The sequence below is a fragment of the Physcomitrium patens genome, chromosome 6 (assembly GCF_059467195.1).
Source record: "Physcomitrium patens ecotype Gransden chromosome 6, ASM5946719v1, whole genome shotgun sequence".
Classification (NCBI taxonomy): Eukaryota; Viridiplantae; Streptophyta; class Bryopsida; order Funariales; family Funariaceae; genus Physcomitrium; species Physcomitrium patens.
The window spans coordinates 15,633,372-15,705,460 of record NC_143415.1 but is presented as its reverse complement, the minus strand read 5'-3'; the positions used below and the strand labels follow the sequence as shown (position 1 = coordinate 15,705,460).

The 72,089-nt window shown below is 32.9% G+C and overlaps 4 protein-coding genes across 6 annotated transcripts; 2 read left to right on the top strand and 2 right to left on the bottom strand.

The window, feature by feature from the left end:
• Positions 1-25,367: 25,367 nt before the first annotated feature.
• Positions 25,368-44,339, bottom strand: LOC112283789 (uncharacterized). Of its 3 annotated transcripts, none has more exons than XM_024522934.3 (43): positions 43,634-44,339; positions 43,360-43,509; positions 42,882-42,971; positions 42,318-42,436; positions 42,108-42,221; positions 41,700-41,781; positions 41,482-41,549; positions 41,173-41,259; positions 40,759-40,904; positions 40,452-40,554; positions 40,216-40,296; positions 40,013-40,081; positions 39,717-39,776; positions 39,466-39,633; positions 39,250-39,306; positions 38,831-39,115; positions 38,538-38,603; positions 38,192-38,365; positions 37,880-37,984; positions 37,344-37,592; positions 36,393-36,896; positions 35,432-36,040; positions 35,126-35,278; positions 34,807-35,013; positions 33,197-34,546; positions 32,902-32,988; positions 32,472-32,681; positions 32,088-32,297; positions 31,502-31,729; positions 31,190-31,279; positions 30,796-30,924; positions 30,387-30,440; positions 30,108-30,224; positions 29,431-29,901; positions 29,145-29,219; positions 28,792-28,922; positions 28,216-28,276; positions 27,712-27,896; positions 27,341-27,497; positions 27,150-27,221; positions 26,706-26,939; positions 26,129-26,263; positions 25,368-25,870 (listed from the first exon to the last, which is right to left on the bottom strand). In XM_024522934.3, exons 2-43 carry the CDS (start codon positions 43,502-43,504, stop codon positions 25,550-25,552), a joined length of 8,058 nt encoding a protein of 2,685 aa, XP_024378702.1. In that variant the 5' UTR covers positions 43,505-43,509; positions 43,634-44,339; the 3' UTR covers positions 25,368-25,549. The 3 variants fall into 3 exon arrangements, with proteins under 3 accessions (XP_024378702.1, XP_024378700.1, XP_090107540.1); XM_024522932.3 differs by having other exon boundaries at positions 28,792-28,979; positions 43,634-44,338; XM_090251414.1 differs by having other exon boundaries at positions 28,792-28,979; positions 43,360-43,504; positions 43,634-44,338.
• A 4,758-nt stretch (positions 44,340-49,097) lies between these two features.
• LOC112284095 (uncharacterized) lies at positions 49,098-50,371 on the top strand. Its single transcript, XM_024523635.3, has one exon. The coding sequence runs from the start codon at positions 49,444-49,446 to the stop codon at positions 50,170-50,172; it is 729 nt and encodes a 242-aa protein (XP_024379403.1). The 5' UTR covers positions 49,098-49,443; the 3' UTR covers positions 50,173-50,371.
• Positions 50,372-50,578: 207 nt separating this feature from the next.
• On the bottom strand, positions 50,579-53,410 carry LOC112284093 (AP2-like ethylene-responsive transcription factor SMOS1). The gene is made up of 2 exons (XM_024523629.3): positions 52,187-53,410; positions 50,579-52,041 (listed from the first exon to the last, which is right to left on the bottom strand). The coding sequence occupies exons 1-2, from the start codon at positions 52,888-52,890 to the stop codon at positions 51,378-51,380; spliced, it is 1,368 nt and encodes a 455-aa protein (XP_024379397.1). The 5' UTR covers positions 52,891-53,410; the 3' UTR covers positions 50,579-51,377.
• A 185-nt stretch (positions 53,411-53,595) lies between these two features.
• On the top strand, positions 53,596-54,875 carry LOC112284097 (small ribosomal subunit protein uS13z/uS13y/uS13x). Its single transcript, XM_024523637.3, has 4 exons — positions 53,596-53,701; positions 53,839-53,999; positions 54,245-54,433; positions 54,700-54,875. The coding sequence occupies exons 1-4, from the start codon at positions 53,699-53,701 to the stop codon at positions 54,803-54,805; spliced, it is 459 nt and encodes a 152-aa protein (XP_024379405.1). The 5' UTR covers positions 53,596-53,698; the 3' UTR covers positions 54,806-54,875.
• Positions 54,876-72,089: the final 17,214 nt, after the last annotated feature.

Genomic DNA, 72,089 nt, shown 5'->3' with positions numbered 1-72,089 from the left:
AAAAACTATAAATAGTTCTAAAATCATATAATTATTATAAAAAAAATATAATAAAGAAATTACAATTGATATGCTTGTATGTCATTTCATACACTTTTGGTCTAGTTTGAGTTTTAAGAGTTTTAAGAGTTGCAAAAGAAAATAAAATTATAAATTTTTGAAGATTAGATTGAAGAAGATGAAAATAAGAAGGAAGTAATTAAGATATAGATATATGAGGATAAGGTTGGAGAAGACAAAAACAAGATAAAGTTATTGAAGATATAGATGTATGAAGAGTAAGTTGAAGAAGATAAAATAAAAGTTTCTAAGATAAATTATTAACTATAACTTTGACAAAACCAAGATGCATAAAAAATAAGTAAAAAAATAGTGTCTATGTGAAGACATAGAAGAGATAATTGAGATCCTTGAAGTATGAAAATCTAGGTGTTCAGCTATCTTTCTTGTATCTTATTTCTTTCATAGAAAAGATTTTTATTCTTTATATTCATTTTGATTGATGTTAGCAATAAAAAGCATCAATCTTCTTTATTTTATTTGTAAGATTCTTTGCTAATTTTTATGTGCATTCATTAATATCATATCCACACTAATGAACAAGATATTTCAATTTATTTTGACATTGCCTTAAATCTAAAATTTCTTCCACCTTGAATTTTTTATTATTATTCACTTCTATACAAAGAAGTGGCATTTGTCTTCTTCTTGAGATATTCATTACTTTATATTGCTTAAAAAAAGTCACATGAAATATAGAATAGATCTTCATAGACTTTAATTAATATAATCAATAAGCAACATAATTGACTTATTCACAAATAAAAAAAAGTTTAAACCTACAATAGTCCAACTTATCATAAATACAAGTAATCTTAATATAGTGAAGAAGTAATTATACCTTATAACTTATATTTAATTGAGGTTGTTCTTTGCAATAGGCTCATATTAATCTTTTGTTATTTTTGAGCTTCTTTTAATTATATCTTCATTATTGCATATAACTTTGATAAAATTTCCAAATCTTTTATAGTAAGATTATCAATTTGAAAAAAGTCAACAGAATCAAGTTATGGATAATAACCATAATTGGCAAAGAAATGTGTTTGTTGAATAGAAGAATGTATCAAATTATTATATGTAAACTATGGCAATGGCAAAAGAGTTATTTAATCATTTTAATTTTAGTCAATGATAAACCTCACATATTACTGTAAAACTTGACTCATCCATTCAATTGTTGTATTATGTAAAGCCTTACTTGAGAATGCACAGAGTACTTGGCTATAGAAGGTAGAAGAAAAATTACAACAATAAGATTTTAATTCTAATAGAATCCTAAATAACTCCAATTAAACCTTAACAATGCTAATCAAGCTTTTATCAAATCCAAAGAAACCTTAAAGAAATTACAAAAGAAGTATGAAGAAATCCTAAAAAAATTCAAAGAAAGTATTAGAATAAAATCTTAGATATATCTTAAATAAATTCTAAATAAATCTTAGTTTAATGCTTATTAAAATCTTAATATTTCTTAATTAAATCCTACATCAATTTTAACAAAATCCTAAATAATCCTAAATCCTGAACAAATCCTAAATCTTAACTAATCCCTAAATTCTAAACCAAACCTTAATAAAATTAATCTAATCTTAAAGCAGTTTAGAACCACAATATCTATTGATTATACCATTGATCTTGCTTAAGATTTTACTCACTTCTTTAAAATTAAGTTAGAAATAAGTATATAAAATTTGAAGAAGATCGAACTTACCAAATAGAAGATCAATCCTAAATTCTACTTGGATATTTGGCGACCTCCTACTCCAATCTGAATATCAAACTTCTTGTATCAATATTTCTTTCTTGAATTATGAATTGCTTCCAAAATTCACTTAAATTTTTGGAAATCGAGTCCAGTCTCTAAAAAAAAAAATTGCTTAAATCTAGTTGATAGATTCCTAAAAATCTTAAAAATACTCATTAACCTTCAAACTCCAATTTTTGAGAATTCAATCTACAAAAACCTTCACGCACTTTGATCTAACCATTCAATTGACCTTAAAATTTATATACACATTTACAACTAGCACACCAACACTTTATTCAAAATTTACCTATACATATACCACAAAAGTCAAGAGACTCTCAATTTTATAAACACAACTTTATTTTTTAAAATCTAATCCAATCAAGAACATCACTAACTTTGAAAATTCTCCAAAAATTGAATATTAACTCCATTGATATAAAACCAATGCCCAAAACTTTCTTTGCAAGTTTTTTCTCAAACCTTATTCTCTAATCTACAAAAGAACTCTGAAGTTGCTAGAGGTGAATGGTTTTGTGCCTTGAAGTCTGATTTTGATCTAGGTTGATAATTGGTCCTCTTTGGGTATTAATATTTAGTAATTTGAAGTAATTTTTATTTGAATCTATTAATAATTTTTTCTAAACATACCTATATTAATTACTTATCTCATTTACTTTGATTTGAGGTATTTATATTCTTATAAAGTAAATATGAGTCTGTTTTCTAAAAGCCATCATTAAGTGTAAACCTTTTATTATCTTCCTATCATTTATCCTTATTTTTCTACTACAACTTTTTACTACGCTCTTCTATAACATTAATGTTTTTATTTTTTACCATATAATTGTGTTACTATACAATACTATTTATCCATCAATTTGAAGTTAAAAAGCAAAAAAAAAAAATTATTTCTTCCTTTAGAATCTTAAAAAGAGTTTTTCAAAATCTTGATACAAATTGAATCTCTTAGTCTAATATAATATCATTGAATCTCTTAGTCTAATATAATATGATAGCAATAGATATTATTAAAAAAAAAAACTTAGCCATATTTTTATATATGATAGATTTTATATATGGTACAAAATATATCATCTTGGTAAAAGAATATATTATTATAAATATTGAATCATACAACCTTGAGATTGAAAGATCTATGATAAAATCTATAGAAATAAAAGACCATAGTTGTTCTAAAATAGGTAATAGTTGAAGAAGTCCGTTGTCGTGTTGTCACATGACCATATGGTGAAAGATAATAATATGGATCTTATTATAGAATAACCAAGTTAAAAGAAAAAGTAGAAAAATATGGATAAAAGATAGGAAGGTAGTAAAACTTTTAGTAGTAATGCTGCCCTTTTAGAAAAAATAGCTTCTACTTACTTTGTAGAGCCAAAAATAAGGCAAAATAAGGTAGATTGAAAAAATAAATGATACAGACATCTTTAGAAGGAAGTGAAGAGTAAATTCTAGTAAAAATTACTTAAAAAACCTAGATGTTGATATCCGGAGAAGGCCGGTTATGAACTAGGGTCGAAATCAGACCCTTAGGTACAAAATTGAATCTTGACAATGATTCCAGGATTCTTTGGCAGATCAAAGAGTGGTGTTTGATAAAAGATTGGATAAAGTTTCTATGGGTGTTGGTTTTGAATGATTTGGATCTGAATTGACTTTGTAAGAGCTTTGCAAAGTCAAGGTTTGTTTTGGATGACTAGGATTTTGTGAAATAAAATAGAATTTACGTTTTGGATGATTTTAAGAGCTTTGTAATAGACATATGAGTGAAATTTTGTGAATTAATGGTTATAGTTGTGTTAAATATGTGTTATGAATTTCAACTCGATCTAATGGTTGAACTGAGGATTATTGAGGTTTAAGTAAGTCAAGGTCTTAGAAAGTAGAATTTTAGGTCCAATGAGGGTTTTTAAGATTTCTTGCAATATACTAGTTGGATTGGAGTGAAATTTTTGTAAGAAGATATTAGACTTGTTTTCTTATGTGTATGAAAATTTTGAAATCAATCGAATGGTGAAAAGGAGAGAAATTGGCTCTAGAAGATTGGCATCAAGGTTAGAGAAGAAAGCCAGTTAATATCCAAGTACGTTTTTGAGGTTATCATCTATTTGGTAATTTCAATCCTTTTCAAAAATTTTGTGCTTGTACTCAACTTAGTTTTTAAGAAATATGCAAAATTTGACTTAAGATCAACGGTTCATTCATTAGTTATTGAGGTTCAAATCTGTTGTGGAAATTACTAGGGTTTGGTTAGGATTTGGTTTAGGATTTAGAGTTTAGTTAGGATTTGATTTAGAGTTAGGATTTGATAAGGATTTGATTTAGGGTTTAGGATTTGATTTAGGATTTGATTAGAATTTGATTTAGGATTTAGAGTTTGATTAGGATTTAATTTAGGATTTAAAATTTGATTTAAGATTTGATTAGGGTTTGATTTAGGACATGATTAGGATTTGATTTAGGATCTAGGGTTTGATTTAAGCTTTAGAGTTTGGTTAGGATTTGATTTAGGGTTAGGATTTGATTAGGATTTGATTTAGGATTTGGTCAAGATTTGATTTAGAGTTTAGGATTTAGTTTAAGATTTAGAATTTGGTTTGGATTTTATTTAGGGTTTGGTTAGGGTTTGATTTAGGATTTGGTTAGGATTTGGTTTAGGATTTAGGGTTTGGTTTAGGATTTAGGATTTGGTTTAGGATTTAAGGTTTAGTTAGGATTTGATTTAAGCTTTAGGATTTGATTTAGGATTTAGGATTTGATTTAAGATTTAATTAGTTTTGGCTTAAAGTTTGAATGAAGTCCAATAGGATTTTAAGTAGGATTAAATTAAGATTGAATTGAGTTGTATTTGAGATATATTTGTGATCAATCTAATATTTTTTTAATATTTTTTATTATTTCTTTGAAATTTCTTTGAGGTTTCTTTAAATTTGATTAAAGCTTATTTAGCATTATTATAGTCTAATTAGAGTTTAATTAGTATTTTATTAGAATTAGGATTTTATTGTTGCAATTTCCATTCTACCTTCCACAATTAGGTGCCCGAAGCATTCTCAAACAAGACTTCACGTATTACGACACAGTAAGATTGATGATGACGAATTTTTTATCTTCAACAAATATCACATGATTATACAAAGTCTTTAACTATCTTTTATATTTGAGGTCACTATAAATCTCTCAATATTAGCTCCAAAGACTTATTATATCCAAGATATTTGCCTTTTAAAAAGTCATGATAAATTTGAAGATCATGTAATCATACTTCGTCTTTTAGAATATATAATTATCTCTTAAAATAAAATAGATTATTCTTAAATTTGAACTTAGAAGTATTATGAGACTTAGAATTATTATTCTTAATATCATAAATAAGAAGATTAGAGGACATATTTGATTGAATTTTCTTAATAGATATTAAATCAATAATCAATGTTGATTTTATTACTTAGAGATGAAAATGTGTTAGCTTCAAGAGAATCTTTTTTTTATTAATTAAAAACTATATTAATTTCTTTAAGTACAAGATAAAAATATTTAAAAAGAATATATAATAAATTTTTTTATTTTTTGGATCAATAAGTGATCTTAAAATCAAATCTTGATAAAGTCATGCTCTTTCAAACTTGGCAACAATTCAAAACACATACCAACATGAAGTACTTAAGGTTCTTGTGATTTGTATATATAGTGACTAGATTCAAAGTACTTTTTAGATAATAGTACCATTCTTGATATAAATCCATGATTACAAGAAGCTCTTTATCATAAATTTTATAATTAATCTTAATTACAAAAAAACAAATTGAAATGAAAAGCTATAGGATAGAGCTTGTCATTTATTTCTACTTGTGATAAAATGACACATATAAAAAATTTTGATATCTTTGTTTCTATAAAGAATGTCTTTAAAAAAATTACAATAAAAAATTTATACAGAAATAAATGTCATCTTCAAGGCTTTAAAAAATGCTTCAGTTTCTTTATGTCATAGACATACGATTGCAAAAGATTCAAGAAGATTCTAGGAGGTTTTAGAAGATTCTAAGAAGGTTCTTATAAATCCTAGAAGATTCTAAAAGCTTCCAAAAGATTCTAAAAAAATTCTAGAAGTTCATAGGAGATCCTAAAAGGTTCTAAGAGGCTTTAGATGATTTAGGAAGTTGCCAAAGAAGGATCTTAGGCTTGCTTTGTTCCCAAGCTTCATAAAAAAATTTCAAAAAGTTTTATGAAAATTTCTCAAAAATCTTCTTAGGACCTAGAATATATAAGAGTCAAGGTTGAGAAGAACCTCACTCTTAACAACTCACTTTTTATGGTCTAGCCATGACTTTTTTGCCTTATATCTAGTTATTATTTTAATATTTATCTAACTCCATTTTTTGGTCTTGAATCCTCATCTTATATACAGTTCCTAAAAATTTGTCGAGACTGCCATAAAAAAAAATTAGAAGTTTGATCTTTCTTGATAGAGAGTGGATTACTCCTCTTCTTGAAAGTACTATATCATTCTAGAGGTTGTAGATTATCCTCTTCTAAACTAATATAGTTCTTTTTTTAATTTTTTTTTTTTTTCTTTCTTTATACCATAAATTAGATTTTTTTTCTTTGAATATGTATATTTTTTTGATTTTCTGTATCAAAAAGTAGAAAATTCAATATGACAGACTCTAAAGAGATTAAGTTAAATTTTATTATTAATATTTTTGAAGTATTGAAGATCAGGACAAAGATTTTATTGAAGCAAAATAAAGAACTATATAACCATACATAATAGTCAAGGAGCCGAAGTACCTCAACCACCACACCAAATGGCAATAGAGGTTTCAAATTCTTAAACGACTATATCTACTTCAAAAAATATGGAAGGTGCATCCACTCAAGGCAATGATCTAGCAATAATAGCAAAAGAACTAAGGATCATCTTTTCAAAAAAGTTTGATAGTACTCACTTAAAATTTTGTGGCTTTCTAAACCAAGTACAACTAATTACCTTACTTCAACCTCAATATGATTCCATTGGAGCATCTCATGTTAGTTTGGTTGGAAACTTACTTTCAAATCAAGCTTTATCTTGATTTGCTTCATTATTTGAAAATAATTTTCTTATATTATATAATTTTGAATTATTTTTAGTAATATTTGTAAAAGCATTTAGTAAATATGATAAGGTTTATTTTTCAACAACTAAAATTGAAAGTCTTTGATAAAAAATATGTTTTGCATCAATGTATGTTTTAGATTTTTGACAATTAGCATATAATATAACTTGAGAAGAAGATGCATTGATGAGCCAATTTTATTGGGAATTAAGAGAGAATGTCAAGGACTTATTGTTGTCTATGCCAAATCTTCAAATACTCAATAAAGCCATTAGTCAAGTTGTGAAGTGTAATAACCATTTATTTAAATGTTCTTCAATTATGCCACATGTATTCATCAATTATTTTGTAGCTTCTTTACCATCCAATTCTAATGAGCATTTGGAAGCAAAAGATATGCAAATTGATGTAGTTTGCTTCAAATTTCTTTCTGAGTAAGAAAAAAAGCATCAAAGGGAACTTAGCCTATGCTTATATTATGGAAAAGTTGGCCATAAGGTTGATAATTGTTCAGAGAAATACCAACGTACATATTGAATGAGGAGTATGGCCATATCATCATAAGTTTTGTAGGAAAACAAGGGCATCTAATTACAGTAGGGACCATGCAATTAGATTCTTTACTATGACAATCTAAAAAAGGCTTGTATTCTTTGCCAATTCTTCTTGTTATTTTATTATATATGTATAATTAGGAGTCATAAAACTAGAATGTCATGTATTACTTGATTCAAGAGCCTCTACATATTTTATTAATAAAAAAATTTTTAAATCACATAAAATTTGTATTGTCAAAAAATCCAAAGCCCTACATGTAGAAGTAATAGATGATCGACCTTTATCCTTTGAAGATGTCATTCATGAGATAATTCTATTAAAAATAATCTTTGACAATCATAGCAACTAAGTAATATTCAATGTCATTAGATTACCATCAAGTTCAGTCATTTTAGGACTCTCATGGCTTGAAAAATACAATCCACAGATAGATTGGATATCTCAAAAGTTAGAATTTCTTCTAGTAGATCATAGAACCTCCAAATCTATGAAAAAACTTCTAATACTTGATAATCCAAAACTTAAATAACATTTATTTATTAAAGCTAGATTATTTGTGAGGGCGATCAAATAGGGCACTACGTTTGCTATCTATGCAAATCCAAAATTGAAACCTATGGTTGCAACAACAACAATTCTAAAGGAATATAAAGATTTTGGAGATGGATTTTGAAAAAAAAAATAAAAACATCCTGCTAAAGTATTACCTTTATAATTATGCGATTGACCTTCAAAAAAGTACTCAACCACTATTTCAACCCATCTACAATTTATCCTAGAATGAGCTTGCGACTTTAAAAGAGTACATTGATGAAAATCTGGCTAAGAATTTTATTCGACATTCCAAGTCGCTAATTGGTGCTTTGATATTATTTGTATAAAAGAAAGATAGATCTTTACAAATGTGTGTTAATTATTACAATCTTGATAAAATCAAAATAAAAAATTAATATACATTGCTGTTGATATCCAAACTTCTTGATTAACTTAGCCAAGCAAAGATCTTTACAAAGATTGATCTACAAGATGCATATAACTTGGTATACATTAAAGAAGAAGATAAATGGATGATAGCATTTCACATCAAGTATGAACATTTTGAATACAATGTCATGCCTTTTAGACTTACCAATACATAAGCCATAATTCAATACTTAATGAATGATATATTTTACAAGCATCTTGATGTCTTTGTTGTGATCTATTTTGATGATATTCTAATCTTTTCCAAGAATCCAGAAAACTACAAAAAATATATCCCCTGGGTATTAGAAAAGCTACAAAGTATTTGACTATATGTTAAATTCGAGAAGTATATATTTTATGCACTTGAAGTCGAATTTGTTGGATATATTATTTCCAACAAAGGCCTTTTTATGGATCCAAAGAAGATACAAGTAATCATCGATTAGGCAAAGCCAAAAACTCTATGTGATGTTCAATATTTTTTTTTAGATTTATAAAATTCTATAGGATTTTTGTTAGGAATTACTCTAAGATTGTTCCTCCACTTATGTAGTTGACATGTAAGGACAAGTTGGATTGAGGCCTTGAAGTAAAAAAAGCTTTTCAAAGCTTAAAAGATATTTTTATAATAATTCTAATTTTGATGCATCTAGATTTCAACAAGCCCTACTTTATAGAAATTAATGCCTTGGTCTTTGTATTGAGAGCAATCTTATCGTAATAAGGAAAAGATGGCAAATTTCATCCAATTACATTCTATTCTAAAAAATTATCAACGACAAAAATCAACTACAAAATCAATGATAAAGAGATGCTTGCCATCGTAGATTCTTTTTAAGAATGGCATCATTTTCTTAAAGGCACCTCTCATCAAGTGATTGTATACATAGATCATAAGAATCTTGAATATTTCATGTCAACTTGAGTCTTGAATCATTGCCAAATATATTAGAATATATTTTTATTATGATTTGAATTTTACATCATGTATCGACTTAAGAACCAACAAAGGTATTAGCTATATTATCAAGACATTCTTACCTTGAATCAAAAGAAGACGAGGCAACATATCATCAACAACGGACAATCTTATTAAAGCCTAAGCAATTTCATCTTCAAGCAACCAATGTATCAATACCTATGGATTTATCTTTTCTTCATGAAGTTTGTAAAGCCTCAACTACGAACCTTCTTGTTCTTAATATCAAGCATCTTGCCAACAATCTTCTTGAAGAGTCTTCTAAATTCAAGATTGAAGACAACGTCTTATTCTTTAAAGAATGTTTATTCATTCCTAAAGAGCCAACTCACTTATGCATTCTTCAAACACACCATGACCTCCCTATAGCGAGACATTTCAGATTCACTAAAACTTTGGAACTTCTATCTAGAGACTTTTGGTGGCTTAAAATGTAGAAGGACGTTAAAGAATTTGTACTATTAAGTGATACTTGTTCAAGTTCAAAGAATCCTTGACACCGACCATATAGACTTTTTCAACCCCTTCTTATTCTAAGACAACCATGGTCATCTATTTCCATAGATTTTATCACAGATCTTCTACCATCAAGCTCATTTGATACTATCTTTGTAATTGTTGATCAATTGATTAAGATGGCATATTTTATACCTTGTAAGAAGTTAATTACTGGTGAAGAAACAATAAGATTCTTTATTGTCAATGTCTATTGTTACTATGGATTGTTAAACCACATTGTGTTGGATTATGGGCCATAATTTGTATCAAGGTTTTAGAAGGCACTCTTCAAGATTTTTAAGATTGACATCAACCTTTTTTATGTCTTCTACCCTCAAATTAATGGCCAAATGGAGTCAGTCAATCAAATTCTTAAATAATATTTGAGGTGCACCATCAACTATTAACAAGATGATTGGACTTCCTATTTATTGTTGGTAGAGTTTGCATATAACAATATATGTATTTATGCAACAAATATCATTCTATTCAAATTATAGTCATCATTTAAATTTGGATATAATAGAGCCTTCAAAGTCGACAAATCCAGCAGCAGAGGAGTTTGCTACAAAGATGGCCAAACTTTAAGCAACCATGAAGAATCACCTAGAAAGGATTGAACAACATTATAAGCTACTTGCGGATGAATTGAAGAAGGAACATCATCTATTCTAAGTTGATAACAAAGTATGGCTTCTTTAGTACAATATAAAAACCAACAAGCCATGTAATAAGTTGGACTACCAAAGATTGGGACCATTTGTGATTTAGAAACAAATCAATAATGTAACTTATAATTAGAATTACCTTCATCTATGAAGATTCATCCAATCTTTCATGTTTCACTTTTAAAAAAGTATAAAGAATTGAACATATGAGATCAAAGACAACCACCACTTCTTATGGTTGTAATCAATGATCATATTAAATTTGAAGTAGAATAGGTATTAGATTCAAGGATAAGATATGGAAGGCTTAAATATCTGGTTTTTTGGTACAAATATGATATCAACAATCACACTTGAGAACTAGCTAGCAACCTTATAAATGCACAAATGAAGATTCAAAAGTTCCATCAATGACATCTATCTAGACCAAAAGTCTCAAAATGAAGAATAGTAGCTTAATAAGATGGCTTCACCATGAAGTTTCTTAAATCTTGACCTCATAAAGAAAGGAAGGAGGCAACTTCTAAAGAGGCAGTTTTATCAAATATTTAAAACAATATAAGTCAGTAGTTTGAGTTCATAATCATAGGCTATTTATATTCTTTTGGTCTTATCTACTTTATGTGATATAGATAGTCAAGAAATAAATGCCTTGTTGATCATACCATCTCAACGAAGTAACTCACGGAGATGACTTTGAGATAAAGAGCCACCTGAACCACAAAGACGTTGAAGGATACTCAGTAATAGGTCACTAGTAATTGTATTTGAGTTAAAACCTACTTATGAAGGATGCCTAAAAGAAGTATTTGCAGGACAATTCCATAATAAAGTTACCGAAGTTTATGCTTGGTCACAAGTAGAAGGCTTAGGGTACTATCAATGGTTATAGGGGCCTATAAATCATTTGCCTCACAAAAAACAATTAGAATATATAATAGACATTATGCAACAGATCTTCAACTTCTTGTACATATATTAACTAGCAACAATATTACTTCTCGGAGACCTCAAACCTAAAAGAAGAGGTGATGTCATGGACATACAATTGAAGAAGATTTGAGAAGATTCTAAGAGGTTCTAAAATATTTTAAGAAGATTCTTATAGATTCTAGAAGGTTCTAATAGATTCTAAGAAGATTCTAAAAGATTCTAATAGATTCTAAAAAAATTCTAGAAAATCATAGGAGATCCTAAAAGATTCTAGGAGGCTTTAGATGATTTAGGAAGTTGCTAAAGAAGGATCTTAGGCTTTTTTTGTTCCTAAGCCTCATGAAAACTTCTTAAGAAGCTTCCTAGGATCTAGTATATATAGGAATCAATGGTGAGGGGATCTTTAGTCTCAACAACTCACTTCTTGTCATTTAGCAAGGACCTTCTTGCCTTATATCTAGTTATTATTCTAATATCGAGCTAATTTTATTTTTTGATCTTGAATCCTTAACTTATATACAATCCCTAATACTTTGCTTTACTCAAGTTTATCTTTATATATTAAACTTGTAAGAAGCTGCAACTTGAAAAAAGTACTTGATGAAAATCCTACAATAATTGAAAAATTTCAAAAAGTATTGTACATCTCTTATTGTATTTGAAATTTTTCAATCTATAATAGTTTGGACCTTCTTTGGATCTTTTATTAAACCTTCATTAGAAATGATATATCCTACAAAGTCAACTTGAGTAGTAAAGAATACATACTTTTTTATCTTGGCATATAATCTTGTATCTTTAAGATTTTGTAACATGTGACAAATATAAAGTTCATATTTTTTTTGTGTCTTTAGAATAAATTAGAATGTCGTCTAAATAGCAAACAATAAAATCATCTAAAAACTTACAAAAAACATCATTCATAAGATGTTAAAAAGCAACTAGTGCATTTGTGAGTTCCAAAGGCATGACATTATATTTAAAATGTTCATACCTAATTCAAAAAGTAGTTTTTTATTCATCTCATTTAATATAAACTAAATTGTATGTTTCTTGTAGATTTTTGTATAGATCTCTCCTTGATTGAATTGATCAAGAAGTCTTGAAATCAAAGGTAAGAGATACCTATTCTTAATAGTGATCTTGTTAAGTCCTCAATAGTTTATGCACATCTATAGAAATCCATCTTTTTTCTTCAAAAATAAGATAAGAGCTCCTACTAGAAATTTTGAATAAAAACCCTCATTACAAAGATAGAATAATTTTAATTTTATATACTTTATTCAAAAACAAATCCTAATATAACTACTTATAAAAGTATATTTGAATTTATTTTGACAAAAAAAAAGTAAATAATTTATATTTTCAATAGTAATATAAAATAAATATGAATAAAAATAAATAAATAAATAAAGAGACAAAATTATCTTATAAAATATTAGACATTTGAAATAATTCAATTATATGAAACAAATAAAGAAGTTGGACATAAAAATTTATAAAGAAAATTATTATTTTTTATTATAATAATAAATCAAAAAATAAAATAAGAATAATAAATTAAATATAAATTTTTATTTAATTTTCATATTATTTTTTAAATATTACCAAAGACATGAATCATTAAAGAAGAAATAAATCATATAAAAAAATAAATATAAGATAAAAATAATTTATAATGGTTTTTAATAAACACAAAGAAGCTAGAGAATCTCTAATTAAAACTAGATTATCAAACAGGGATTAAAAAAATTAATGATAGTCTTATTTTTGTCTCTATATATATTAGCTATCAAGAATGTCTTATAAAAACTTCCTAAGGATTGTAAAATATGTAGCCTAAGTAATAAAATGTAGGTCATTTCCAATAAATCTTTTTAAAAATAAGAACTTATAAAAATGTTTTTACTAAGAATATTTTATATCTATAGAAATTTGAAGATCTAAACTATATCTAAAAATCTTCTTTAAAATTTGTACAAAAAGATATTATATATCTAAAACGCTCTAATAACGTATACCTACTTCTACATATTTTTATTTATTAGAGTAATATGGATATCTAATATATATATTATATAATTTTATTCTCTATTAATTTTTAAGATATTTATGATATTAACTATTTTCAATATAAAACTTAACTATATATGTGTACATATATTAATCTATTTTAAATTTATTTTAAATATTTTTTCTACAAAATTTAAATAAAATTTAATATAATAAAAAATTTAGTTTATAACTTCGATATACCTTTAATTTTTAATTTTATTAATCCTTTTTATATTAATACACATAGTTATTTAATTTTCAAAAAAAATAGACTTATATAAATATAAATATATATATATAGTATTTTTTAGAATTAATATAAATAGATTTATTTATAATAAATTTAAAATACATTTTTTTTTGATGAATTATAGATATGCTACAAGCTAATTAAAAAATTTATTTTCTTAGAAGCATTAATTACATAAGCTAAAGAAAGATGTAAAATACCATATATCAAAAAGTTAAGTATTAGCTTTTTAAACTTTTAGTAATTAGATAAATTTTAAATATTTATTTATAATTTTATATGACTAATTATTTTTAATTTTATTTTAGTTCATTAAAATAAAAATTTATAATAATATTATATTATTCAATATATCTACATATATATATATATATAACTAACTTATTAAAAATAATTTTTTATTTTAATATTTTTATTAATTTAATTATATATTTAAAAATTAAATATATGTATTTAAAATATACATATATGTATTTAAAATATACATATATGTATTTAAAATATACATATATGTATTTAAAATATACATATATGTATTTAAAATATACATATATGTATTTAAAATATACATATATGTATTTAAAATATACATATATGTATTTAAAATATACATATATGTATTTAAAATATACATATATGTATTTAAAATATACATATATGTATTTAAAATATACATATATGTATTTAAAATATACATATATGTATTTAAAATATACATATATGTATTTAAAATATACATATATTGTAAGTATAATTATTTGTATTAATTCAATATTTTTATTTTTATATTATTATCAATAATAATAAATATTTTAAAAAAAACTAATTTAAGAATATTTAAGTTTATAATTTAATTTTAAATAATCATATTAAAAATATTAAAATGTATGATATTTGGTTGGTTGATATTATAGGCTTTTACTTATATATATTGATGCATATATATTAAAAATTGACATATTGATTGGAATTTTTACTAATTTTATTGGATTTAAACTGGGTCACAATGTCTTGTTGTATACCACAGAATTTTAATACATAATCTTTTTTTAAAATTGATATTTATACACATAAATTTTATACACAATCAAATATTGTGTTTACATATCAATTTATATATGTAGTATATTACCTTAGTTTTAACACATATCAATAATAAATTTACATATTATTTTTCCTTGAATACAAAAGAATATGTATTAAAATCACGTGGTACATTATAAGATATTATAACCAAAATCCAATATAATTAATAAAAATTTTAGTCAACATATCAATTTATATTTATATTTTTACACATATTTTTAATTTTAATTTATTATTTAAACTTCTAGAATTAATTAATTATATATTTATTTATTTATTTACTTATTTATATTGGTACTAATAATAAAATAATTATAAAATAAAAATAATATTTCTAAATATATGTATATATATATATATATATATATATATATATATATATATATATATATATATTATATTTAATTAATATATGATTTTTAATTTTATAAAACTATTCTGGCTATTGTTAAATTATATGATAATAGAACAAAAAAATTTAATTTTATATTATTAAAAATTGAATTTACTATAAAAGTATAAATCACTTTAAGATTTTTTTTTATACAAATTTTTATGTAATTAAGAAAATTTATTTCATTATAGAATTTTTATATAGATTCTTTTTATTTAAATTTATAATTAAATTACTTCAAGTATTAATAAACGTACTTTAATTCTTTACTTATTTCTTAAGATCTAAAATATTACTTTGATATATAACATAGTATCATGAATAAAGATTGTTACACTCAATATATCAAGTGTTACAAACCAATCAAAAGGTATGTAATTTAAATAAAATACAAATAGACACCCAATACACTTTCAAAGAAAGATTATAAATCTACACCAAATTAAATCAAGCTATCTTTTACACTAAAAAAAAAGAATCCAAGAATGCAAGTGTAAAAATAAGAAAAATCCTAAAGCTTTATTAAAATAGCTAAATCACCATACCTAAACAAATTGTTACAACAAGTTCTTTCACTTTCAAAATTACTCATAAGACTTGACTTGACAAGAATATCAAGTCAAGGATTTTTCTCCCACCTAAGTATTCAAATTTTAGTTGATATAAATAAAATAAATTAATAAAATAACCATTAATAGATGAAAAACTACTAATCAAACTATACTATATATATTTGAGAGAATTTGGTACTTGACGCAATATCATGTGACAATTGTTGTGTAAACAAACATTATACATAACACATTGAGTCCTACAAATCAATCATAAAGTATGTAATTTAAATCAAATACAAATACACATCCAACATATTCTCAAGTGCCCTCCCTAATTGTTTAACAACCTCTCTAGTTAGTTAGGACCACAAAATATACATCATTGAAGATGAATGCCACATTTAATATAATATTATTGCTAAATTGTACTTCTTTAAACTAATATTATAGTAATTAGACTACTAAAGTGTTTGACAAATATAATAGAAGAAATCTTCAATCCTTATCAATAGATGAGGCATGCCTAAAATACTTCTTATAATAAGGACAAATCCAATCTCTTAAAAGGAGAATGAAAAGAAGTAGTATCAAACATGGCATATGCTACTATTATTGATATTTATTATATAAAAATATGGTAGTAGCTCCTTTCTTTTTACTACATATAAAATAAGGAAGATCAATTGACACAACAGTCAATTCAAGATGTATTGAATCATCAATACAAAGATGACAAAGAATACAATTCTTTGAATATTCTTAACACTTTTATCTATCTTTGCCTTCCAACAATAAAATACTACTAAAAAATATATCTTTTACATATGGAATTGTATATCTTATCTTAACATCAAGTGTTGTAGATACTTTACATTGCAAATACACATAATCTCTTTTGAAAAATCTTCACAACTAACATTGATAAGTTCTATTATAAATGCAAGCATATCATAAAGTATCACAATGTTAAGCAATAGATAAGTTCTCTATAACCATAAGCATAGTTTGTTTAAAAAAAATTCTTGATCATATAGACAATGAGTCCAAACAATTGGATCACTTAGGTCTACAACTAGAGCTAACTTCTTATATATAGAGCTTGATAGAATTGGCTCTTTTTCATACAAAAATTAATAAGGAATATAAGATGTCAAAGATGTTTATCTATAAAAGCAATAATCCATTTCAATCCATGGTAACATCAAGTTTCAATCATGATGGTTGCTATAAAGTAATCTATACTTCTATAAATCATATTTAATAGTCTAAACAATTTGCCCAATTAAGCTATGTGCCTCGAGGTGATTTTTAGATGTGATACGATGATCTATCAAAGCTTTAGTATATAAAGCTTCAAATATCTGAAGAAAATTTCTTCTTTGATGCAGTAAGATATCAGTGAGTGTTTCAAAATGTGCTAATACTCAATTAAGAAAGTCATAGTTGCCAATTCTGAAGAATTTTGTAATAAAGCCACAAGTTCAATTCACTTATTAAAATACTCTACTATCACTAGCATGTATTTAGCTCTACATGAAGTAATAATAAATTATCTAGTAAAATTCAAAGACCAATAATAATATAAATCCATCGTAGATATAACTTCAACTAAGGTAATAAGGTGTTAAAACTTGATCTAATTTGATCACATATTTCACATTAAAAAACGTATGTAGCTACTTATTGATAAATATTATTCCACCAATATTGATTGTGCAACATAGAATGCATCTTATGCATCTCAAAATATCTAAGTTCTTTATGTATTTATTGTATTAAGGAGGCTCTTTGATTTAGCCTCAAAACTATGCACCTACCTCCATTAAGCCAAATACAAAATAAAAAATTATTCTTTCAAAAAAAATCTTCTTATTTGATGATTAATCTTGTCTCATTTTTTTTCTACATAAGAAATAGCTAATGGAAATATTCCTTATTGAAGCTCATGCAAGACTATAAGATCTTTCCATACATTACTAATTACTTGATTCTTATCCAATTTTTCATCTAAATTCTAATAAAAAACCATGATTATAGAACTTGATATTAAAATCAAGTAGGTAGCTACATGCCATCAAAGAATTACCTTTCAATCACAATATCTATATCATTGACTTCCAATTAATATTAATGTTTAAACAACCATTTTGTTTTCAGTTCTTTTTTTGATTTTTTGATCTATTCTCTTATATGGATTTATATTATAAGCTAATACAATAAAGTCTAAGGCATAGAAGATTCATCAATTTCAATGTTGTATATTTGTAAGGAGCCATGGCACCACTTTCTTCCCTTTCTATGATTAGTAACAAATTAAACAACAAGTAATTAAATCCATCTTAAGACTATGTAGTAATCTAAAAGCCATTTTTTCTATTGTGTTGTTATTTCTTTCATTGCTAGATCCATCAATTGATCCTCAATTTTCCACTTGTTATGCCATATAGACAAAGATATTTTCCATTTTCTTTAATGGTAGGAAAACCTTGTATATATATATATTTATATATATATATATATATATATATATATATATATTTTTTCCTATCTTCTTTTCTGTAAAGAATTACTAGAAATAAAGCAATTTTAATATGCTAAGTTGATGACTTGAAGTTCCACATTTGAATGAAAAGAAGCTTCAATTTAATTGAATAAGGTATCTTAATGTAACAATTTTATTTGAATTAGGTTCTTTGACTAGATTTTGGGATAAAGGTGTGACTATAATTAGATCTATAAAAAAGCAGATATATAGAGTAGTAGGAAAAATCTTGGCCTTGAAATTGTATGAAGGATATCATAGTGCCAAGAGCTCTACTAAGCAGATTTTTTTCGATTTTTTCTTAAGAAGTATGAAGAAATTAAAGATTTAAAATTTAAGGAAGTAGAATTGGTATATTAAAATAGGATCCTTGTTGAATTGGAGGTATAGTTCACAAAGTGTTTTCAGATGTGCCCATGTCCCTTGGAAATAATTAAAAGGTTGAAAAAAGATTACCAACGACCTTCAATTTATTTTTTATTAGTAATCTTGTGAACAACATTAGAGCTCTTGTCTATTTGTTACATCAAAAGAAAGAAGAATTGAATCAATATTGAAGGCCTTAATATATATATATATATATATATATATATATATATTAGCAAATGTTTAGTTTATCAATAATTTCTTTAAAAAGAAATTATGATTCCTCGACATTTTAGTAGTGTTGAAAGTTGAAAGTGGCTCTTCAGAAGAAATTGCAGATGTCTAGAAGTGAGCTATGAATGCAATGATCTATTCCATAGCTATGTTTTTGCTATTTGCATAATGAACAAAATTGTGATATCTTGTGCCTACAACAATTTTACATGTGTTGCAACTTAATATTTAATCATAGGCAATGTGGCAAAGAATGTAGATCATGATGAAATTCAATTTATAGCAAGTCGACTATGAGCAAAGACTTCTAATTCGGGTGAGGTTCTTATAGATAGATACGATCACATTATGAGTATGTTAAGTTGACAAAAAATTATTTTAAAAAAAATTTAGGTCTAAATAGATGATTTTTGTATTAGATGAAAATTAATGAATTAGATGAAAATTTTAATCAAAGATAAAGGTTAATAAGGATAAATTTTAAGCTTGGATAAAAATTTATTAGTAGATAAATAGTTATTCATAGATAAATTTTAATTTAAAAATAAAATAAAATAATTAATTAAATTAAATTAAGAATTAAGAGCATGAATTTTTTAGACATGCATCTTATAAGTGATTTAATATTATAAGTATGATTTAATGGTAGAAGTTAATTACTTAATTAGATTTTTTAAAAAGAATAAAGAGTGATTTAATTAGGAATTAAATAGAAGTTATAACTTATGAATTAAAACAAATTTTCAACTAGTAGAGGTTTATTTTAGCTCATATTAGCCAAGTTCCTATTAATGTATTCCTTAAGTGCAGCCAATTTGTTTTGTAATAGGCTATAAATTGATCCAAATGGTGGTTGAGCTTCTTCTTGAAGATTAATGGAATAATCATAGGATAATGCTTTGAAAGAATATTTATATTTTTTTTTTCAAAAATGTCTTGATAATCTCAATATTGGCTGAGAATACTACTTAAAATCTTTTCTCCATCAAAAATAGATGTGGCATATGTATCTAAAGTTGATCCCTTTTTTGTAGCATACATAAAAGCTTTTGCACCTACCATAAAGATTTATACATATTTGACTTATTAATTTCTATTTGACTAGCAAAATCATAGGCTAAATTAAGGAAAAAATCAAAGATACAAGAAATCTAATCTATTTGAGAGTTATATTTTTTTAGCAATAATAATCCTAAAATAATTGGACTAGAAGGAAATTTAATCAAATTAAATATTACTGGGTTATTATGACTACTAGTTGTTATATCTAAAAGAATAATTCATAAGTAACATTATTTGAAGACAATAAACGACTATCTTTACTTTTGTATGCATAAGATTGGTTTTTTAATTAAAGATATTTCTTATTTTTTGACAAAATCTTTATTTATAGAATAAATTGATGCTCATGAATCTGATAAGGCTAAGACTTTGTAATTTTTTGGTCTTAAAAAAGTTTCTACTATATAATAAGATTACAGATCTAAAAAAAGGAGAGAATTTTTAATAGATGTTGCATAAGATTTTAGCCACATGATTCCTGTTGTAATTAGAGAAATTAATTTTTCAATATATTGTCCTCTTTGATAACCATGTTCTTTATTTTGTAGTTATATTATTTCTTTGGATAATATTAAGTAGTGTACTTAAGTTCTTTACAATATAAGTACAATCTTTCTTGGCAACATCAAGTCTTTTCTTATTCAATAAAAAATTTGAAATATACCATATCAATTTACATAGGTTCTAGTTTTGATGAATAAATTTTTTGAACTTTGAAGTTTTTTTCATAACTTAACTTGTACCTCTTCAACTAAATCATTGTATTTAAAGTCTTTTAAAAAATCAATTATCACATATAATGGCTTAAGCAATAAACTATTCCAATGAATTTGCTCTTAGCATTGTAAACAATAAGTTTTTGATGTTATTATTTAATCCATATCAAAATTGATTAATAAAAGCCTTTTCATTCCAATTTATATTGCAAGTGAGATTTTGGAATTCAATAACATATAGTGGTTCAAAAAATTGTTTCAATGTTGACATATTTTAGAAAGAATGGTGTATTATAAATAAATTGTAGTAAATAATAACACGTGTTTGTATAGCAAATAAAGTACTCTTTTACAACTACCAAATGAGCTCAAATTAAAAAGAATCCATTAAATAATTGTGGAGCTATGATCAATCTAATTTGAAAAAATATTGAAATATTTTTTTGAATATAGTATCCAATTACATATTAATACTTTGTAGGACTTCTTTTGGCCTTGATAATTGCTGCCAACCTACTAAGTATACTTTTTATTAACTTTTGGCACAAAACTACTTCAATGTTATTTCATTTTGTAAATATTCTTTCTTATAATTTTTAAAATCCCTTTGGTTTTATCTTCTAAGTATTTAGTTGGCATTTGAGGTGCTCCCAAAGATGTTTAATGGAATTAAGATCAAGAGACTGAGGAAGCCAATCCATTACTTTAATTCCATGATAATCAAATTACTTCCATGCAAGTTTTGAGTTATGCTTAGAATCATTATCTTGCTAAAAAATCACCTCCTCTTCAAAAATGTTAGATTCTTCAAAACTAGGGAGCAGGTTTTTTTCAAGAATTTCTACAAATTACTTAGCATCCATTCTCCCCTCAACCTTACCATCCTCTCATCAACCTCTGCCATCTTTCCAATTTCATTCCATCCCATACAATCCCATATTATTATATTTTCACTTCCATGCTTAATTGTTTCTTAGATCTTCTCATCAAGTAAGGATTGGCTCTTTAGTTTTTATAGCCACTTTTTGCCATGTGATCCAAATCTATTGATTTCTATCTCATTTGACCAAATAACCTTCTTTCAATCCTCCATAGTCTATTCCTTATACTTTAGAGCAAGGATTGTTTTTGATAGCAAGTAGATAGTAGTGGCTTTTTTTTTTCACTACAGCTTTCATATTCCATTTTTTGAAAATATTTTGAATGGTTTTAATTGACATAGGATTACTAATAATATTGTTAAGATTTTTAGCAATCTCAATAGTATTTTCAGCCTTTTAAATATTGATATGGCAAATGATTGTCCTTTCATCTACTACTATGAGCTTCTTTGGTTTACTTAATTTAAAGTTCTTTTTATTAAAAGTGAACTTTTTTCTAGTCTAAAAATAGTAACTTTATTATAGCCAAGTTTAAAAGTAATTTGGCCATAAGATTTTTGAGAATGAAGAAGAGTAGAGGTGATGTTGTCTTTGAGAGAGTAGAAAATGGGTCTCATAGATGTTTAAGGAATTATCAAGGATACAAGAATCTAATAAAGAAATATATCAAGCTTAAAGACAAAGAATGAGATTGATAGTAAAAGTGGTTCCAAAGTCTCCTATTTATATTATAATAAAGGTTATAGAAGTCTATTGTACTTTCTATAGAAGTTTCTAGAAGTCTAAAGAGGCTTCTAAAATCCTATGGAACTTTCTAAAAGATTTTGGAAGTTTCTACAATTATTTAGAAGGTTCTAAAAATTTATAGAAGATTCTAGAAGGTCCTAGAATGTAATAATTTGGAATATGTTTGTGCCAAAAAAATTGTGATTAAGAATGGTGCTTTTATAGCTACTAGTAAGCATAATTGATGTCATTAGATTAGTAATAATATTTTCGTAGTAAATCTAATGATGATAGAATTCTGTAATATTAAGTAATTAATAGAATCCAAAAATTAGATACCACATTCAAAAAATTATTTCAATACTATTTAAAATTAGATTGGTCATATCTCCGTAATTAACCAATGGATTCTTTTTAATCTAAGTTCATTTGATAGTTGTAAAAGAGTACTTTATTTGCTATACAAATCACATGTCGTTATTCACTATAATTCATCTGTAATATACCATTATTTCAAAAATATGTCAACATTGATAAAGTTTTTTGAATCACTATATATGGTAGATAAATGTAATCTTTGTTGTAAAGATATAAGTTTGATCTTTGTTATCCTTTCTTAATCATTTTTTCCAAATGGGACCATGAAGACTTTCAAGAATGAATTTAAATCATAGAATAATCATCAATCTTTTTTTTATCAAAGATGCAAACTAAGAAAAAGCACTCTTAGAAAAAAGTACAGGTATGAATCCAACTTGAATAAATCCATCAAAGTATTGAGAAAGATACAACATTAGGTAGAGCTTTACTTCTTATAGAAATCTTCAAAACTTCAATCTTATTCTATTGAACTTTTCTAGAAAACTTATCTTTGTCACTTTGATACTTATAATAGCAAGACTTCTAAGATTTAGTTGTGAAGTTGATCTATTTATTTCTTTTAATTGCATAATTTCTTTGTATATATTTTGAATGTTATTATTGATCTCTTCTATAAGTGTTGAAATACTACCTTTATAATTTACCTTAGAAATATCTAAGATTTCTATCTTAAGACTGTTGAGAAGCTCATGAAGATTTGTAATGGCTGTAAATCTATTCTTGCTAAGAGTAGCATCCATGATTTTTGCTTCTACAAACAATTCAAACAAATCTATAAGTCAAATTAAAAGAAGGTAATCTATAACTTTTAATATCGAATAAAAATTCTATAAAAAAAGATAGTCTATTCTCTTTATAGAAAAAGTCATTGTTAGGAAACTAAAATGTTAGATTGAAGGTAAGTAGTCTACAACCTTCAAAATACAACAATAAAAGTGGAATAGTCCACTCACTTCTAAAAACAAGATAAGAATATGGAATTGACGCTCTTGTCAAATTATTAAGGACATGAATCTCAAAGAAAGAAAATCTCAATACATTCTTATATTACTCAAAAAGATTAAAAAAATCACTCAAAGATAGTAATATATTGAATTAAAATGGATATTTTCAAAGACAATAAGATTAGAAAGTCCTGAAACAAGACTAAAGATAAGAAAGGCCTTGACAAGAGTGAAGAAGGCCTCATTCTTGCCTAAATATTTACTATCAATTAGGAGTTACATAGGAATGTCCTATAGAACCTACAACATGTATTCAATTTGTAAGACATATGTCTTAACTTGCAAGGCAAGTTTTTTATATGTATACCACATCATTAACTTATACTACAAGCTATCCACACATGCAATACATGACTAACTTGTTGGCCAAGTTTCTAACCTATCAATCAACTATAAACATGTATAAAGTCAAATATGTATCTATAAAGCTTCTAAGAAGCTTGACCATAAATAATATCAAATCTACTTATATTTACTTTCTATCTAGCATTTTTTATCAAGATAAATATATATGTCTATAATAATAATCCACTTATTTTTCAATACAATCAATATTATAAATAAAACAATAATAGTCCTGTCAAATTGTTGGTTTGACAAGACTAAAGTGGGTGTCATTCTTTTTTATATTTGTATTACTTGCAAGACCAAAAGCTTGGAGTCATAGCTTCTCATATCTTCTTATATAAACTAATAATAACTTATTTACCAAGTCTTGTGAAGCTGCTTAAGAAGCTTCCTAAAAAGACTAGTAGTCTAAGCTATACTATATGGCTTGATTTCTAAACTATTCAAGAAGGTTCTATAATCAAAAATGCCACTTGGCATAGCTTAGCTTCTAAATTCTCTATTACATGCTTCTACTAAGTTCTTATAATATTTTAAAAAGATCTATTATAATATAAAAGTTTCTTAGAAGGTTCTATAATCTTCTTTATATGTTCTTGATAATATCCACAATTGTAGTAAAATCAAACAATTAATGATTATTCCAATCATCAATTCTTTAAAATATGGACATATTAGTTTTAATTATTAAATTCAACAATAAAAAAATATTTATTTTATTTAATTTTTCAAAAAAAATACTTGATTTTTTGAACAATAATAACAACAAATTATTAAGCAATCATATATATATATATATATATATATATATGTATATATATTATCTGTTTACTTAATTGAACTTTCCAATTGAATATTTTTCTAAATCCATTTCTTTTTCTAAAAATATATATATGTTTGTTTTACAAATTCAAAAAATTAAATCAATTAAATTACATTAAAAAAAACAAAAACAAAAACAAAAAAGCAAAAACTAACAAAGAAACGTAAATTACACATTTATCCCAAAAATCTTTTAAACAAATAGGTACAAGAAAATAGCAACGAATGTACAACTCCAGTACTGGTTAGAAATGCTATTGGCTTCGTTGTACTTAACCAATCCAAGGAGGTCATATAATAGGCTTTCCTGGGGGAATCGTTCGAGTGCATGGGACTAGGAAGACATACAAGCACATACCCAGGCTTAAAACAGACTTTAATTACGATTCTCTAAATGAGATAACGGACTAATTCAAAAGATCACAAGTAACAGTTATGTAATAATAGGGTTTACAGCAGGCCCTAGGAGACTGATAAGAAGGCCGTAACAAAACGAAGGAATGCTAATCGATTTGATGGTGACTACAACTGTACAACGTATACCCATGAAAGTAAGAATGAAGTAATTTACAGTTTATGTGAACATGGATCTACAAATTCTCTTTCTCAAACCTCTGATTGAGCCTAAAGTTACGAGACTTGTGTAAGTTTGATAGAGAGGGCTTGGTTTCAGCATCTTCGATACCCAATACTAGTGGCTTATCTTGTGACCCTGATTCTTGTAGCCTTCTCTTAAGCTGAAGTGCTTGTAACTTGTTTTGGGTCACAGGCACAAGTGCCGCGCGAGGGACACTTCTAGTGGTGAATGATGATACTTTGCCCTTCTCCTCATTAAAAACACTGTTTGAAGGTTGAGAGAAATCAGTAGCCGACGAAGCAGCACCAGTCTTAACTCTCTTCCACGTTGGAATCTAGTATCAAAATAAGGTACAAGGAGTAGAGTCATTGCTTGTGAGACGCTTTGAAAGTACCAAAAAATTGGCAGAACATCCACAGTTGGTTAACCCAAAGATTCTAAGGCTTATAGACCATACAACACCGCAGTGTACATCTGTACAACGTAAGTTCTGCTCACCGCCAACTGTAGTGCTCTGGTATCCAGCAAACATGTGAAAAAAGACTAATAATTGGCGTTCAGGAGGAAAAATGTAGCCAGAATTAAATCATACCGGAGCTGTCAAGTTTTCGTGGTGTGATTGAAGAGTTGTTGAAGGCGGAGGATGATCGTTCGTCTCATCCATACTGCCACCTGGAGGACCTTGTATGCGCCACGGTTGCTTATACATCCGCAGCAAGCTTTGGCTCTGCACCAACATCTCTTTTCAACAAATAGGTACAAGAAAATAGAGAAAACAGCGGAATCCTTTCACCATCATTTTTTATTGTAGTGAAGATGTGTCACAAGTCGACTGATAACATTCTGTCTTACTTCAAGAAATTGGCAGGTCTGGTGTGCCATGGTCCAAAAATAAAAGCCTTCCCTTAGAAAAGCTCTTACTAAAAGTAATTCATTGCAGTAATTTCTTTGCTCTATGAAAATCATTTCGAGACTTTGGCTAAATCATGCACATAGGAACTCCTGTTAAGTCTACACAGCTTTCAATAATTGTTACTTTAGTAAGCAATCATACACATGTTATTATGGCTGTATATGATGGCAATACAAATCTTTAACTCCCGGAAGAATAAAAGATTCCTATTATTTATTGGAAGATAATCACCATCTTAACTTTGTTGAATAATTACCTGTAACTTCAACTGCTCCACCTTGCTTCTGGAGGCCAGGGTATTGCTGTAAAGAGTGGTAGTATCGTCCGTGTGATTCCCATCATCTTCGCCCTGTCTAGAAGCCACTGGAGTGGTAAACTCACCAGTTGATATCGTGGTTTCTTCAACCTTCCTTGCAGTTTGAGGTTCTAGCTTTAGGTACAAATCTCTCTCCAGCTTTAACACCTGACCTTGTGCCTTTTCAAGTGCAGCCTGCAATCATCCAAAGTGAAGATTTTTTACTCCACAGCATCATCTACTGAAGACTGGGAATATCAAAAGGCCTCGAGCGAAAATGCTCACATGATGCAATGGCCATGTCGATGTTCATTTACACGATTAACCTACTAATTATTTGGCAGTGCTATTGATGAAATTCTTGACCACAGCAATTCCAACATATAACCAAAGCCAGAGGTTTACCTCTAGTTTTATCGATGATTGTTCTTTCTTTTTAACGATTTCATTCAATTGTGTTATCTCCTTTCGTCGTGCCTGTACATGAAGATAGTCAGTTCAGGCTGCTCATATGAACTGTTCTATTTCACATCTTAGACACAACGTATTATTAAGCCAGTGCTGGTGACAATTTGCTTTGCATGTATGACGTATACCTTAGCACTTCCTTCTACGTTGTGCAATCGTAGCTGCAGTTCACTATTCTGTTGCATGATCTCAGCAAGCTGGTTAGCTCTCTCCTGCTCTTCCTCGGGAGAAGATCTCTTACTCTTAGCAACTCTGAGCTCTTCCTCATATCTCTGACAACGCGATCTGTTTCAATATAATCATGCAATTTCCGTGATTAAAAGGATCCAAAAGACACAGATTGGTAAATAGAACATACTAAGAATTGATAGGACCATACTGTGTCATGCTCAAGTCCTCTCAACATATGTCGACATTTAGGTCACTGCCTATCTAGGCTATGCTTCGTCACATCATAGCTGTTGTACAATAAGAACGTGCCTACGTAGATCAAGCTCACCTGAGGCTCTGAATCTTCGCTTGGAGTCCATCATTTTCTCTTCTTGTTGCAGTTTTATGCTCGTCCAATTCCGTAATTGCTTCTTCCATTTTTTCACAAAGTGATTGGAAGTGCTCACATCGACTGATCGTAGCGTCCAACGCAAATTGAAGCTTCGTTTTCGACGTTAAATATGCTTTATTCAACTGCAACCACGCAGCTAAGTCACCACTGTATACTACAACCAAAGCTTACCATAATGAAATACTTCCACAACAAGCTTAATAAGCACTGATCTGAGGGACACCTGAAAGAATTACCTAGAACTTACGAATTTTACGACAAACTGGTGCTCTTTAACTTTACACGTTTATTATCTTTTTCTTTTGAATTTACGTTGCAAATCACGATCTTACATGACAACACTTACATGACTCAATGAAATTCCCAAGCTAACAGTACTGCAATATCACACGATAAGCAAGTTTGATAAACAAGTTTGATAAACCAGTCAAGGAGTTTTACTTGTAGTAGATGGAGCTCATTTTTCTGCAGTTGCTCATTTTTGTCCTCAAGGCTGCCGAGTCTGCAAGAAAATAGCTCCAAAACTTTCATTACCACCTTGAAAGAAGTCTCTATAACATTAAGAATCATACTCACAAGGATCAAAGACAGTACTGGAATCGGGATTTGAACATAGCAACTGAAGATTATACAGAGCGCATCCAGGTAGAATAGACCAGCTCAATGTTTTAGATTGATATGTCATTAATAAATTCATAAACTTCAAGAGCTGTACTTGACATAGTCAAAAATCACAACAGAGGAAATCTACATTTCGAATAGCTTCCAGGTGGCGATATTCTGAAGTAAATACCGGTAATACAGCGATAACAAAAGAGCTACAACATAATTCCAGTCAAAAACGGAGATCATTAGAGGATCATACTACATCAGGTTGGCGCTCTGAATTGTGTGGGTTCGGAGTTCCACTAAAACTTCGCTACCGAGAATTAATGATAATCAAGCAACCAACAAGTTCCAGCTGGTGAATAAACTTGTTGACAATTACAATACTTAGGATAATATTTGACAATTTACCTGGTAGTTAAGTCTGCAAGCTGTTGCTTTAACGTAGACTTCTCAGTTCTGGATTGGTCTAAGGCTGATTGCATGTCATCCACCTCCAAGTATAAGCTCTTAACTTTCATACTTAAATCATCGACTTCAGTCTGCAGGGATTCAATTTCGGCGTGTGACAAATTCAACTGAGTCTGAAGTTTCTCCACCTGTACAATTAGTCAGCTTAAGGACCAGACAGTATATATGGTCAACAATTTCTACATCAATACTTCGACAGAACGTAGTCACATCTGCTCAATTATGCAATATAATTTGCTAAAGCAAGTCGATCTGATATCACCAGCAACAGTCGAGGACAAATCAACTCGTACCTGTTTTTTGGCTACTTCTCGATCATTGTTCCAGGATGCTTCTAGATCAAGAGCATGATGTTTAGATTCACAATCCTGTCAAAATGGAAAAAGAAATCAAAGACATAATCTGTCAGCGTACGAATTAACGGCAACCTCTAATAAATATGTGGCAGGAGTATGCACCAAATGCTTGGTTTAAACAAAACTGAATCTAGATTTTTGTCGGGAAAGTGATGTATAAGATATTTACGACGGCTGAAAATTGGACTTTGCTCTTAGCCTCTAGCATGAACACATGTAGTACCTGAGCAGCTACTTCCATGTTGTTACGAAGCTCCTGTTTTAAATCTTCAATCTCCTGGAGAAGCCTAGAATTATCCTCTCTTCCTACTACGAGACTGGATTCAAGTCGAGAAATCTGTCCTTCAAGAGCTATGCATCTCTCTGCTTGAGATTGGACAGTCTCTAACAGAGAACGCCTCTCCTCCATCACTTGAACCCTTTCATCAGACTCCTTCATGTATGCTGCCTCGAGTTCGGAGTTTCTTTCGTTAAGGCTTGCACAATTTTGTTCTGCTTCTTGCACCATCCTGTTCAAATTTTCTGTTTTCTCTACAAGTTCCACTATAGATTGCCTTTCTTTCTCAATAGTGGATTCAGCTGCAGCTAAAAGCACTTCAAGCTTCTGCAGTTCCTCTTTCACTTCTTCCTGCTCTTTCTCCAGCTTTCCTTTTAGTTCCACTTGCTCTTCAACGGTAGAGTTAAGGAGCTCTACCTGCAGAAACATTTTGAAGTAGCGAGAGGATGATCAAATTTTAAAGGACCAGAATTGTCTTCACAATAACCGTGCAATAAAAATTAAAAGAGACATAAAAACACAGAAGCTACAGGAAAGAAAGTAACACGTCTTCAGACCGTGCATCACGTCACAAGATTGATCGAAAAGACCAAATTACTTTCGCACTAACAGAAGAGACGTACCTGCTGCCTTAGTTGTTGGCTTTCATGCTCGCTAGATTCAAGACAGTGCTTCAGGTTGTAGACTTGATCCTGAAGAGCAGCATGTGTAGCGCTTGCTGTTTGTTCCACTTCATCGAGCTGTACAAGAGATGGCAGGTTTCGTGTCAAACAATGGAACCTAAAAACCCTCAGGTAATACACTGAACATGCAGTATTGCGGCGATCTGCTGCAATGGGAATGAAAATAGATTAAATAAGTGAAGAAGAGAGCGTTGGCATTCTTTATTCGAAGGAATATACCTGTTTTTGAAGACTGTTCCTTGCGATGACGAGCTCTTCTTGTGCTTTTTGAACCTGGTTTTAAACAGAAAGAAATAAAAATTTGAGCCCATCTTCTGCATGAAAGTTTACACAAACATCCTCTAACTATCCTGTAATGGACAAAATTAACTCTGTACGGCCGAATAATACACCCGACTCTTATAACAAAGAGAATGTCAAGATCAGTATAATGGAATAATTCGCCCACTGAGGCGATTCAACTATAAATGGGCTATTCATCTAGTATAATTATTAAACTTCATGCTAAAGAGATAAACTAAAGTTTTTCCACATTGTTTGTACATATGCTTCTACTGTACTCAGCGCATTTTACATACAGCAGGACAACTAATTCAGCAAGCATAGCAACTTCCTAATATCAATGCACCTCTTGAAGCTGCTCTGTCAGATTTAGAATGTCCTGTTGAAGATCTTGGACTTTCGTATTATTAGCATCCGCTTTTGAAGACCACGCTGCCTTCTCTTCTTCAAATTCGAAGTGTGCATCAGTGAGTTGCTGCATACCACACCCAAAACAGCAGCTCAGAAATGCTTTGCAATCCTACATCGTATTTTGATTACGCTATGGTACATATCTTGACAATATTCATATTCGCTGACATACATACAATACAAACTAAATAAAAAATGAATAAAACTTAATTATGTATCTCGAAGACAATCCTGCCATAATCACCGATTCTCTTTGCTATTCCCATTCATACTCTCACAAAACAAACAGATTACTCAACAGTTCCCTAATTCATGAAACCAGTACTTACTCGAGCCAAGTCATCTCTTTCTAAGGAGATGGAATTCAATTTTGCTTCAGTCTCCTCACATGCGACTTGTAGCGTTTTGACCTTCTGGATCTGCAGCATCCGAGGCATGTCATGACACAGGAACACGTCTGGGCCATTGCGAAATGAAAATCTCTACTACGGCGGAAACGAGGACAACAGATAAAAATTGGTATAAAAGAAATAGATCAATGTCTACTTCATCATTAGCCATGCACTACATCAGGTATTATAATCCGCCAAACCACAATTTGAAGTTTAATAAACGATAAAAAGCATAAATTGGAAGCAAACCAGAATGGTGTGCTCATTTTGAAGAGCGTCGTGCTGAGCAACTGCAGCCCTTTTTGCCTCTAATTCATCACTTAGATCTTGGGCCATCTTTGTAATAGTGGCAGTAGCCGTTTCTTTTCCATCTCTCAATACAGAGATAACATTTTCAGCCTCAACAAGCTTTTCCTTCAATTTAATAGAAGAACTCTCAATTTCAGCCATGTCAGCCTCAAGTTTGGAGTAGTTATCCTGTCATCAAAACATTAAACGTTGGTCCATGTCTTAACACAGCTTCCACACACTCTCATGCTCAGCTCAAACAGAATTAACACTGTGAAAGACCGCAAAGAGAATGCGAGCGATTACAACTACATCCTACGTCGTGATGCAAGAATCAAGTTAAAGACGTTATCATTTGATATGAAACCATAGAGCAATGGAGTATAAAATGACACTTATGCCAGACTAGTAACATAAATTCCATTCAGATTACGGATTCATCCATGCAGCAAGTGGATGCTACTCTTCACTACTCTAATATTCTAAGTTTAACAGCGTCGTATTAGCAGAGTAAAATGGCATTACTACAGCGGAAGAGTATGCTAACCTGGAGAAGCTGAAGGTCGAAAGCCGTCTTCTCGAGCTCATTTGTTTTCATTTGCAGTGCATGCTCAGTAGACGATAGCTGAAGCTTCGTCTTGTTAAGTCCACAAGCAACAGACTCTCGACGCTTATCCACTATCGATTCACGCTTATTGAGCAACGCAGTACTCTGCCGGAGCTGCTTCACCTCCCTTTCGACATTCAGTTTTTCAGTCTGCATGCTCATGAATGTAGGCCATGAATTAGAGTTTGTGAAGAATAGTGAACATAGTACACAATGCTGATATCATGGGGTTACTAATTCATCAACTTAGTTGCATAAAGTTCGTAGCATGAAAGTATACATTCAACATCACATAGCACATCCAAAAGATAGTAAGCCACATACCTCAACTTTGCTTTTCTCAATCAAGGTTGTTTTGAGCTTTGCCTCAATATCTCCTAACTTGGTCTTAACCTTCTCCAAGTCCTTTCGCAAACCATCTCGCTCCTTCTCCAGAGAAGCGGGGGCAGACTTGGCAGCCTTCAGCTCCTTGCGCAGTCCCAAAATATCTGATTTCAACTGACATGATTCTGTATTGTGGAGCTGCTGCAATACCTGGGAGTAAGAAAGCTTGTGAGATTCACACTTGGAATCCAAAAGGCCATTAAAAAGAAATACAACGAGATGGGAAGTACATGCTTGCAAATAGAGGGGCAAAAATAATTCCCTCCAAATTGAGTAGTTCTTACGGATCAGTTAAGTAAACACTGTGATTTCTTTGAACTGCTGCTTAGCATCATTCACAAGACTTGGAAGGTCAAGAAAATGATCGTACCTCAAACTTCGTTTTGATCTCTGATAAAGCTTCGGCTTTTGACGCCAACTCAGTATCTTTGGCACTCAGGCTTTTCTGCAAGCCAGCCTGTGCAGATGTTGAAATATTGGTTAGACATGAATAGACACTTTAAGTATGATTAACTTTAGAAAATCATCTGCCCTGTGACCAGAATATCTCTCTTATTCTCTGGACATCGAAGAGGTTAACAATTGCAGCGGAAATATCGAAAATTAACAAACCAGGGGCCAAATTACAGGATCTCAATCATGGGAGAGGCGAAAGGGTTACGAGCCTTGAAATTCTCCAGCTCCTCAAGACTTTGCTGCAATAAAAGACGTTCCTTCTGATTCTCCGCCAATAAAGTATGTACTTCATTCAATTGCTGACCCGCACCATCAAGCTCAGAGTTCGCAGCTGCTAATCTATCCTCCATCTGCTTTAACTCAACCTGATGCAGCTCACCTTCTTGCTTAAGACACGATATCATGTCTTGTAACTGGATAGTGGAACTTAATAGAGCCTCTTTTTCCTTTCCCAACCGCTCCTTATCCTCGACGCATTCGTTCAAGTGGCATCCAACTTGCTTCAGATTCTCCTCAAGCTTCAAATTCACTGCTTCAAGGTTCGATACAACTGCTTGAAGATCTTGAATTTTCCTTTCAAGTTCATCTCTATGTGAATGTTGAGCGACGATCATTCTTTCAATCAGCTCATTTTTCTCTTGCTCCGCCAGCTCTAGAGCTGACGACTTCTGCGACAGTAGAGCTTCAAGCTCTTCAGTTCGGGTCTGTTCTTTAGTCATTTGGTGAACTAAATCATCTTTCTCTTGCTGCACTTGCTCTAGTTCTGCAGTCTTCTTCACTAATAAATCTTGAAGCCCAAGAATAGAGCTGTTGGCTGCGCTAATCTTCAATTTGGCTTCTTCCAATTGGGATTCTTCATCACTACGCAGATGCTTGAGTTGCTTGCTCTCTTCATTAAGCTCTTGGATCACCCTCAGTAATCCATCACGTTCCCCCTCGACCCTGTGGAGGTCAACTACCTTGCTGTTTAGATCTTCTCTTAAGCTGGAATATTCTGCTTCAAGGTTCAAGAGGTCCTTACTGAGAACCTGTGTTTTTTCAGACTTCTCTTGCAAAAGCATTTCCATACATGCAAGTTGCTGCTGAGCACCCTTTAAGGAAAAAGTCAGCGTGCCCTCCAGCTCTTTAGCCAATTCAAATTCTCGAAATTTCTTCTCAAGTGTATTTTCCAAAAAAGAAGTATTCACAACCAACTCCTCGATTTTGGTTTGCAATATTTTTTTCTCATCATTCGTTCGAGAAACTGTGTCTTGAAGATCAGCGACTTTCTCCGCAGCTCTCACTCTCTCAATTTCGGCCGCTTCAAGAGCTCTCACACCAGCCTCTATCTCCTGACGCTGACTCTGCACCTCGATATCGACCTTTTTCAGTTCAGTTTGAGCTTGAAAATATTGTTCCTCCAAGTCTGAAAGTGCTGACCTAAGCGAATTACGTTCCTCAACAAGTCCAGCTTGCTCAACATCAGCCAGTTTGATGCTGTCTTTCTGATTCTGAACTTCTTGTTCCCACGCGATTTTTGCATTCTCCATTTCCAATTTTATATTTCCCATACTTTCAACCTGTGCACAGAACTCACCATCCTTTGAGCACCCTTTCACCAAGCTCCGGAATCATTCTCAGAACATTGAAGCATTTCAATCAACGAAAACAGCAAAATGTTTACTCATTAATGAGAAACAACGACATTACAGACAACTCAACCACAGATAAGGTATACATATAACGTTGATGCGATAGACCCTCTACTACTACAATGATTAAGACCAAATACACCAGCAGGAATTCGTTGAATAAAGAGCTGAGGTTCGTAAGTACAAACCAATGCTGCGCATTCGCTTTCAATATCAGCCAATTTAGCGCTTTTCAAAGTTGATTCCTTCAGTGCTTTCTCAAGCTCCGCCTTCAAATTTAACTTCTCCTGGTTAGTTACTTCCAGAGCATTTACAGCTTCTGATAGGGTTTCCTCTAGTGCCATTGAGTAAGATCTCGATTCAGCAAGCTCCGTTTCAAGAGTGACCTTAAACTCCTGCATCACATTACGGTGGCTATGTTTAGCTTTCGTCGGCACAAGAATCTCCTGGATATGTCTACAAAATGCAGTGGTATTAAGGTAAGTTCATAGGCTCTCTGCGTTTCACCTGTACGAGTTCACGCTCGCGCTTGACCTCAGCGAGTTCAGCCATGTTTGTTTTTAGAGCACACTCAGCAGCTGAGAGCTGTACACTTTTCTCCACCAAAACAGAATTGATAGATTCAGAGCCTTGTCCAGCTAAGCACGTCTCCATTGCACACTGTCACACAAGGATCTCCACATTCTTAGCACATAAAAATCAAATAACACTTTGGAGATTGAAAGGAGGGTTTGAATGCAAATGTACGCACGCACAGATTTGAAGAATCTGAAGTAAGAAATAACTTAGAGAAGCAAATGGCTTCTATCGCACCTTCTCTGCTGTAAGATTTGCAATTTTGAGATTAAGAGCTTCAACTTCAATGTTCTGGTTTAAGCGCGCCTGATGTAATTCAATCAATTGCTTTTCATCCTTAGCGTGTAATGCTCGCCCAGATTCAAGTCTCTTCTCTGCCTCAGCAAGTGCTAGGCCTTGTCTTTCAAACTCAGTGCGCAGACAATTGCATTCTTCTTCAGACCTACTGCAGGCTTCTATTAATTCGGACTTCTCTTTGTTTAGGGCCTCGTATCTAACAGCCAGCTCTTCATACTCTCGTCGAGATGACTCAAACTCTATTCTCTTTTGAGTGAGTTGGGTATGAAGAGCTTGAACACTCTCCTCAAGTGATTTACTGGTGGATGTAGCTTCGCATTGTAAATTCTCCAGCTTCAACTGAACTGCTTGTTGCTCTTCAGTCTTCTCAGTTAGAAGTGACCGCAATAAAATTAACTGCTCCTTCACCAGATGAGTCTCAGATAATGCAGTATCTAATTGGTTTTGAGCCTCTTTAAGTTCTTGCCTCCTTTTGCCATGCAGACGATCCATGTCCGCTTGTGCTTGTTTGGATGTTTCAATAAGAGCATCTCTCTCGCCTTCTAACACCTGATCAAACAGACACCACGGAAGGTTGTTCAACATAGCCGAAGAGCATGATCTAGACATCTGAGCCATTATTCGCAGACTCGTAGCACTCCTGTATACCTCAATAACGTCCTAGACGTTGCAACTAAACATCTACGTGTTTGACAAATCACTATGATTGGTGCATACTGAATAAGTATAAACTAAAAATGTTTTAGCATGATTCCTCACATGCATACAGGTTTCAGCTGGTTTATGGGACAGAAGTACACAAAGACTTGATAAAAATCCTCAGAAATTAATACAATGTCCTAGCGAAACAGTAGTGAAACCCAAAAGCACAACCGAGTTGAATGTTTGGGCCACTTTCTACCTGAATAGTTGCATGCATAGCTTCTCCTTTAGAAATAAGGTTGGCCCTCTCTTGAGAGACGAGTGCTAGTTCTTGCTCGAGCTCCGCAATCCGTTCTTCAAGTTTTTCCTTTTGCTCCTTGGAGATCGCACCCATTGATTCACTTTCTAAGTCCCTGATTTTTTGTTCAAGAGCTTGCTGTTGTCTTTCATGTTGTACTACTACTGACTGCAGCTCGGCGATCTCATTCCCAGCATCAACGATTTTTTGGTTTGCAGCGAGCAGATTCGATTCAGTTGCCTGCAGTGCATTACTTTTCCCCGAGATTTCAGCTTCAAGTGATTTCAAGTCAGCCTGGGCTGACTTAGAAAGCTCAGAAAAAGCATCTCTCTCCTTCTGGACGATTTGAAGGGAGCTGAATAAGGACTCGTGCTCCTTCATTATGACCTCAAGTTTACTCTGCACACTGCCGCATTGTTGGATTTCGGCAGCAGATCTTAAAGACTTCATGTCGATTACAGATTCCTGCGAAAAAAAAACCAAAAATAAATACACACAAAACAAAACAAGCTAAAAACAAAACAAAAACAAAAAAAAAAACAAAAAAAAAAAACAAACAAACAAAATTCCCATACGAGTCAGTTCAATGCTCCTTCCGAAATCTAAGTGAAGACTAATTAACTCAGTATCTTCGCTCACTTCTGAATTTTAAGAAGGGATTTACGCATCCACAATAAGCTTTCAGAGGTATGCTCAAATAAAAAGTACGCATTGTTATGAAGATAAACAGCAAGAACATGCGCATCAAATCTCAAAGCAGCTATTAAACATTGACTATCAAGAATTTATGAACCAAGACGCAGCATAAAATTTCGTTCTAGATATTGTAAAACATTAAAATATATATATATATATATATATATATATATATATTGAGAGAAATAGATTGTGTCATCAACTGATATGCATTACCTGAAGATCCTTAATGATGGCGTTGAACGCGGTTTTAGTGTCGGCAGCAGCCGTATACAAAGCTTGAGAACTGCTCTTTGTGGTTTCAACCTCAACAGTCAGTTCGTTGAAGAAAGCAACCAACGCTGCTTGCTGTTCAATGTTAGTTTGTTGATCATTCTGTAAGTGGTCAATTTGGTGAAGGGCGAGATTTAACTCTTTCGTAGTATTGGCTGCATTGCTTTTTGCTTCCTCTAGCTCTTGCTCCAACTGGTGTCTCAATGCAAGAGACATCCATGGGTGAGAACGGAGTTCAGAAGGATGAACCCTCTCAAACTTCAGAAAGCCATCGCCTCTAAGAAGTCTATGTCAAACAGAAGAAAAATCTCTCCATTTGCGCAAATGACTGATTCGCACAGAAAACCCTTGAATTTAAAGATCTAATCTCTAGAATTGTCCAACAATAATAGAGGCACCTTAACCACACAATCATAGACACCATATATGCAGCGAGAAACACGTAAGAATCATTCACCCGTAAAGTTTTGAATAAGAACCTTATGTATAGTCGAAGATGAAGAATCTGCTTGGGCAATAGACTGCTCTTTGACACTATCAAGTTCTCTTTGCATGTATATTTTCTCCATCTCAAGAACCTGTATCTGTTTAGCGAGTTCTCGGACCAATCAGCTCTAATATGTGAAGTCCACACGCAAAAATGTGCACGTAAGAGCTTACATAGCAGCTTGACTTCATTTCTTATAATGTTCGAGCTGTATAAAAAGTTAGCTAATTCTAAATCCAGAAGTGCGTTTCCAAAGTAGTTTAAGAGACATGCCTGGACAGACAATTTTAAGATTAACTTGTACCTGAGCCCTTAGATGGCTGACAGTAGCAAAAGAATCACTACCATCCAAGCTTCTTCCTCTCCTATCCTCTGCTTCATGAGACGCGTTATCCAATTTGCGAGCTTTGTTAGCAGCAGAATGCATGAATGCCATCTCCTTCTTGAGATCCTCCATCTCCAACACTTTTTCCCGCATCTGCAAGTGATTCCATTGTGTTAAGAAATATCAGTCTTGTTCCACTATACCATCCAATATGAGCAATATACAAACAGATGGTCGCTGACAAACTGCAATACCAATAATTCGGCGTCAATCAAGAGTCAAATGTAAACATTCTCCAAGAATTCTCAAAGAAAAATGAACTTACTTTCATTTCATGCTCAAGTTGGAGGTTCTCATATTGCGCTTGCAAGTCCCCAAGCTGCTGCCTTAGCTAAGTCATAGCAACAAGAAAGTACTCACATTAAGTACCCATCTCAAGAGATCCTAATTCCCCTATATTCTACTGGATAAGATCAAATAAAAGACCGGGAGCTTGCATTAACAACTTTCCAAGTCGTTAAGACATCCAAGCCGGATGCACAAACCAAAACGGAGAAGCAAAGAGTGACAGAAAAAAGTGTATTGGCCTTCGAGTTACTGCGGCCGAGAAATACTCACGTCATCCTCCATCGACGTTTGTGATGACCGTCTTTTCCTTTCGCAAAAAAAAACAGGAGGGGGCTCCTGGAAGATAGACTCTAGATTACAGCTAGCTGATTGGATGCTTTGAAATCGGTCGACAAAGATATTCTCATCCAACTCCATAAAGGGTGACACCTTGTCTTCATCTTCCAGAAGGCTCTGAAATGGTGGTGGCATAGGCGGAAGTCTGTCTCTTCTGGTTGAAAGAGTTGATTTCTCGAATGGAGACTCTTTCGCAAAAGGTCGCTTGATTTCTTGCACCTGCAGGTGAAGAATCTATCGGATGTCAGGTTTCATGGAATGACTTCTCTAACTAGTCCTCTCTCGCGCTCGCAAAGAGTGGCAACTTCATCAAATTCATCAAAGAGACGGACATCAGATGGTGTGGTTATGACCTCTCCACTAGTTTCAATAGAAGGAATTCGGGGACACCAGGTTTCACGTCGGTTATTCTGCAGTTGTCACACATAATGTAATAGTGTCAGCACCCATGAGCAATGGGGTTCAAACTAGGGCACACTTCTTGTATGATAATTCCTCTGATAAAACAGTGCTAATAACTTTGCAGCACTTAACGAGGCAAACATGCGTCAATCTCCAGTGACAATAACCTTTTTATTACGTCTGTCAATATCTCGATCGTCAACGGCAGAGTTGATCACCATAGTACTCAAACTCTCAATCTTCTGTTCTTGCTCTTTCAAGCGCCGCTCACGCTCTATTTGTGCCTTCTTCTCTTCTTGCAGCTCTAGCGCCATGCGCTCTCGATCTAGCTCCGTCTACACCAATTCAGAACATTAGAAATTACTAAGAAACACTATCGCCTGCGTTAATCAGTAAGTCCTCCAGAAACGAGTAATACCTTCAGAAGAGCGTTTCGTAAGTTGAGGATCTCAGCATCCCAATGCTCGGAATGGTTTTCCTGCAACGGAAAGAATCATTAGCGCACTTATAGAAAAAGAATAGATCAAGAGTTTATTTTAAATTGGGAGTCGACCTCAAATGAAGAACGCTGTACAGTGATAGAAATCGATACCAAAGCATACGAGCATACGTATTTGAGTGAAATCATTGTAAAAATTGTAATTGACATCCAATATGACCTGCTATACGCAAATCTCTTTCTATTGCTACATATGGAGGATTCCGTTGTCTTACTCGTAACTTGCTGCGAAGTTCCTCAATTTCCTTCTTTTGACGCTTCAGCAATGCAGCATCAGTCATAATCTGAAATATAACATAAACAAGTGAATCAACCATGACGAATATAGTGGTGTAAAGCCGCTTAAGAAATGGTAGGCGCGAAGATGCATCCAACCATGTACAAGAAAGTGACCCCAACTACAGAGAATACGACGCACCTCATTCACTTGGGCACAGTTAGTGACACGATTGGCTCTGCTAGCAAAGAACAATGTTCCTTTTGTCTCGTCGACATGAATCTGTTCAAAAATTGCGTGTGTTATTTGGAGGAAGGGAAGAGTTCCCACATCGACTACGAAATTGTAAGCACAACTAGAGACTGGACCCCAAAAGTAAACACAACATAATAAGCAGAGGTATCCTTACTGGAATGTAAGGAGTAAGAGTATGGAACCTGAGCTGGAGTTATGTTACAAATTACAGCAGTCTTAGCATTTCCTCCCAAGGCTGGCTGCAAAATCCTCGTTAGCTTGCTGTCTCGATATGGCACGTGACCCCTACAAATCAAATGCTCATTATCAGAGACGAATGGATTAGTCATCATAGGATACCTCACGACATCCAATGTACTTTCGTTGTTTGTGCTTCCAATGGTACAATTTCAAGCAAGCCCTTAACGTGATTTCTGTAGTCAAAGCACTGATTTAGTTATTCGCAAAGAACGACTGTCACAATCTACAGCTCAGGGTGTTTATTCTGACCCTTGTTTCTCAACCCCTTCACTGAGTTTGTTGATGACAGTCCCCAGCGTCATCAAACTTTTATTGATGTGAGTACCCTCCTTTAATCGAGCCCCCTCGGCTCCTGTCTTGGCAACACGCTCAGACCCAGCAAGGTCAACCAAATTCTACATAGCAAACAAATATCAGTCCATTGACGTATACAGAATGAGCAATAGTAAAACTCTTTGAGTACTTCTCTCGTGAAATTTTTAGTTTAACATTCAGTGCACACTCTGAGACTGTAATAAAAAAAACAGGAAGTAAGGCAACCTGAGAAGATATTACATACTGACGAGAAAATAGCTAACTGAAGCTCTTCGAGGATAATGCACAACGATTCCCTGTGGATAGAACAAAGTTAAGGGTGTACCAGAATCATGCAGACGAACTTACCAGAACGGACACTCTGACGGCATCACAAGATTGCACTGTGCCAGGATCAGCGGGATCATCATGGCTCCTATCTCTACTCTCAATCACCTGCATCAATCCTTTGATGTTAGAACCTATTAAAGCTAAATAACCACTCATTGTGAGTCTTAGTGACTTACGTTAATTTATAGCCACTATTTCTGTCAGCACATTACTATCAAGACGACAGACAATTCAAAACTTGAATCTGAGCCTCCCTATGATAACTTCGAAGTCAAGACGAGGTGGTACTAAACTTGGCACAGTTAGAAAGAGCGCACAAGAACTTACCATGCGGAATATTGAATGAGACCTGCTGCTGTAGGCATTCATGTTGGTCTCCCCAACATGTCGATAATCTGCAATAAATTCCAGAATATGTTTGATAATAGGCTCGATGCTAAAGAAATAATTTATGATTACAAAAGAGGAATTCATATTGGAAGGCAAGACTTCACAAACAACAATACAATATACGATTCTGAAAGAGACTGAGAAAAGGTCCATACTCTCTCCAGCTGTCATCAGATCAAGAACTTGCTCTGGGCTGACCACAATCTCCTCTCTCAGACCCGCAACAAATATCCCTCGCTGCATGCAAGAATTACACGGCATTCACTATTTTGTTGAACACATCATTGAAGAAACCGGCCAGGCACAAAAATGTCATTATTCATACGTGTTTAGGAGAAATCCCTACTAAAATTTAACGTAATGGAATTCTTGAGATCTGTGTTTGAGTTCGGGTTACGGGTTCGAAGAGCAGATACTTTTAACACTTCAACTTCATACAGAAAAAAGAAAAAACAAACAAACAAACACACCAACGACGACGACGACGACGACGACAACATAGTGAAGTACACTGTAGATACCAGCATACACAACTCAAATGTCGAAAGATAATCTAAACAAACCTCAATGTTCTCATGAACTTGTAGTTTCCGATTTTCAGGAGCTAACAGGTCATTGATCTCTTCATTGTAAATTTCCATGTAGGAAACACGCAGAAGAAACTCACGATCTTCAGCCTGTGAAGGCAAAATTCAATCGATTAGAAATGTCGATTTAAACTTTTCCACATACAAAACAATATGGTCTTCATAATACAGGAATGTCGGAGATACCTCTTGAATGTTTTTAAAAATCTCCTGAACAGCCAGGGGTATAATGCCAGGCTCAGAAGAGTTTCCCCGCATTGTATAGGTCTTCCCACTACTGGTTTGCCCATAGGCAAAAACTGTGCCTGTTTGACATGATCGAAAGCGAGAAATGAGTGATGCAGATGGTGCTAATGCAGCAGGGCGTACAGAAGATTGAGTGAGGTATGAATGACAAGAAGAAAAGTTTAGAAGTCCTAGAATTACCTTGAACAATATAGAAAATCAAAAAATTAAAAACTTAAACAAAACAAAGCAGAAAGCCGAAATAGGAAATATAGAATTATTGAAGAATGAATATTATGTGTAGAGAGTGCTGTAAGCTTCATCAATGACTCAAAGCACACATATTTGACTACTCCCTAAAATTGGAATAGGACCACCAACTACATACCCGAACTGACCAACATACACACCACTCACAAACACTTCTTCGGGAGCCTTCTCTTTTGGGCATTTCTGCTGGAAAAGCAATATCGAAGTGATTACAATATAAAATTCGGAACGCAGTCAAGGATTAATCAAGCATACCATTGAACCCTCTCACAGCTGATGCAATGATGTCTTTAGTGTGAGTTTCATAGATTTCCAAAGTTGAGGTCTCCGAGCCAAACACTTTGTCTGCAATATTGGATAATGCGAACAACTCGTGCAATCAGCACCTTACATTCCACGTCAATAATGAAAATAATAAGAAACACAATAAATTAACACAACCTACTTTTTTGCCACTGAGACAATGGGCTTCGACATGATGTGAAAAACCTTGATATCAGTTTATAGCACAATGCGTATGTATTGAAACAATAGTCTTCTGAGAGTAACTGGAATGCATGTCACAAAAATCTACATCTAGGGTGCATCATCGCGAAGCCAAACTTGGGAGAAAGTAAAACCATTTCGGTATATATCATCCTAATGAACTGCAGTTATATTTCTTTTAAGCAATAAAATTTTAGTGATCTTGCTGAAGGGGTTAACATCGTTCGTAGAAAGAGTGGACGTATACCAAATTTGTAGGCCTGGCCAGATATTGGTGCTCCGGAATTATTGCAAAGAGCAATGGAATTCGGACCAAGCTTCCACGGGCTGCCTTTAGCGGCTTCCGCTTTGCTTAGTGGACGCACTCTGATGCTCACAAAAATCTTCTCCATCTTCTCTGTTAACACAGAGGTAAGTCAACCAGATAGCACGATCGCGTCGACGAGGAAATACAATCGAAAATGTAGTTCCATAACATGGAAATGTACTGTTTAAAGAGGGATGAATACCCTACAACGCACCTGTCTTGCAACTATTTCTTTCTTGGAAAATGCATAATCAAATGTAGATTAACTACCCCTTCTCTGCACCGGGCATCCTTGTTGCTCCTCAATACCAGTTCCAACCCAATGGTGTTCACTATCCTGTCCACCCGTAACAGCTCCCCCTGTACGAACCAGAGATTTCTGGTTGCCCTGAAGCTACGAACTAATAAATATAATGAAGGGAAAAATCTGTTTGTAATCGAGGAGATTACTTAACCAACCATAAATTAATCTCTTCAGAAACTAATCCTTCACCTTTCACACCCACACGCCCCCCACTCACGCTAATCAATCGTCTCTTAGCAAACTGTCATCAGTATGCAAACTCCGCTACTCAAAAGAGCTACCACACACTTGCGACACTTGCGACAGGCGCAACGAACTAAGAAATCATCAACACTGCTGCACCTCTCCTTCCGTTTCGCTCTCTCTCTTTGCCCCTCCCCCGTTCCGAGCTACCTCCCCTTCTTTTCTTACGTCCCAATAACGGTAAAATCCTCCGCTTCGTGCCCAGACACGGCGAGACAAAACGCAAAGGTTGCTAACCTGCAGTTCACTACGCGAGGGTAGAAGGTAGATGATGCGACGAAGACATCGACAGAGGCAGGAGGAGGAGGAAGTCGCGATGTTCGGAACAAGTGAGCGGAACAGCGAGGAATCGTAAAGCAGGGGCTCAAAAACGTTCAAAAACTTGAACCCAACATTTGAATGTTGGCGCCGACGCTGTACTACCCGTATTTATCAAGTATCGTACAAATGTATATATGTATTCCTCGTCAACTGCTATCGCATTCGTGAATATACGCTACGATCCACGACCTACGGTCCCTCACCAAATTCAAACTGGCACTATGTATGAGGGAGAGGAAGTCAGTTGACATTTATAGAAAATTGCTTTCAGTTAATTCCGTGGTTCACGTGCGTACATGGTCAGTGACATATACACAGTGGATTACTTTCTCCACATTTGGATCACAAATAAGACTGTAACTGTGTTGTTTTCTTATTAGTGAATGTATATATTTTGTGTAAACGAAATGAATAACTCATATTGGATTTGGGATAGAAAAAAAAATTTAAATTAATACTAAAAGTATTATGTCATGTATGAAAATTACAACAGTAGAATGAATAATGATAGAGATAAAATAAAGTTTTAAATGTGTTAGAATTTTTTACTTGTTCACTTTAAGCAATTTATTCCAGTTCAAGTATGGAAATTTTAATGTTTGACTTTAATGCTTAATTTAGGACTTTTAGGGATTAAATTATGTTTTTTAGTTTCATAATTGGCTCTCTTTTTAATTCTCTACGATATTAATTTTAGAAAATACATTCAATCAATTTTAAGGAATTAAAACTAAATTTGGGTAGAAAATGAATTTTTCTACTGGTTTTAAAAATATAAAACAAAACATATAATCATCCAAAATTGCAAAAAGTTGGTGCGATTAATTTTCTTGAAATAAAGTGATTATAATAAAGTAATTATTTTATCTTTTTTTCTAAATTTTATGAATTCAAGTAAGAATTTTGACAATTTTGATCAATATAATCATTAGGTTTAGTGTTCTGTTTAATTGATTTTTTATATGCAGTCATTTTTTATCTAAATAATTCATTAGTAAAAAAAAGCCAACTAATTAATGTAATTTAGAAGTAAAAAATTATACAATCTACTTTGAAATTTTAAATTGAATCACTAAAGGTAATTTTAAAATAAAACTTTATAGAAAACCAAGTCAAAAATGTTTGCCACAAAAGTACATACTTCAAGACATACATTCAATATGAATGTATTTCTCAAAGAAATATTTAAAAATACTGTATCATCGCAAATAGCCAAAATATATACTTATGTTGTAGATTGTTTAAGCGTGATAATAATTCTACCAAGATCTGAAGTGAACACTGCAAATATTGCTTTAAACTGAAACCAACGGATCAGTGAGTGAGAGCTACGTTGATCGGAGAAGTGAATGAGCACAATGCAGAGTGTACGTGAGAAGCTGTTGCTGAAATTCACAAGGTCAGAGACGAGGAGTAGATGATAATATGTGCTGATCAAAACTAAGCGTACACCAAAAGTTGGTGCTTAAACTCGGGTTCCTTAACAACGACTTTCTGAAACAGCAGGAGTAGGTCGGCTAGTGCACAGTCCACGCGGCATGCACAGCCAAGTAAACCACGGCAAGGTTTGAGGACAATTGCTTCAACAAGCCTGAGATGTGGTAGACGACATGAACTAGATAAAAAGGTACAATCAACTATGTGGCAGCCTTTATTCAGGACTTGAGCTGCAATAAAGAAAAAACTTGGTTCAGAGCAACCTGATTGACGCAGATTAGCCGTGATTGATTTGGACATTGAATAGTTCAGGGAACGGGATTAAGTTCCTCGTAGAAGAGATGAGTTCCATCGGTTCCGTAAATTTTGAGACTTATGAAATATTAGTCAACTTCTGCATGTGCAGTTGTCAGAAGACGCCTCGAAGAACCAGACGTAAAGCATCATTCAAAATTTGCAAGAGTTCTGTACAACAGCACTGCAACCATGAACTAACACAGCGTCCCTGCATGGCCCTGGAAATCGGACCTCAGTTGTCTTTCTTTGACACAAACATGTTACCTGGAGTTCCAGCATCTTCTACTTCTTCTTAACAGTCGTCTTCATACTCTCCATCCGAGTCATCATCGAGACGATGGCTCGCAGGAGTGATCGGCGCCAGCGAGTTGAGTTGCGACGATAGTCCGATGCATTCCCCATTACCCGGGATTCTGGTCAAAACATCACATTGCCAGTCTTCGTCTTCATCTTTCTCCTCGCTGTTGTCCTCGTCGCCCGTGTCAAGTAGGAAGTGCACCAACCGGGAGAAATCGCTTTCAGGAAAATCAGCTCTCACAAAGTGCTTGCGGCACGTAACCTTGGCCTTGCATGTTGTTTTCCCAATGCCATGGTGCCAACCAACATCCTCGATAAAGAAGTTGCGAACATCACCAAGGGCCACCCCCTCTCGCACCGCCCTCCTTCCCATGGTCCTCACAATGAGATGTTTGCAATGCCAGGCCCCTGGACATCTTTTCCACTCGTAATCCTCCTTGTAACCCTCCCGCGCCCAATCTGCCACCAGTTTGAACGCACTTGGCGACATCAACAACTCCGTGGGAGCCTCTTTGGAAGGCAGGTACTTAATGGTCGGGCAGCGCGCATCATCCAAACACTTCAGTCTTTCCTGCAGCCATGGACATTCGTGAAGGCTGACCGAGAGCCTCCTCTCATTCTGGCTGATCTTGCATCTGTACTCATGGTACACGAACTTGTCGCTAGGAACGAAGACGCCGTGCTTGATGAGCGTGCCCAGTTTTGGCAGGATCCGGTTCGCCATTCCTTGACGCTCTGGACGCGGTATCCTCGTCTTCTCATGAGGAGACCAGGAGTTCGACGCCATTACTCTCTCTTTCACGAAACCCCTCGGCAACTGAGAGCACAGACTCCCGCGCACGAAGAATATAGTAAATAAATTTCAAAAAACTTGCGATACCGAGATTCTTGGTATAATAAACATTCGTTCAAATCTGAAATTATAGTATAAACAGAATCTGATTCAATCAAAGCCAAGCAGAACTTAGCATCCACCACCGACACTAGGGGGATTGAAGGCGTCGAAGATTTAGTTGGCGGATCTTCAAAATGTGAACCTGGGTAAAGGCAGCCTCATACCGCATAGCTCCAAGTAGTGTGTTCCCAATTGTTGTCTATATGTGAGTGTCTGTCCTCAGATATATATATATATATATATATATATCTGGAACTTTAAGGTGCCACAAGGTATACAAGTTTGGTGATGAGATATAATGCGATTTTAAAATTTTAATGAGATGACAAAATTCTTTTAACATAGATTTAGCATTCCATTACAATTTTTTTGTTTCCACATTATTAACTTGTGACAACCCAAAGGCACTTTGAAAATACTAAATATTACATTGAAGAGGGAAGGAAAAAATATCGAGTCCTCACATATGGGTAATGAGGAAAAAGCAAGTTTAGTGGTTATTGTGAGATGATTTCATCCGGCACTTGTCACTTCCCCTCACCCCCACCATTCACAATAATAAGTCACACTCAGTTGTCTTTCACTGTGGTGTTGTTTTGTCTTTTCATGTGGATTTCAACGTCTAACATTCAAGTATGGATGACTGCAATTTTGAAGCATTTGGATGCAAATTACATCTGGACATGTGTGAACAAATCAATCAATAGTTATCAGAACATCAGTGGACATTTTAATTAAGAATAGGAAAACTATCCCTTGAATTTTTAATGATTAATCCCACATTTGTTTTTAATAAATTGTTAGTTTGAGCTTTGAGAGGTAAGTTCCTTGATTGTGATAACAAGGTATTACATTTTACCAAAAATAAATCATGGTTGTATGCAAATCAAAAGATTAAAGAACAGCCTATTTTATTTTATTTTTTACTAGTATAATTGAGATATCCATTTCTATGCAAAGGGTTTAATTTTACATTTTTTTGTAAGTTTTCAATCATCTTTGTGTCTATATGATTTGACAATTATATTGTCAGCTACAAGGGTTGTGGAGTTAATCGTTTGTAAGCATCAATACCCTTGGTTGTTCTTTTATTTAAACAATGATACTCTTAATGATTTTATTTCTATTCCAATCATGAAATTTTAAGAATAAGCTTGTATCTGAATAACGAAATCTTGAATACAATCTATAATAAAAATATTCATATTCTTTTTTTAGAACTAGGTAACCCATAACTTTTAAGTTCCATATAATGGTTGATAAAAGGAGTAATTTAATTTGCTTTGAAAAGACCTATTTTTATACAAATGTAAAAAAGTCGTTATAAATAATCTGCAGCTTTAGAACAGTTAATAGCTTTCAAACGAAAGTTCACCACTTACTTTAAAATAATAAAAAAAATCATGAAATATATATTCATAGAAAAGTTTGGAATAGAACAGTCCACAACATCCAAAATGACACATTAATATCAAACAGAAGGATAATTCATTCCTAATCAAGAGACATGGATGCAAATGAGCTGTTATATTGGAGAAAAACGAATAAATAAATGAAATGTCAACAACTAAAACCATAAATGGCACACAAAAGAGAGTTCAAGGAGTAATTAATAATGATTAAACACATTGGAACAGAATTGAATTTTAAACTGACTATGCCAAAGGATCAATATACACAGGAATTCTAGTTGACGGGTTCAGGTTTAAACCACTCCCTCTTAAGTAAGATACAAGTTCTATCACCTCACCTAATTTTGCATAAAAAAACTTCCAACAGAGGATGGAAGTGCTCCACGTCACAGCTCAAGACTGCCAGCTCGACAATAACTCCATTCTAGAATTTCCGACGTGGCAGTCTCTCGACAAGGGCGTTCTACCGAACATGGGTTTAGCCTATTCAGTTTTCCGACGTAACGGAGGTTTTGGTGGCTCTAAATTGCGCGTTGGATCTCTCATTTTGTGAAAACGCAATTTGCCTTCTGTTTCTCTTTTCACGGTCTTGCATTCGGTGGACAGGTCTTCTTTTTTTATTTTTTTTATTTTTATTTTTTCTTCTTCTTCTTCTTCTTGCTGTGTGCATATTGCAAGAGCGATGCTGAAATCTCGACATTGTAGAAATTAGGGTTAGGATGGCAGTTGGGTTTAGCTTGTAAAATATACATCTCGCTTCCTTGCATCGAGAGGATTTGTTGGAGGCAATCTGAGAAGGAAGAGGAGGATTCGTAGCTATGGAGGTTTTGGGGGGATTGAGACCAAGTCTTGATGCGGATGCGTTGTTTGAAGCAGCTGTGAAAGGGAACCCAGCTGTCTTTGAGGATCTATCTGAGGAGGAGCTTAAGAAGGCGCGTCTGCTTCGTGACGAGGACGAAAGAACCCTTGTACACGTCGCTGCTGCAAGCGGGCACGTCGATGTAGTGAAGAAGATCTTGGAGGGGGTTGGTGATTCCAAGAGTTTGTTGAATGTGAGTGATGAGGAGGGGTGGACGCCCCTCCATTCCGCTGTGAGCGTTGGACGCATCGCAGTAGTGGAGGTTCTTCTCGTTTTCGGCGCTGATGTGGGAGCAGTCAACGAGGGTGGCAGGACGGCTTTGCATTATGCCGCTAGTAAGGGCCATGTAGAGATCGCCAACATGTTAATCAGGTTTGGCGCGAAGGTGAACAAGAAGGATAGCGTAGGATGCACGCCGTTGCATCGGGCTGCTAGCGCCGGACATGTGGAGATGTGTGAGGCGCTGCTGGAGGCAGGAGCAGATATTGAAGCCACCGATCGGATGTTGCAGACTCCGCTGATGCATTCTGTGATTTGCGATAACCGCCGTGTGGCGTTTCTGCTCATACGTAATGAAGCTGATGTTGATGCTGAAGACAAGGAGGGTTATACCGTGCTTGGTCGGGCAAGCGAGGAGTTACGTCCCCTTCTCATCGATGCCGCAAAAGCTATGATGGAAGATTCTTGATGCTCATCTTATTGTTTTTGAAGTTACACCTAACTTGGCTCAATTATAGAGCATCCACACTTCAGGGACCTGCGTAAATTGCATTGCATAAGATTGTGATCATAAGATTATAGACTGAATGAGAGCATAATTTTGATGCTCGGTTCAAGTACCTTTTCATTACCCTTTCAATGCATTATGATTACTGTTTGATGGAAAATGTAACTCATTGCCGAAATGGCAGTGAATGTGTGGAGTCTTGTGTAGAGATGGAACTGTTGTCAAATGATTATATTATTTTTTCCCAGCCGGTAGACCCTGCTGTGGCGAGGAATTGGAGTTCTCAATTTCTGCAAAGACAACCTACGCTTATTACTTCAGGGTTGTTCAATTCAAAGTATAATTCAACACAAGCGAGATATGTGCGTACATCCTCAGGGAATCAGTTTCTTGTGATTACACTGCCGACTGCAGTTTCGAGGTATTCTTTCAGTAAAAGTCCTACGTAAAGCCAGGTAGTTACTGAGGCTTCAGCTTGCATGACCTTACATTTCCACCACGTGTGGCTCAAAGCATGGGTCAGATCACAGCATCACATCCCACCTCTAATGTGGCGAGAAAGGGATATGACGCACGTAGAAATCTAATGAGTGAATATGGTTAAATCATCAGCTCCAGTTTCTATTACAGGACTGCAAAGAATGGCAGTAGTAAGAACCTCATAGCACTTCATATCTACAAAACCCACCAAAAATGTTTTGAGCCCAAGTGAATCTTGTACACCCTTGGATCGAGGTTGAGAGAGATGTCCAACAGGCCTACAATAACTCTTTGGGAGACGCAGATAGTGTTCATACTAAGTGCAGATTTGCTGCTTGGCTCAATTGCGTTCTGCAATTACCTTTAAAATATTTCGTGTAGTCACAAGAGGTGGACGACAATTCCCATCATCTAATATCGGCGTCTTATATTACGGTGTTCCAATTGCACTAGGAGCTCGAGGCTTGGTAGACTGACCTCATGCAACTGCTCTGGTAGAATTTCCCACTGCGTATTTCGTCTTCCAAGGCGCGTGCCAATGGCACCTTCCACTGTTCAGGCAGTCAGTTGACACTGCTTCTAGCAATGTATCCCTGCAACTCTCGTCGTCACTAACACAAATGCTGGGAAGTCTTGGGAAGGTTGGGAAAGTTTGCTTCCAGGTGGAATATATGACTTTGGAACTCTTAACACGATGTCAGTTGCTGTGATGTTAGGGGCTGTACAAATGGATCCCAGTATGCAGGACTATCTGAGAAAGACGGTCCTTGAGAGTCTGCCCCAGACATAACTACACCTTCATCTAATTGCCCAAGTCTGTCAGAGGATCCATAGCTGGGAGGGAAGTTGCTCATCTCGTAGTGAAGACGAGGACTGAAAATATCACTGGTAGTCTCATCGTGCAGGCTGCGGTTCATATGAAGACCTTGAATATATTGAGAATGGTCTCCAAATTCAAGCCCTGGTTCATATTTTGTGTCAGTCTCTGCAGCTACTGCAAGTGAGCTGGAGCGTTCACGCATGCTTTTAAATATAGAAGAGCTCAAGAGTAGACTCAGCGCTGAAGGGGTGGTGACTTTCTTGTGAGAGTTAGAATGCAATACGCCCAGTGAAGGGAGTTGATATGGTTCGCTCAATTGACCAGGCCATGCTTGATGTCTTTGCTGTTCTTCTGGTTGAGAACCCTCATCCCGCTGAGAAGGGCCATCGTCCCATGACGTTGGACTCGCACCTCCTTCTTCCTCTTCTTTCATACGCGAGAGAGTGTCTGCAGAGACGGTGGTATCTGCTCCTGGCTGGTAACTTGTGGTGGCTGTCTGTGCCCGCTCTGGACGCAACCACGTGATATATCTGTGAAAAGATAGTGTTATGAATTCTAGTGAGTAAGTAAGAGCAGATGGAAGTGAAGTTGTAGAGGGATACATGACATCAATGATGTGTTAGTCTTGCGAGAATATGTGATGTTGGGAACAACGTCTGGAGAGTTGGTAATTACCTGCTTAGATCGAGATTTGAGCCGGAATTGAGGCTTCTGTACTCCAGAGCTTGAAAGTCGTAAGCAGCAGCTTCCTCCTGCGACATATTACTGCCAGGATTTCCCCAGTGCAGATACTTGTTACCAAGAACTTGGCCAAGGCGGGCTTCCCATCTTCCCATCGAAGGGTGTCGTGTAACCCCTTTGAACTTGGACGAGCCTCGCGAGAATCCACTACCTTTTCTTCTCAAAGACGCCAAGTACTCTTCTCTCGACACCGACTGCATTTCCTCTACATCCCTAGCGTAGTCTGTGACGGGGAAATTGATCAAAGTCCCTGGTCCCCAATATTTGAGAGCGGCTAGATCATATGCTCTAGCGGCTGCTTCCTCATCGTCGTAAGCTCCCAAGTACACTTGCTTCCCTTTCTTGTTCTGAGCCTCATTCCAGGTACTCTTATCCCACAAGTGAGCCTCGTATCGGCCCGTCCAACGATGCCTGGTCACGCCTCTGTAGATTGAGCTTCTCTTCCCCGGGACACAAGCGGGCATTTTGCTGATCCTCTCCTTGGCGGACGACCCTCGGTCACGGCGATAGCGCTTGATCCCCCTGTGCTCCTGCACTGGCGATCCCTTGGGTGATTCCACCATGCCAGATCGCTGCGGCACTGCCTCCTCGTTCCCTGTCTCGCTTGGTTGATTCGGCTTCAGCTCCGTGGGCTCCATAGCCCACCGCGAATTGATCTCCTCAACTACCGTCTTGCCAGTGCTTGTGTAAAACTTCGTCAAGCGACTACTTTACACCACCACCTAAGACACTAGGCAATCCCTGAAATTGAATTATGAGTCCAATCCATCCATCAAGAGAACCCACACCGCCTGTGCTAGTGTAGACGATCGCAATCCGACACAGCTTCCACAATCATCAGGACAGAACCTCGTCCTAGCTACGATTCGAACGGTCACGTCTGGTTGTAATCACAATCCCCGTCTTAGTAAGCCATTATGCTCCTCCGGCTCGTGGACTTGCTCCTCAACTAGAATAGCATCAGAAATTAGAAACGGCAAGTATTACTGCATTTCACAACGTAGAGACAACAAGATTGAAACCGTGAGAGGGTGAAGGAGAAGTGGCTTGGAGCTGTTACAGTGGAATAGAGTCTGAGTGATCGGAACCAGAAGAACGTTCAGCTGAAAGTGGGAGTGAAATTCGCGACCGTTGGCAACGGACACGTTCTCCTAATCTAGCCTATAATTTTTGTTATATTTATTGATTAATTTCTTCATCCAGGCTGTACATGGACGTTAGAATTAGGTGCTTTCATCCATGTATTATGTCAACTTTCACGAGGGGATTCGTGAAAGTGGGACCCATCCGAATTGTGGGTTGAATGAACGCTGGCTCGGGGAAACCCTTGCAAACCCCTAAATGTTGCTTCCACTCTGTCTGGAATGCCCTCTCTCCTCGGCCCAGACGCTCGAATCCCGTTTTCAGCCCTAAGCTCTGTTACGTTAGTTGCCGCCGAACAGCGCGATGGTGGGTAGTTTCTCCCACCTGTGCTACACGTAAAAATTTCAGTTTTTCGGTTCCGTTCTGTTTGGAGTGTTTTTTGCTCGACTTTAGGGTGTGCAGGTTCATGATCTAAATTGGTTCAGAATGGTGGGTGTGACTAGTCGCTCATCGCGGGTGAAGAGTTTCAACATATTCTTCGTGTGCTGAATACAAACGTCGATGGACGGCAGAAGATCATGTTCGCCCTGACCTCCATTAAAGGAGTTGGGCGTCGTTTTGCCAACTTGGTGTGCAAGAAAGCTGACGTTGACATGAGCAAGAGGTATGTATGGTTAACCTGGTTTTGTGTTTGTAAATTTAAATCACAAGAAAGTTGACAAGATGGATGAGCACGCAGAGGGCCCGTAATATCCTCTTGCTTTTCCCAGTGCTTTTTACTTTGCAAGTTCAGAATTCCGAGACTTTTTTAAGGAATAATGTAGTCCTTCTGCGACAAAAAGCCATCCGTGTGCACCGACGACACAATTCGCAAACCTTGCTCATTAAGTTTGGTGGAATCGAATTCAGGGCTGGTGAGCTCTCCGCTGCTGAACTCGAGAATTTGATGGTTATTGTTGCCAACCCTCGCCAGTTCAAGGTCCCAGATTGGTTCTTGAATAGGAAGAAAGATCACAAGGATGGTCGCTACTCCCAGGTTGTTTCGAACGCCTTGGACATGAAGCTGAGGGATGACCTCGAGCGCCTAAAGAAGATCAGGTTCGCATATTCTTGTCTCCTAGCATTTCATTATGATGCTCAAACACTAGACTCTCATTTTCCAAAATGCATGTCAGCCTTTCAATTCTGAATTCAATTTTCTGCGAATTGCGAGTTTCATGTATCGAATGCTACATTGTGACCTGTACTTGAATTTGCGTATTATTCTGAGACAGTTCCTCAATTGTTAGTGATCACATGTTTTTAGTTTGCCATTCTTGGGCGGTGTTTTATTGACTCTTTCTGAAACATTTAATTTGTTGCAGGAACCACCGTGGACTTCGACACTACTGGGGCTTGCGCGTGCGTGGACAGCATACCAAGACTACAGGGCGACGTGGAAGAACCGTCGGTGTGTCCAAGAAGCGATAGAGAGTTTATTTTGTGTTGATGTTTAGTGTTTTACTGGCCCTTTTCAAAGTAAAATCCTCGTTCAGTATCACGCTCAAATTTCTCAGTACACACTGGTTTTGTATGATCAACTTTGTGAGAACTTAGATGTTAGGGTTTTGTGAGAAACCGCTATTTCAAAATACTCTTCTCCCCTGCATGTTTGTGCTGTACTTTGGACAGGTCTTAGTTTGTTTTGGTCATAGTCAGTGATTGTCTTTGAAGTGGAGTGCAAGCAATATAGTTTGAACTGTCTCCACGAATGCAGCAGCTCGTCAGTATTGAAATGGAAAGTTGGGTCAAGTACTGACCTGATCTAGTATGACCTTTATTCCAATCAAGTGGTTAAGGTATGCATAATGGCTGTCTGCCAGTGTCTGCTGGTCGTGATCATATGAGCAGGCAGCTGTGCCCATTACCCACTGTTGGGGAAGCGATAAAGTGTGATGTTGAATTGTTTTTTGTAGTATAGTTTTGTTCTTGTCAAGCGATGTGAAGTACTTCCTAAGGTGAATATGTTGGTGCAGTTTGACAACAGTTGAGTAGTGATGGTGAGATATGTATTATCCATGCCATACAGAGCTAGCAGCAGATTTCGATGGGGATGAGATGAACAGGAAACGAGCTGGAATTAATTTAAGGCATACTCATGGACCGCTGGGAAACGATCAGAATGCTTGGAAACTCGGAAATTTTCACTTGAAGACTACCTTAAGGAGTGTAAATATTGTTTGGCCTCTTCCTACATAGTGTGTTTCGCTTTAATATAAAATCTTTCCTAGTTTTAATGGGTACTCATGTATGAAGTGTGCATATGTAAAAGTAGAATGATAAGAATCATTCGACATGTGAAAGACGACTCGAAGAATGTTTTTATCAAAACAGTGTAGGACATGTTCCATGAACTTTGTATATGTTCTACAATGTTTTGAAAAAAGCCCTTCTAAATCATAACTATACCACGCTTCTCTCAGTTGACAAATTTCTCTCCATGGACTAAATATTAGTTAGAGTATTTACAATATGTAGATGAGGAAATTATGTCATTCTAATTACTTCAAGTCAAATTGCTTTTGGAGATTGTATACACTAGAAAGTCATACTTTTTCTTTTGAAATTATTGCAAAGAGTTGAGATGGTATAATTCATTTCGTTGCTTTTTGTACAGGAAAAATCCCAACATTGAAGGTGAAGGATTACAAATATTAGATCAGAAAATAAGAAAACTTAACTGTTGTGGTTTAATTTTTAAAACAAAATAATCATTTAAAAATCTTTTTTTCTTACAATTTATGTCAACAATTTGTGATTAGAGTTTTAATAACTTCACAGTAATACATGTCTTAAAGTCTTTGCTAAGTCTATTGCAATATGTATTAGGCAAAATTTATAATTAACATTACATATTATCTTGGAAAACTTCAAAGTTTTTTGTATGCTTTGTCTAGAGGTTCCTATCTTATACCAAAAGAAGACATATACCATTAGCAACAAATTGTTAGTTTGACACCAAAGTAATTATATCTCTAAGCCATAAAATTTATAGTCTTCATTGTCTCAATATTTAATGCAAAAATTTGTTTAAATATTTCAAGAGACTATTTTGAACTTAGGTCTTTTGATATTGGTAGAATCCCAAAAATAAATACAACCCAATTCTATCTTAAATATGGCATGATGTCTCGATATTAAAAAAAATTGAGAATAAACTAATTTAAGAACTTATACCAAAAGATTATTGATATAAGTTAATCTTTTGATTATTGATATAAAGTGTTTAAAGTTGGTAATAAGGTGTGATTATTTTGTACTAAGATCAAGACCAAATAATTTTGTAACAAATAAGATATTGAAAGTTTAAACTATTTTCTTTTTTATAAAATATTATTCCAATTATATAATGGTTTTGTTAACCATATTCAATAAGAATTTATAAAATTTTTAATATTTCATTCAATGTATCTTATAAACAAATCAACATATTTAATAGAAAATAATTACTACCACCTTAAATTAAAATATATAATAGCAAAAATATTAAGATAGACAAAGTCTTGGTTTTTGGTCTAAAAGAATTACAATGTTTTTAAAAAGTATGTTTTTATTAAGATAGACAAAGTCTTGGTTTTAAAGTAGTGACAAATATATATATATATATATATATATATATATATTGTACTTTGAATTATATATGATATTAATGAGTGCATGTAAAAGCCATCTAAAAGAATTACAATGTTTTTAAAAAGTATGTTTTTATTAAGATAGACAAAGTCTTGGTTTTAAAGTAGTGACAAATATATATATATATATATATATATATATATGTACTTTGAATTATATATGATATTAATGAGTGCATGTAAAAGCCATCTAAAAGAATTACAATGTTTTTAAAAAGTATACATCTATGAGTATAAAATTCACACTTCAACCCAATTATGAGATGGTCTCAATTAAAAGTTGCTTGTAATTGGTGGTGTGAAGTGGAATTAGCAAGAACAAAAAAAGCAAAATACAAAAACAAGTGAAACAAGTACAATCAAGCAATCATACACTACAAAACTAGTCATAGTCTATTCATTGAATTTTCATCCATTAAAAAGTAAAAAATAAAAGTAAAAAATATTTTTAAAATTTTAATCTTTTAATCTTTCCAATGGTATAAGAAACATGTTAACTTGAATTATTATGAGTAAGTTATGAAGATTTAAAATAAAAAGTAAATAAATAAAAAACTAAATAAATAATTTTTACCTTAAGAGTAACTTGCTTAAGAGATCAAGAGTTTGAGCCTCACTATGGTTCACAAGTAGTGTTTATGGGTGCCAATAAAGGCCACGAGACCTTAGTGTTATCCTCTTAACTACCTACAAAGTACTACAACCCATATGGGACTTGTGTACCTCCTTTCTTTTAAAGACTACATTAGCTACTGGTCCTCCTATTTTTTACTAGTAAAACCAATAATTTTTTATTTTTGACTCTACCATAATGTATAAAAACACCCAATTAGCTTGAAAACCTATTGTGGCTTTTAAATCTTACTCCGTTTCTTCATAATGGCTTCCGAAGTGGTAAAACTCATTTTTATCAAAGTCTTGAAAATTACTCTAAAAAATACTAAATAAATTCTAAATAAATTCTAATAAATTCTATAATTTTTTAGAATATTAAAATACATTTCAAGCTATACTTTCCTGCCTTGATAATTTTCATAGTAATAAAATAAATTTAAATCTATTATAAATCCTACTTTCCATATAACTAACTAAAAAGACATGAGGTTCTTTTTCATGCTTCTTTTAACTACTACTAACATTTATATTTTTTTATAAATAATATGTATAGATAGAAGGCCAATATGAATATCTATTTTAGTAAATAATCCTCAATATTCAATAATAAATAAAAAATACTAAACCAACTAAGATAATTGCCTCCAAGACTTATTAAGATTCCAATTCTACAACTAACATTCTAATTTTCTATTTGTCTAAAGATTTTAATACTATTCACTATATATTGTGGTTCTAAGTACTCTAAATGCATCTTATTATTCTAAAACAACTAGTGAGTTGATTTGATGACTTACAACATTTATGTATATATGGACAACAACTCTTTAAAGTAAGAATCAAGTATAGAAAAAAATAAAAAGATAATATAAAGTAGTAGGAAATAAGTTTTTCTTATATACATTAATAAATTTATTATAGAATTTTTTATAGCATGATTAGAAACTAAAAAAATAAAAATAAAAATAAAAATTCTACATAATTCATTTAAGTTGTCACAACCTTCATGACATTAAAACCATGATCAAGATATTATTTTTAAATACATTATTTTTAAATAGATAGTGATATATTATATTTTTCATATAATAATTTCTAAAAATAATTCTCAATACTTGGTTATATTATTGGAAGCAAAAAATACGTCTCTTAAAATTTTACCTATATAATGTAAAGATAATTATGAATTTAGAATTGTGCATCAATAAATATAAATTTTATTAAAATATGAAATATAATTAATAATTCAAAAGACCTATTAATCATCTTAATATAGAATATAGATAAGAATATATGACAAATATATATATATATATATATATATATATATATATATTTAAAAATTTTAAACTTTATGCACTTTAAAAATAACCTCTTGGAAAATGATAAAAATAAAATTAGGAGAAAAATATGAAAATAAATTACATTAGTAAAAAGACCTTTAAATTGGGATCTGATTTTCAATTTGAAGTAAATTTATTCATAAATAGTACACCTACACTAATTTAGAAACATTACATAACTTTAAAACTTACTTTGTAAATATGAAAGTCTTTAGATAGCATCTACACAGATTTTTTGTTGGCTAATTTTTCTCAGATTATAAAATATTTTTTATTCTTTGTGAAAATTCATATCTTTAAATTTTCTTAAGTTATCAATCAGACATGATTTATTGATCTGATATTAATTTTTTTCATTAAATACCATTCGTGCTCTATAAGAATAAAATAAATAAAAAAATGATATAATGTAATTACAAAATGAATAATGTAATTACAAAATTAAACCAAAGAATTGTCTTTCTCTATTTGGCTTGTTATTTTAATTTTTTTTAAACCACTCTTAATTATTTTAATTTATCTGTGAATTAATTTTGTATTGAATTTTTTTTAGTTTAAAATTTATTAATAATATTATATAAAAAAAATTATTTTTATTCCAATTTTTTTCTTATTTTTGAAATAAATAGTTCTTAGAAGCAATATGCTAAATAAAATCATTTATTGTTGTCACCATATTATAAAACTATCAGAATAAGTAAAGCATCTAGCTTTGTAAGTCTTGATATTGATTTTTGTGTAAAATTAATCAACAACCCTTTTATTCAATCCAATTATACTAAACAAAAGAACATAAAAACAAAAAAATACTAAAATTTTTCTTTCTTAATAGTTTTATTTTTTTGAATGATATTTATTAAAAAAATATTCAAAAATTTAGAAACCTCAAAAATTATTATATGCTATAATTCTATAATATTGTCTTTTCTAAAGTATTATATTACTACATAGTTCTTTATAATAAAAATAAGAACTTTCTATAGAAAAGTAAAATAACTAATACTATATCTGTATATATATATATATATATCTTAATCAATTATGAACTAGTTCATTTGTTATCAGATTTAACTCTTTTGAGTAAAGATGTCATCTTATCTATTATCTACCAAATTGGTGTTTAAAGCTATTAAGCTTGACCAATCTAATTTTTTATCTTACTTAATTTTCAAATAAAATAAACCAAAACAATCAAAATATTTAAATTAAAAATTATTTAAGTATATTGACATTAAATAATTGAACTAAAATCTGTTTATTTAAATAAATTATGTTTTTCATAAAGATTCTTCAATGTATAAAAGTTTATCTCTATAGTTTTAAACATAAAATTATGAAACTAATTTTTAGTCCTTAATTAATTAATAAATTTTATTTTTTTCTATTTAAATACTTGTATTTACAATGCTATCCAACTGCATAAAGCCAAAATCTAACAAATAATATGTATTTTTAATCGTTGAATGTAATTACCTATAGTATAATAAATTGAATATAAATATTAACTTTTATATTTCAAAAAGGTATCTTTAAACACATATATCTTAAAGTATTTTGATATTGTTGCTTCTTATTTCTTCATGCAAATTTTATAATAGGATAAATAAATAAGTATTTATTTTATTCTAAACCAATACAATGCAATTATATTTTGTATTTTAAGTTATAATTAGACAACATCAAAAATAAATTATTGTGATTTTCTTTATATTAAGATCAAAATTTCTAAAGAAGTTTGTTCTATAGTAAAGCAAATATACATGATAAAAAGAAGTTATCATCCACAAATCCTAAACTTGTTTGTTGCTTGAAGGTAGTTTTGAAGGCTTTAACAATAATCACCTAATAAAGTGGTCTTCTTACTTTAGTATAGAATCTTATTGATGGTTACGAAATCCTATCAATTATCTTAATGTGAAACATAAATCAAATATTGTTGCTAACAATATTTGACAAATTTTAGACTTCATCAATTGATAAATCAATTTAATGGTTCCTTGTGGATTTCTATTTCTAAATGGATAAAATAATTTATTGGATGTTTGTATTATTTACATAAATAGAAGTAAGTAGAATTAGGTTAAAGCATATAAGTTAGGTAATATCTTTAAAAATAGACAAATAAAAGATAGATATAAGATAGAAAGATATTAGAATGATTATTGCTAATTACAAAGAATTTTAAGAGTCTTGAACCAAGACTTTAATACAAGCGTGTTGACAAAATTGATGATGGCTTCAATCTTGCAGCCATATAAATTAGCTACAAAAACATCTTATAGAGCTTTGTTAGTACTACAAGGTTTTTTTTTTGTCTAAGTATGAAGTTGTAGGTTGCTTCTAATCTTACTTCCTAAGGTCAAAGAACTTATAGAATAAGTTTTAGAAACTATATGACATATCCATAAAAGTATGAAAATTTAATTTCCTTCTAAAAAAGAAATATGTAGTACTTTGAAAATGATTTTTTATGACATTTAAACCTTAAAAAATGGATCTTCACCTATATCATCATATTTTAAAGAAAGATTCATAGAATAAGAATTTGTTGCTACTTGTATATAGGATTAGGACCAAAATATATTTGGTTTAATATTTAGTGAAAAACATCAATACAAATCACACTATGTAGATCATATAGTCTATTTATCTAATAAGATGTAACTAGTTAGTTTGATTGTATATAACTTAGTAGATATATAAGAACCAAAAACAACACAAGAATTAATACAAGTACCAAAACTAATAAACAACGCTTTATTTAGACTAATTAGTTACTAGTAACAAATATGATTTTAACAAATGTTACTTTAAATTAATTGTCACATATATTAATTGGAATGGTAGAGAATAATTTTTAAAGAACAAACTCTACATTATCTTTTAGTATTACAAATAGACAAGATTACCTCAACATTTAGTTATGATTTAATATTATAGCATTATAAGGTATGAGTTGCAATCAAAGCAAATACTTACATAAGATTTTAAAATATCAAAATGCTCTTTGAATTATATAAGTCTTATAAATTGTCAAATATTTTAGTTATAAAAATAGATATTTTATTGCTAAATGAATTTATCAACACTTATATTGAATTAAATAAATAATACTAGTTTCATTATGGAGACAAATTTAAAAAATAGAAATGCTTTAGATTCATCTATATTGGTGGCAATCATACATGAAGAGTAACAAAAACTATTAGCAAATATAAAAAATATTTCTATAATAATAAGATAGCTTTGTTCTAAGAAAATTCTACTATTAGTACATCAAATGATCCAAAATTACATAAGTTTGTTATTGGAAGAGAAAATTAATAAGATAAGAATATTAAAAGTTAATGACATAATAAACTAAAATTAAAATATGAATTGTAATGAGAGTTTATGAAACTTCAGAAGAGTTTTTGTTACTTTTACATTAAAAGAATTCAAAGTATTATACAAAATAAAAAGTTTAAAGACAATGTGATACTATCATATTCAAAGAAATATATATATATATATATATATATATATATATAAAATATATATATAAATATTTAGGAAATTTGAATAGAATACTATGGCAAAAATCAAAATTTTGTGTTTTAGAAGCTACATTAAGTTATATTAATGATCCAAATAGAATTAGAGTAAGATGAATATTAATTCTAATCTTGTCTTATGTCAAATATCATTTTATATATATATTAAAAAATAGGATATTATAATTTTTCTTCTATAATTCTAAAAAAAATATTTTAAGAATTTTTTAAAAAAAAAAAATACAACATTTGTATGTAATAATACTTACAAGATTTATTAATTTCAAAGCAATAAGAATTACAAATCTTTGAATTTGTAACGTCTTGAATTATAGAAGAAAAATAGATTGCAATGATAATAAGAAACAAAAAAATATATAATTCTAATAATATTCAAGATAAAAAAATGGTACTTAAAATACAATAAAAGTGTGTATTATTTAAAGTATGAATGCAACATAAGACTTATTGTTATTGATAAGTTTTGATAATATTCTTTTATTATCTTACATAAAAATATATGGATTTTTTAATAATAAAGATAATGTATTCATGATAACAAAAATTTGTAAAGAAATATTAAAGAAGATTTAGGACTTTAGTAGCTCAGAATAATTGTTAAAAAAATAATATTAAAAAAAATATACATAAGAATATTTAATGTAAAAAAGATGATAATTACTTTTCAAAATAGATAGTTGAACTTTTAGAATAATATTATTACAACATTCAAAGTTTTATTAATTATAGAACTATATTTTCTCAAATCATAGTAGTATACAAAAAATAGTTGGACTTTGCACAATATTTAAATCTTGAAGATAAATAAAGCCTTGATATAGAATCAATAAGGCTAGAGTATATGTATGTATGCATGTATATATACACATATATATATATATATATATATATATATATATATATATATAATTGATTTTAATATTTAATTTGATTGAGTTGCTTAATTTTTAAAATAGTCTAAATAGAATTAAGGGTATTATTAAAAATAAAGGATAAAAACTTTTAATCATTTAAATAAATAAATAAATAAATAAAATTGACATTCAAGAACAAGACTATAGTTTTCAAAAAAAAATCACATCTTTGTTTTAAAGGATTAGTTTTCACAGATTAAGTTATAGAATGCCATTTATAAAATAAAAGGATTAAATTGGTAGATATAACTAAATAAAAAATTAAAATCCTAATATAATTATTTAAATAAAATATTCTTATTTTAGAATTATTGAAAATAAAACTCCAATCTTCTTCTAAACAATGCACTTGACTTACATCAAGTGGGCTCACAAACATGAATAGTGAAATAGATTTTAGTTTTTTTTAAAAAAAACCTTTTACATACTAAAAACCATAGATCATCTTAAAATTAAGTTTTAATATTTTATATAATAGCATATATAGTTTATTTTATTAAAAAAAATTAAAAAAATATTCATAATACTAAAAATATTTGTATTTAATTTAAAAAATATTTTTTATGCATATATAGATATAATAAATAAATAAATAAATAAATAATTTTAAATTTTTAAATCGAAGCATATATGGTACTACTGTCACGGACACAAAATACAGACTTGAAATCTAACAAGAAGTTCAAGAAGAAGTGGCAGAACTAGATTAAATAGATGAGTACAAGAACAACACCAGAAAGGTGAGCTAGAACTCCAAGAGATGTGTTGTCGAGACTGAAGAACTCTTCAGCCTCGACTCCTATATATACTACTGGCCTATGGTTCTAAGGAAGCGCATCAAGAAGCTTCCCAAGAACTATGAAGCTTCTCGAGCAACTACCCAAGAGTTAGGAAGCTTCTCAAGTAACTTCCTAGAATCTACTAGAATATTCTAAGAATCTTCTAGGGCCTTCTAAGGGAATCTTTAGGGAATCTTTAGGGAATCTTTGAAGAATATTCTAAGAGAATATTCAAGGAATCTTCTGGAAGTTTCTAGAGACTTCTTTCTAGAAGGTTCTAGAAACTTGTCTCTAGAAAGGTCTAAGGACTATGTCCCTAACATCACCTCCTCCTTTAGCTTCGAGGTCTCCGAGAAGTAATGTTATCGTCAGTCAATACCAACGCAAGAAAATGAAGATCTGTCGCATAACCTCTGCTATGAACTCCAATTGTTGTTCACGAGGCAAGTGATTCAATGGTCCTTGAAGCCAACGGTAGTGGCCCACGCCTTCAACTTCTGACCAAGCATGAACCTCCGTGTCTTCATTGTGAAATTGTCCTGCAAACACTCCTTCTGGCTGACCATTGTAGGCAAGCTCGACCTCAAATACAATCACCAGCGATCTGTTGCTTGGAATCCTTCGACGTCGTCATGGTGTAGGCGAATCTTCATCTCGCGGTCGTCTTCGTGAGCTAGTTGCTTGAGATGACATGACAAGTGTAGTATCTTGGCTATCCATATTCAAAGGCTAAAACAATAAGAACAAACTTGGGCTACTAACAAAGTTCTACGCTATCTTGGAGAGAATGACTACATCAACAATGGATTTTGGTGGTGCTCTCTCCTCTTTTCTGTTTTCTGGATGAGCAAGCTTCAGTAAGAAGCTATCGTCGAACCGGCTTGGGTTTCTCAGGATATCGTCGATGAAACTCCTGTACCTTTTGTGGCGCATTCGTGAGATTTTCGGCCGACTCCCATGTTCGTTCATTAATATCGTAACCGCTCCAATGCACAAAGTATTCTAATTTACCCCGTCTTTGCCGTGAATCCAGGACCTTTTCCACCTCGTATTCTTCGTGGTTCTCTATTTCTATGCTAGGTGGTGGACATTGTACTCTTCGAGGAAAAGACGATTATCGATAAGGCTCCAACAAAGAAACATAAAAGACACGATGTACCTTCATAGTAGCTGGTAACTCCAGACGATACGCTATAGGATTGATCTGCTTCTAGATAACAAATGGTCCCAATCTCCGATAGTCTAATTTGTCACATGGCCGCTTGATCTTAATATTTCGTCGAAGCAGCCAAACTTTGTCTCCAATCGTGAATTTAGGTGCCTGATTCCGAAATTTGTCCGCGGACGCCTTGTAAGATTCTTGGGCAGTTTGCAATTGAAGCTTCAATGTAGTTTGAAGCTGCGAAAGCTCCTTCACCAATCCTTCAGCTGTCGGATTGTTAATCGTTGACGAACTCCATAAGTCAAGCTTCGGATGGTATCCATAATTGGAAAAGAATGGCGTTTGTTGAGTTGACGCATGAAGGGTGTTGTTATATGCGAACTTGGCTAGCGGTAGATATGCGGCCCAATCATCTTGTTGATAGTTGATGGTGCAACGTAAATATTGCTCTAAAACTTAATTCACCCGTTCTGTTTGGCCGTCCGTTTGAGGATGAAATGCCGAAGAAAGCTTGATATCCACCTTCAATATTTCAAAAAGAGATTTCCAAAACTTTGACACAAACTGGGTTCCTCGATCCGATATGATATCATCTGGTAGACCATGATATCGATACACATTATCAAGAAAGAGTCTTGCTGTGTCTTCGCTTGACGATGTCTTCTTGCAAGGGACGAAATGCGCCATCTTTGTAAGCCGGTCTACGACAACAAAAATACTATCAAATGAATTCGATGGTGGTAGATCCGTAATAAAGTCCATGGAAACCAAAGACCATGGTCGGCACGGAATAGGCAATGGCTGTAGAAGTCCATAAGGCCGATGTCGAGGGTTTTTGGATCTTGAACAAATGTTACAAGATACAACAAAATCTTTCACATCCTTCCACATTTGAGGCCACCAGAAATCGTGGGAAATAAGTTCCAAGGTCTTATTGAATCCATAATGTCCCGCAGTTGGAAAGTCATGACGAGATTAAAGAACTCGGAGTCGTGTTGGCCCTTTTGGGATATACAACCGCTCTTCGAAATATACTAGATCTCGTTCCATCTTGAATTTATCATCATTAGCATGTTGCTTGATATCAAGGGCTACAGAATCTTCAATGGTTGCGGCCCGTACCTGGTCGAGGAAGTCAGCATCCATTGGTACAATAGCTGCGTTGAGCCGAAATTTCTCTGGCTTCAACAGTGTCGTGCACTGTTGATCAAATGCTGCATCTCCAGCCTTTGGCGCGAGATATGATCTCCTTGATAATGCATCGGACAACCCTTGTTGCTTCCCAGGCCGATAAGTAATAACAAAGTTGAACCTGGATAGCGACATACTCCACCGAGCTCGACGCCGATTCAAAACCCGAGCCGACATAAAATACTCCAAATTCTTGTGATCCGTATATACGGTCACTGGATGTGCAGTTCCTTCAAGAAAGTGGCGCCACTTTTGGAAAGAATCTACTATAGCAAGGAGTTCCTTATCGTGGATCTCATAGTTGATCTCAGCAGCAGAGAATTTTCGAGAATAGAACGCAACTGGATGGAGCTTCTCATCTACGCCCATCTATGAAAGTATAGCTCCCAAAGCAAAATCCGAAGCATCTGTCTCCAAATAAAAGGCCTTTGTAAAGTCCGGATGTACCAAGATTGGAGCTATAGTAAATACCATCTTCAAATCTTGAAATGCTTTTTCTGCAATAGGTTCCCATTCAAGCTTGTCCTTACACGTTAACCAAGTGAGGGGGGCAGCAACTTGAGAATAATTCTTGATGAAGATCCGATAGTAGTTAGCAAATCCAAGAAAACATTGTACGTCCCTAACCGTCTTCGGAACTTCCCAAGACATGATTGCTTCCACCTTCTTTGGATCCATCTTCAAGCCTTCCGTAGTCGCGATGAATCCCAAAAACTCCATCTCAGTTTGGTGAAATAAGCACTTCTCCAATTTGGCATAGAATCCTCGCTCCCGTAGTTTTTTGAGTACCAGACGAACGTGCTTCTCATATTCTTCCTCGTTCTTAGAAAATATCAAAATATCATCTAGATAGATGACAACAAATTCGTCTAGATACTCTCGAAAGATGTCGTTCATCATGTGTTGAAAGACCGCTGGAGCATTCGTAAGACCAAATGGCATGACATTGTATTCAAAATGGCCATACCTTGTTCGGAACGCTGTCTTCCATTCATCTCCTTCCTTGATTCGCACAAGGTTGTAAGCTCCCCTTAGGTCAATCTTTGTAAAGATCCTTGCACGCCCAAGTTGTTCTAAAAGACCAGAGATCAAAGGCAATGGGGAGCGATTCTTTTTTGTCACCTTGTTGAGACCTCGATAGTCCACGCACATCCGTAGTGAGCCATCTTTCTTCTTCACAAATAAGATTGGTGCCCCAGCTGGCGACTTCAAATGACGGATGAAGTTCTTGGCTAGATTCTCGTCAATGTACTTCCGCAACTCAGTCAACTCCGTCTGCGACAAATTGTAGATTGGTCCAAAAGGTGGTTGTGCTCCTTCTTGCAATTCAATGGCACAGTCATAGGGTCGATGCTCTGGCAGCATATCAGCATTCTTCTTTTCAAAGACATCTTTGAATTCTTCATACTGCTTTGGAATAACCAAAGTCGGAGTTGCATCTTCTTGAGTCGGAGTTGCGAAGATGACAAGAGGTGTATTTTGCTTGGCTTCCTTCATGAAAGCCCTTGCACCTATAAACAAGGATTTGTTTTTAGACATTGTCTTGGCAGATTCCACCTTCAAGGAGTTTGTTGGAAATGTCACTTTCCGCAACTTCCAATCTATCAATGGATTATATCTATCAAGCCAAGATAGTCCCAAAATGATAGGACATATAGGGGTCTTGATAACATTAAACACAATATTGCTCTCATGGTTTTCAAGTCGTACCTTCAATGGTTTAGTTTCATGGATAACATTGCCCAAAGACAATGGTCGTCCGTCTATGACTTCTACATGGACAGGCTTAAGTTTCTTTACAAGAGAAATATTGTGAAGCTTGGCAAACTCTTCATCTATAAAGCAAGCGGATGCACCCGAGTCTAATAAAGCATCGACTTGTAGTTCTTGAATACCCAGATGTAAAGGTACCATAAAACAATCTGAAGGTTGAGCTGAGAGAAAGGGACCTTGATTAATTTTGGATGTTGAGATGTCCAGCCGCAGGCTCCCTATTGTGGCTGGGCGTCCTTGTTTTCCTGCATGCTTGTACTCCTGAGTCTTGTTGTTTGAGGCTTCTGTTTCTTCCAACAATCTACAGCTTTATGGCCCACTTCTCCACAATATAAACACAAGTTTTGTTCAAACCGTCGCTTCCTTTCCTCAGTTGTGAGGGGTTTGAAACGTACCGCATCAATTTGCATGGGTTCAGGATCTGTGGAGTGATTCTCTGGACCTTTTGAAAATGTAGCAAATGCTCCATCATTTCTCCAGCCTGATCGTCTTTCTTGTCGTAATTCAAAGAGGCGGTTGTCACAAATAATTGCCTGAGATATAAGTTCTTCTAAAGTATCCGCCTTAGGCATGGTGATCAATAAGTTCTTGACATCATCTCTCAGTCCATATCGAAATTGTGTCATGAACGCCTTATCATTCCAATCAAGATCACATGTAAGGTGTTGAAATTTTGCAGCATAGATTGCAGCAGAACGTGATCCTTGTCGCAGATTTTGTATCTTTCTTTCAGCCACTCTTTCTCGATCGCTATCTCCAAACCCAGCAGTAAGTCTTTCTATGAAAGCCTCTAGGTCGTACAATATTGGAGAATCCTTCTTCAATAGTGGAGCAAACCAAGAGCGAGCATTTCCTGATAGAAGAGTACCTATGAAAGCAACCTGGGTAAATCCATTCGGATAACGAGAAGGGTATAAGCGTAGGTAAAGCCGTACTTGTTGCACAAAACCTCGGAAGTTGGCTCTTGTTCCGTCAAACTTGTCTGGCATACTCGCTTTTGGTTCTTTCGTACTAATCCTTGAAGTATCCATAGGGGTCGTATGTGACACATGTCTTGCTTCTCTCCGTCAAATAATCTCTTGTTGTAGGCTATAAATTTTGCGTCTAGCTTCTTCGGTCACTAGATCAATTTGAGGTTCTTTACTTGGATTGCGAAGAAATGCAATCTCCTTTCGTACACTATTGATAAGAGCTTGAAGATCTGTAAGAGTTGCCACTCTATTGTCTACTTGTGGAGATGCACTGTCTATGACCTGGTCTACTTCCATATTTAGAGAATAGATGGATTAAAATTTTGAGAGAAGAAGAAATTGCTAAGTCTCTTGGAAAAAATTGTAGGACTACCTGTCACTAAAATCTACTCGGAGAAGAGAAAAGAAAAAAACACTAAACGATTTCAGTTTTAGAGGAGGGTAATCCACAACCTCTAAAAATGCCTCAATGCTTTCGAGAAGAGGGGTAATCCGCACTCTATCAAGAAGGAAAAGCTCTGAAATCGATGTTAACAGTCTTTTCTACTAGCTATGCTAAACAAAAAGAATGAATTAATATCATTCCAAGAGAGGGTAATCCGCAACCCTTAGAACGCTCAAGTATCTCCAAGGAAAGGGATAGTCCACTCTCTGCCTCAAAGAACTAAGCTCTGATATAGTGATTGAGAAAATATCAGTTTAGAGGAGGGTAATCCGCAACCCATAAAGCGCTAGAATACCTTCAAGAAGAGGGGTAATCCGCTCTCAAACAAGAAGGATTCAGCTCTGATATTAAGATAAAGGTAGTCTCGACAAACTGTCACGGACACAAAATACAGACTTGAAATCTAACAAGAAGTTCAAGAAGAAGTGGCAGAACTAGATTAAACAGATGAGTACAAGAACAACACCAGAAAGATGAGCTAGAACTCCAAGAGATGTGTTGTCGAGACTGAAGAACTCTTCAGCCTCGACTCCTATATATACTACTGGCCTATGGTTCTAAGGAAGCGCATCAAGAAGCTTCCTAAGAACTATGAAGCTTCTTGAGCAACTACCCAAGAGTTAGGAAGCTTCTCAAGTAACTTCCTAGAATCTACTAGAATATTCTAAGAATCTTCTAGAGCTTTCTAAAAGAATCTTTAGAGAATCTTTAGGGAATCTTTGAAGAATATTCTAAGAGAATATTCAAGGAATCTTCTGGAAGTTTCTAGAGACTTCTTTCTAGAAGGTTCTAGAAACTTATCTCTAGAAAGGTCTAAGGACTATGTTCCTAACAACTACTTAGATTAGTTAGACATCGATTATAATCAAAATATATTCAAATAAAAGCAATATAATTCTAAAGAAATGGTCTATCAAATGAAAAAAATTAGAAAAATATATATTATACTATCAAATAGTGGGACTAATAAATTTACTATATTCTAAATTTAAAAACTTAATTAAAATCTAATAAATTATATTAATTTTATATTATATTAAAATTTAAAAAATGAGACTATATATTTAGAAGCCTACTTTGAAAGGCCACAATTTAAAAGACTGAATAAGATCTCTTGCTAGATGAATAAGAATCTTCAAATTAAATCCATGGATGCTTTATATAATACAAAGTAAGAAAAAGTTCAAAAAAATATACAAAGTTTTTTAATTACAATTCTAAATATGTTTATTTATTTATATATTTTAAAAAATATAAAAATATAAAATTTTTTTGATTTCTTATTATTGATGGTTCTTTTAATCATTGTTTTTTATAAATATTTTATTTTATTTATTTAAATCAATTGTTTGAGATAGTTTAAGCAAAAACTATAAGGACAATATTATTTGTATCATGTAGGAAAAAAAATGTATTCCATCTCAACTTTTCTTTATAAAGTCTTTGGAATTATTTTTCTAAATAAAAAACCAATTCAAGAAGAAATTTTAATTTCATCTAATCAAAATATTTAAAAGTTAAAACCTCTTACCTTACCACCTAAATATAAAGTTCATCTAAGAGACACTTTATATCTAAAAGCCCACTTTAAAAGACATGGTTTAAAAACCATATTAAGGTCTCTAGATTGACAAAAAAAAATCTATTTATTAAAATCTTTGATCTTTGATTATACTAAAAGTAAAAAAGATGTTACAAAATAGATCAATTTATTGTTAATTTTGAAGTCTAGCTATGTCGGTCCATTTCCTAATTTAAACAATTATAAAAAGTAAAAAATCTTCATTTTTTTTATTTATGAACAAGAGTTCTAAGTATATCCTAATACAGCTACTTAAAAGTTTCTAAAACCTACCTCTTTGAGATGGATCTAATGAGGATTTGTTTAACAACTTTATCCATGCCATATAGGAAAAAACACATTCCACCTCAACTTTTTTTTCTTGTGCCTTTAGAATTATTTTTCTAAGCATAGGGCCAACTTAAGAAGGCTTCTTTATTTCAACTAATCAAAACATTCAAAACTTAAGATCTCTCATGTCATTCCCAAAATCCACCTTCCTAAAAGAAATATTAGGACATGAGATGTTTGTTCCATTTTTTTCTTATCTCAGCAGAGAATTCACCATTCATTCTAAAAATAAATGAATAAATTGCAACAAGAGCTCAACAAGGAACACACCTCCAAATTGCTAAAGACACACCCCTTTGATGAAAAAGTGTCCCTCCCCCCCCCTATTTCACTGAGAAGCTCCAATCTTCCACTTTGGATTACCCGAAAGGAAAAGGAGCAGCCTTTGAGTAGTACTGGACTGGTGGATATTCAAATTTGATAA

Coding starts and splice junctions, on each gene's coding strand:
- LOC112284093 (XM_024523629.3), bottom strand. CDS start 52,890: ATGGAGCCCACGGAGCTGAAGCCGAATCAACCAAGCGAGACAGGGAAC. Junction 52,042..52,186: donor TCAAATCTCGATCTAAGCAG/GTAATTACCAAC, acceptor ATCTTTTCACAG/ATATATCACGTGGTTGCGTC.
- LOC112284097 (XM_024523637.3), top strand. Junction 54,000..54,244: donor GACGTTGACATGAGCAAGAG/GTATGTATGGTT, acceptor AATCGAATTCAG/GGCTGGTGAGCTCTCCGCTG. Junction 54,434..54,699: donor GAGCGCCTAAAGAAGATCAG/GTTCGCATATTC, acceptor AATTTGTTGCAG/GAACCACCGTGGACTTCGAC.
- LOC112283789 (XM_024522932.3), bottom strand. CDS start 43,504: ATGGAGAAGATTTTTGTGAGCATCAGAGTGCGTCCACTAAGCAAAGCG. Junction 41,782..42,107: donor AAGTTCATGAGAACATTGAG/GTTTGTTTAGAT, acceptor TCTTGCATGCAG/CGAGGGATATTTGTTGCGGG. Junction 27,897..28,215: donor ATGAGCTCCATCTACTACAA/GTAAAACTCCTT, acceptor GCGTGGTTGCAG/TTGAATAAAGCATATTTAAC.
- LOC112284095 (XM_024523635.3), top strand. CDS start 49,444: ATGGAGGTTTTGGGGGGATTGAGACCAAGTCTTGATGCGGATGCGTTG.